This window comes from Pollachius pollachius, assembly GCF_949987615.1.
Source record: "Pollachius pollachius genome assembly, chromosome: 14".
NCBI lineage: Eukaryota > Metazoa > Chordata > Actinopteri > Gadiformes > Gadidae > Pollachius > Pollachius pollachius.
Window position 1 is genome coordinate 14,986,118 of NC_136947.1, and position 60,948 is coordinate 15,047,065.

Here is a 60,948-nt window from a genome sequence, read left to right on the forward strand (position 1 = left end):
GCTGAGGTTTACCTATGATGAAAATTACAGGCCTCTCTCGTCTTTTTAAGTGGGAGAACTTGCACAATTGGTGGCTGACTAAATACTTTTTTGCCCCACTGTATATACACATATACATATACACACACACACACACACACATATATATATATATATGACCACACCCACAAATTGTGGGTGTGGTCATACGCCAGTAGTTTCTGCCTCACTGAAACTTAGGGTCACCGCACGCTACTGCCACGCACAGTAAAGTGTAAGACACAACAATTATACAGGCTATACCACAACAACCACTCTTTTTCCGGCCTGCTTCGAAAAGCAGCTCACAGAATGAGACAGCTTTAGGCTATATAAAGTGAACAGAGTAGTCCAGTATGCTGCAAACAGCAGCTATCGGAACGAGTAGATGTCGCCAACTGCCACAAGTGAACATGATAACATAACTGTTTATAGGCTAGATGACGTAAGCAGAGAAGTCCAGTCAGCTGTGCCGCATTCTTGAAGAAAGTAGTCCAATCTGGATCGCTTTTAACTCACTTTATTTGTTAAAGTATTTCGGTATGCTAACTATGAAGCAAAAGGAGGGGAATTGTATCGGACACGCGTGTGAGCAACAAACAGCAGACCTTTGTATCTAACTCGCAAGTATGGACTGCCGGATGTTTCTGCTCTCGTTGGCTCCAGGCCCTGCTTTAATACCGAGTAGGCGTGGCCTATGTGACGTTTTAGCTTCGGCTTCCTCACCTGTCTAAAGGTGCTGCCATCTGTGGCTGGAGTAGTTATTGCAGCTTTCAGTCGGGTCCTCCTCCCCTTGTGGCTATGTATAGTAATTACGGCTTATGTCAGGGGTGTCAAATTCAAACTTACTGAGGGCCATGTGGAGGGCTGTGAATAAAATCAGGGGCCAGACAGTTTTTCCATGTGTGTGGGTAATTCTTACCAGCAAAACTGATTAAAAAAGCGAAATAGTATTTATCAAGTGCTGAACAATGTTTTTGTATTGATAACTGCACAATTAAACAAACCCGATTTGCATCAAATACCTTTATCTTTAACAAAACAACTAAAAAGATATTTGTTACCAGCAAAACTGATTAATAAAGCAAAATAGTATTTATCAAATGCTGAACAATTTTTTGTATTAAATAACTTCTCAATTAAACAAAAAACATTTGCATCACAGTACTTTTGTCTTTAACAAAACAAAAAAGATCTGTTACCAGCAAACTTGATTAATAAAGCAAAATAGTCAATGCAACAAGTCGTATCTCAAATTGTATGGCTTACTTTGGAAACTTGAAAGGACAACAATAGGGCCTACAATGCCAAACCTAAGCAAAATAGGCACTGTGCTTGCTATTTAGTTAATCTCTTACCAGACACTCTGCACCTTTTCTTAGAAATGATCTCGTCTATTGTAGGCTTAATGTCATTTGCTATGGCCACTTTCAATACCGAGACCAGATGCTGGTCTGTGAGGCGGGATCTGTGGGATGTCTTGTTCAGTTTCATTACAGAGAACATCTGTTCGCACGAGTAGGTGCTTCCAAACATAGACATGATGCGTGCAGCGTGAAGGCGAAGCTGTGGCATTGATTCAGGGAGTAGAGGTGCAAACTCAGCAGCCCCAACTGACTGGTACTGGGTCTTCGGAGCACCGTTACATTGCAATTCAATGAGTTCCAACTGCAAGTGCTCAGGTGCAGTGTCAACATCAATTGCAAATGGATTTACGAACAGATCAAGGTTGAATTTCTGTGATTCAAAATCAGCAAATCTCCTGCTGAATTCCTCTTTGAGTGTGTTCAGTTTGTCAGCATACACTTTGGTCGGGAATGGAATGGTGACTGTGTCACTGACTGACTGGAAAGTAGGAAAGTGAGCCAAGTTGCCTTGGCGCATCTGGCCCTCCCATAGACGCAGTTTCATTTGAAACGCCTTTACTGAGTCTCGCATTTCAGTGATCAGCTGCTTTCGACCCTGGAGTTTTACATTCAGGGCATTGAGGTGCTCCGTTACGTCACACATAAACGCCAAGTCGCTCACCCACTTTTCATCCTCAAGCTTGGGGATGACCTTTTGTTTGCTTTCCATGAAACGAGCGATCTCAACGCGGGTATCATAAAATCTTCGCAACACTTTCCCCCGAATCAACCAGTGCACCTCCGTGTGGTATGGCACATCCTCGTACACAGAGTTTTCCTCCTCTAAAATTGCCCTGAATTGCCGGTGATTCAAGCCCTGTGAACGACTAAAGTTCACAGTTTTGGTTACAACTGTCATTACATGTCCCATGCCCAACACCTTTCCACAGAGGGCTTCCTGGTGGATGATGCAGTGGTAGACTGTCAAGTTTCCTCCCGTGTGCCCCATCTTCTCTCGAACCAAACCAACCAAACCATGGACCTCCCCACACATCGCAGGTGCACCATCCGTTGTCAGCCCAACAAGTTTATTCCACTGCAAGTCTGATTTGTTGATGCACCGTTCCACTTGTGTGAAAATGTCCTGTCCAGTAGTTGTCCCGTGAATCGATTTTAAATCCAAAAGTTCCTCAGTGACGGAAAACTGAGCATCCACCCCCCGGATGAATATGGAAAGCTGGGCAGTGTCCGTCCTGTCTGTACTCTCATCTGCAGCCAACGAATACGAAACAAATTCCTTAGCTTTAGTTTTTAGCTGGATCTGTAAGTCGGAGGCCAGCTCATCCACCCGATTAGCCACGGTATTTCGGAAGAGGCTGATATCTGCAAATGCCTGCTTCTTGTCGGGGCATACAACATCGCATACCTTTTCAATGCAATTTTTAATAAACTCTCCCTCTGTGAACGGCTTGCATGCTCTTGCTATTTCCTCCGCTATTATAAAGCTTGCCTTCACAGCTCCCTCAGACTGACTGTTGATGCGAGTAAACATGTTTTGCTGTTGTTGAAGGTTGCATTTTAATTCTTTGACTTTTTGCAGCCACTGTTCCATGTCGATGTTTCCATAATGCGCATGCTTCGTTTCGAAATGCCTCCGAAGGTTATGCTCTTTGAAAACTGCCAATGACTCTTGACATACGAGACACATTGGCTTTTTTTTTGAATTCACAAAATAAATATTCTGTTTCCCATCTTTCTTGAAATTGTCGATATTCATTGTCCACTTTTCTTTTTTGGGCCATTGTTTATGCTAGCTAGCTACCTTTGGAAAGGCAGATAGCATTTACGTTGTTTGTATTGTCTCTGCGTGAGAGTGTGAGAGTGGAGCGCGGGAGTGGAGCGTGGCAGCGGAGCGCTGCAGCGCCTCCTGTGTTTCAATGTTGTATTGTCATGGACGTAAATTTAAACACCAGCACACGGGCCACATTAGATTGATTGTCAGAATTTATTGGCGGGCCTGATTAAAAGCCGAGGAGGGCCATGTCTGGCCCGCGGGCCTTGATATTGACATATGTGGCTTATGTGTTCAATCCTGTTTCCTAGTGGCTATGTGTGGGCAGCTTTTGTGCTTAAAATACAGCTGTGAACAGCAACAAATGGACAGACAACCCAGTGCGGTGTAACCAGTATTGGATAGTAATTAACCTTACTTAAAGGCTACTGAGAAAAACACACCAACCACGTCTGCTGGGAACGAAATGAGAGTCAAGACAGGAATGCAGATATGTGCAGCGACAGTTTATTTATGTATTACTATTTTTATTTTGGCTACAGCCAAGTTAAGAAAAAAATAAGGATATCAAACCCTAGTCTTAAAAAATAAGTTAGCAATTTTTTGCCTTTTTAACAACACAGGAGAACTCTACTCCAGAACGAATAGGGAAAATAACCTTCTCAGATATGGCCTATGACCAGGTGTAAGCAACTAAATGGTCAGACACTGAAAACAAAACACAAAACACCCCTGCAATGCAGGTGGTGGGCCTACCGGTACTGATTTACAAACAACCCTATGGTCAGAAAAGAAAACTAATGACTGCATCCGGCAGCCAAGCTCATTTAGGCTATTTTAAACAATGTAACTTTATTTAATTTTAACAAAAACACTGTCACTGTTCACGCAAAAGTGCAGGGTTTGTTTTTCATGGGCGAAACCCCGACTGCTGCCGCAGAGGGGAGTCAGCCTAGCCCTTAGTTATAACAAAGCCTTGTGTTATATCAGGTTATAATAATCAACTTAAACCATCAACCATGCAAATAAACATCTGGGGTAACAACAACTCAAAAACAGGTTAGAAACGTAAACTTCCACTGGAAACCTTTAAGCAAATCCTCAGGGGCTCAAGGCACCTGCACGAAGGCAAAAGAGGAAGAGCCATGTCCTCGCAGCCGCTCTATGCAGCGGGACCTGCCTCCATTCAGTCACGTGATAGTTTTGATATAAGGATCTGGTGACAGGTAGCTGAATGGTATCATTCGTAGTAAGACCGTTGGGACGGTCAGAGAGAGGTCGAAATAGATCACAACATACACACACACATGCACAAAATATGACACAACCTTTATTAACAATATAAATACGATAATAATGACAAAGGTTATAAGATGCAAGAATTACGCTACACTATTAGGTTGGAAGCCATCGGAAAAAGTTCTTTTTTTCCGTTTTCCAATTCTTATTAAAGTGCATATCAGATGCACTTTCTCGCTTTCTTTTTCTTCTGTCAGCAAGTCCGTTCACTAACTCACAGCAAGGTCTCTTGCAATAATTTGGTAGAGAAAGAAAAAAGCAGGAGTGTTGTTCAGAAGTATTTTGGCTTTGAGGCAAATTACCAAGGAAGGTCAAAAGACCCATGTAATTATTGAATTTTGGAACTTTCGTTTCATAACTGTGCACATGCACAGCAAAAGCAATCTTTTTAACAAAATTGTACCCACACAAGCTACTCTGTGACTAAAAATCGCACATGTATAATCAAGAACGAACTTCCACTTTTCTTTTTACAACCAAAATGTATGTCTTACCTTTCTTTTCTTTTATTCCACTTATGCTGTGTTCTATCTTTATTCACTCTAACAAAGTACTATCGAGATTGAATATTTCCCTTGCGCAACAATCTTTATTTTGGTACCAAGATGACATATTATAGCTCTTGCAGTTGTGGATATATACTTTGGGTATTTTATTTTCTGGAAAAAATAAGAAAAATAGGCCAGGAAAAGAAGAGGTTAATGTTTTCCCTCTGGTATCAAATATCTATATTTTTCAATGCATTGTACGCAAGTTTGAAAATCCAGTATCGTGAAAACACTTTTAGTTAGGGTTATTTAATTGCAATCCACTTTAAAAGGTCCAGTGTGTGGAATTTGGCAGCAACTACAAGTGAAGTTGCAGATAGAGCCCGGTGGTCTGAACTGGTATGTATTTTGTAGGTTGCCAGTAGGTATTTCCATTTTTCAAATAGATTACCTCAATTTGAATTGTACCATGGTCAATTTCTGTCACATCAGATATCATTCATCGTTTACTTTTCTGCTTTTTTTTGTCTGCCGTTGTATCCAAACATGGACATGCTGGCTGTGGATTGACCGGACTGCCGGTGACAATGTCTGCTTGCCCGCCGAGTGTCCTGCAAAAGGGACCCACTGTGGGACTCCGATTCTGGGAGTATGCAAAGCAGATCTGCATTTCTGCATCTTTCACGGTGAGACATCCTGTATCAGAAGTGTCTGAGCAGATGGTCATCGTCAAGGTCAGTCTCAAACAGTGTAGAAGATCCAAGTTATATTGATCGCCGTTGCAAAGGATAGATAGATACATGGATTTATTATCCCCCTTTGTCGCAGCACAAAAAGACAGGACAAGACAATCCCAGCAGTCGACAGAAACCCAGTGCACATAGTAAATTGTTTTAATAATAAACACGTTCTAAAAAGGTTCTAGTGATTCCAGGGGGCTGGGGAGTAAAAATAGTTTGATTAATGTCTAGATCACTCAATGCTGTAAAGGCCTTTGATCTGGTGAAGTGGAACTATCTTTTTAATACTCTCAAACTATTTGGATTTGGTTCAAAATGTATAGTTTGAATTAGGGTTGTCTGTTCATCTCCTATGGCAGCTGTTGGAACAAATAGTAACCTCTCCGGTTTCCTCCCACTGTATCGGGGCACAAGGCTGGGATGCCCCGACACCATCTTTTATTTGCCATAGAAATCTGACCATTTGATGTCACAAATATTTGTCTTTATTTATTTTCGGAAGCAGTCTGCGAAATATATATGGCTCCTAATATTTATATAAAATATAAATATTATATATAACATATATAATGTTTTGTATGAATATATGTATTATTTTTACATATTTGGCATGTAGTGTGTTTTAAAATCCTTGTTAAGTGTCATGAAAAGCTCTGGAAAATAAACAAATGTATTAAAATGTCACATTCGTCTTCTATAGGCCTATGGTCACGTGATCTCTCTCCCCCTCCTTCTCTCATCTTATCTGACAGCCTTTACAGGAGGAGGTCAGATGTGTTGAGGAGTCATGGAGAACACATGCAGCCGCTACCTGTTCCTCTTCCTTCTCTCTCTCTCCACCTGCCCACCACAGCCTGTTGAGGCATTCAGAGAACGCCTCAACGGAGGAGGTGTGGATTGGCCTGCGCTGGCTGGCAGGCCGCTGGCTGTGGATTGACCGGAATGCTGGTGACAATGTTTCCTTGCCCGCCGAGTGTCCCGCCAACAGGACCCACTGTGGGACTCTATCTGAGAAAGGCCTGCATGCAAGAAACTGTATGGAGAAGAGATCATTCTGTCTGAGAGAGGCTTGAGTAACTAAGATTAAGATTTCTTAGTTACTTTAAGGATTCAACAGAATAGCTGAAAATGTTGAAAGGTTTTGTGGTCATAGATTGTAGCGCGTACTTAAACATCCTCAAGGCTAAGCTAGTAGGTCATCAGTACAAATTGAGTCATTGTGTTTAAATGTTGTCTCCAACCGTTTAAACAAGATTATAGTCAAAGTAAAAACTTATTCACACATGTCTAGGATATATTGCAAAGATAATACGATAATAGCCAAAGTAAAAATACTAATTCACATGTATAGTGATTCAACAATATAGCTGAAAATGTTAAAAGGTTTTGTTGTCATAGATTGTAGCCCCGCCTTAAACGCAAGGAATGCAAGGAACTGTATGGAGAAGAGGAGATTCTTCTGTCTGAGATGGGCTCGACATTAGTGATCATGGCAACCTTAACAGATTACTTAGTTACTTTAGGGATTCAACAGCATAGCTGAAAATGTTGAAAGGTTTTGTGGTCATAGATTGTAGCTCGAACTTAAACATCCTCAAGGCTAAGCTAGTAGGTCATCAGTACAAATTGAATCGTGTTTAAATGTTGTCTGCAACCGTTTAAACAAGAGTATAGTCAAAGTTAAAATACTTATTCACATATGTATAGGATCTAATGTAAAGATATTATGATTATAGTTAAAGTAAAAGTACTCATTCACATGTATGTATAGGATCTATTGTAAAGATGAAACGATTATAGTCAAAATAAAAATACTCTACCGTTTAAACAAGATCATAGAGATTAAGTGAAAATACAAATTCACATAGATGTATAGGATCTATTGTAAAATATAATGAGACTTTACTCAAAGTAAAAATACAAATTCACATGCATGTATAGGATCTATTGTAAAGATACTAAATAAAAAGCTGTGTTACCATATATAAATGTTGTAAGTGGCCATTCTTTTTTTATTCCTATGATATTACATGTGTAACGCTTGAATAAGCATTAATCATACATCCATAGGGCCAACAAGGAATTTAGCTATTAGCCCCGACCGCCAAAAGTGCTGAAAGATTTAAGGGCTATTGTTTGAGTGTAATTTGTTGTAAATGACAGTCATCCCCGTCAGCATTGAATGAGTTGAGAGAATAAACCCTTTTTTAAGTTGACTGCGCCTGCTGCTGGGTGAGCTCATTAAGAAAATGTAGATCGTTCCAGGTCTCATTTCATCAGGGCCTCTCTTCTCTGATTGGTTCGGGGAATCCATCTTGACTGTTAATCACCGATACGCCGATGCAATTCTACAGCCAAAGGAAGCAGACTGTTTGATTGGTCGATTTCAAAATCAGAATAAGAGTAAGAGTTATTCAATAACTATTGACAAACCAAAAAAATTATATAAAAGCAATGTTCATAATGTAAAGTTAACTTTCTATAGCCAACACATAAAATATAATGTGCTAATCTGTTGTGCAAAATAATTTAATAATAATAAGATATCCATTTCATTCTCTTTGGCGACATCTTAGATGATAAGTAATTGATCCCATAGATCCCAATTATGCGAATGCAAGGGCTTTCAACAGTAATGGTGACAGAGCTTGACGTGAAGCTCGGTCTGGTCTGAGGTCCGAGATACGGTTCAGCTTCTAGGACACCTATATATATATATAACACCTGCACCGGACTCTTCACGCCAGGGGGGTACTCTGGCCCTGCACAAACAGTAAAGATGCTTTGTCTATCTGAATCCTGCAGGTGCTCCTGCCATGCGTCATCTCTGTCCCCGGTCCTGAATATTAGTACATACTGGTGGCACAGAACATCGGATGACCTTTCTAAGAAGCAAGAGTCACTTCAGAAGGCTCCACGCTTTTTTCATTCTTATAGAATAGGCAAGATATTAATTCTAATCCTTCTAAGGGTATAGTAATATTCTTCCACAATACTAACTGCATTATATTCCATTATATTTTGATTGACACCGGATAACAGTTTTCTTTTTCCTTCACATAAATTAAGAATTTCTACCATTGATTGATGCAGAAAAGGCTGAATTGGTGCATAACAATTCCCCAGAATGCAAGTAATTAAGTAATTGATGCTCAGAATGTCAAGAATAAGACTGTCATGACGCTATTTGTTTTATTCAACAGTGTTTGATTCCAGCTGAAACAGTGGGTTCACTGAGACTATGTTGTATAGTCTCAGTGAACAGCCTATGACAATAGCCTATGACAAAATAACACACATTGCACACAGTTTAAACTAAATACAAAATCTTTGTTTCATACTGACGGTCTGAACTTTCTGTTCTCCCTTCCTCACCCCTTGTCTCTTTGACTGATGACCTCAGGGATTTGTCAGTTAATAGATCACTAAGGGCACATTATTGTAGGCGGATAACTGCCACTCTGCGCCACCCCTGAGGTTGTGCCCTGGCTAGAAGTCCTGTTATATGTTCACAAGCGCCATTACATATTGATCACTAAGCGCTTCTCATGAAAGAGCGGTCTGACTGGCCTAAACTTGATTGCAATTACCAATAATACAAATATTAACATTTGCCTATATTAACACCACACATTCAATTTAATATTTTAACGTTATGACATGAGAAAACATAAATGGGGGATCATGGCATCTTGAATATATTTAACTAGCTACAGGACAAGTTTGGTAGGGAGGGGGTTGTGCAGGATGTCAGGGATCAGAGATGTGCTCCCTTTAGCAGTTAGTACTCTACTCCTTATATTTCAACTGTGTGTGTGTGTGTGTGTGTGTGTGTGTGTGTGTGTGTGTGTGTGTGTGTGTGTGTGTGTGTGTGTGTGTGTGTGTGTGTGTGTGTGTGTGATTTAACAGACAACGTTTAAGTTGTATGTTACGTTTAAGATACTGTACTAGATTAGGTGCCTGAAAACATAACATACAAGTTGGATGGAGGTTACCATCCATAAACAAAGACTTAACTCAAAAGTGTGATGTGTGATTTAAAATCGGCGTCTGTATCTGAAACCAACATCTCTTGTGGGTTGCATGGCCCCAAAACCCCATCGCTTGACATCAATGTCAGGTACCTCCTCATTAGGATTCTTCAGCTCAAAGTCAAAATATAATATCATGAAAAACACAAACTGTTTTAACTCATTCATGGCAAAGAAACGGCCAGGGCACATACTGACACCAGCTCCCCAGGGCATTGTGTAGTACCTCAACTTCTTCCCGTTTTTGTAAAAATCTGTTTTCTTGCTGCCATCTGGGTTAAGAAAGCGGTCATATTTGAAAGAAAGTGGGTCAGGGTGGATTTTGGAATCAATTTGAATGGCAGTGTAAGGGAAGAGGGAAATTCGGTCGCCTTGTCGAATCTGATATTCACGTCCATCAGACATTTTGAGGTTCATGTTTTCCATCACAGCTCTGGTGAGAACGGGTGCAACAGTCAGTCTCAGGGTCTCCTCCAGAGCACTGTCAAGGATCACACTTTTCTGTATCATGTCATAGGTCAGATTGACGATAGGGCCACCACGCCTCACTTCCTGCCCAGATTCCGTCAAAACCCAGTCCACCTCCCTCCTCACAGCAGCCATGGCCTCTGGATTCTTCATGAGGTACATTAGTAGCCAAAAGGCAGCAGGCCCTGTGTTTCCCTGGGATGCCCACAGTATTAGAAACATGTATCGGTCTTGCATGAACTCCTTCATTCCTAGTCCCTCGCTGGTCTGCTGCTGTTCACGCACCCAGTCGCTGGCATTCTCCTTATTCTTGAACACCTGTAATGACAAAGTTTTCCAAAACAGCCTCAGCAGCTTCCTGATCTCAATCCTCTCTCTGGGTGATTGGACACCATACGCCAGTTTGGGGAAGTATTGATCAAATTTATGAAACTCTGTAAACAGTGCATCAGATTGTATTCTGTCCATCTCAAAGGATTTCTCAGTGCTCCCGGCCTCCCTTAAAGACACATTGCCGAACAGTGATAGGTACCCTGCCCTGAAAACAATATTGTAACTATACATGAAAAGTCCATCCTCAATCCAGGTCTTTTGGTCTCCACCTTTGCCTATACTGTGGAGCATGAGATTCTGGAAATTTTTCATTGTACTTTCTGTCAATAATACAAGTCCATCACCCATCAGATGCCTGTTGTTGGAATCATGAAATTGCTTTCTGGCATGTTCTATTGGATTGAAATGAAAAACTCTGAGCACCAGCTTCCTTGCAAAAGCACTGAAGTCCAGTTTTGTGCGGGCCTCCTTGAAGACCGAACCAAAAGATGAAGGATCCATGAGGAATGTGAAGTAATTCCCACCAAGTTGTACTGTGAATATGTCCCCATGTTTTTGCTTCATCCTCTCTAAGAACTTTGCTGTGTCCCTGCGAAACTCCAACACGTGGCCCAACCAGGGAATGGGACCCCGATCCAATGGGGGTTCACCTGGCCGTTGTCTTCTGATTGCTCCTAAAAGGTAAAGCCCTCCAAATAGAGAGCCTAGAAGAGCCAGCAGGATTGGCACCAGTAAACCCATTGCCCTCTGTATCCTTCAAAGTGCAAAAAATAAATGAGGAAGAGCTCAAGTTCCTCGTTGGTAGAGTCCTCTTGCTCCTCCTCTTGCCCTGTGCGTGGGGAGGGTGTTCCACGGCCACAGAATCCGATGTCAACTCAGCTCTCTCATTTGAAGACAAACAGACTACAAGCTCTTTATTGGTGCATTGTATTTTATGATACTTCAAAATAGATTTATCAATAATTGTTACTTGTAAACAATAGCTTATTTATCTATACAATATTATCAAAGGGGCTACCATACTAACACCAGATGATAATATATCTAGATAAAGATCTGTATGCATTTATATATAAACAGGGTGCGATTTGTGAAAAAACCAGAGGGGGGGATAATTTTGAGAAACATTTTAAAATGTTTCAAAATGAAGACGGACCCTGTGTATTTTGGTTGTTAATTATTACGATGTAATGGTGAAAATACTTTGGGTGGGGGGGATAATTTTTATCCCCACCGAGGATAAAAATAATTCAGCAGAGGGTAGGACGTGTAAACCAGAGGGGGGGATAATCCCCACCATCCCCACCGGCAAATCGCACCCTGTATATAAACATACATACATACATACATACATACATACATACATACATACATACATACATACATACATACATATATATGCATGTATTTATAGATAAACGAGTATGCATACAGAACATAGATAAACAAACATAGCAACACTGTCCCCGGGCGCAACAAAGAAATCAAATGAATCTATTAATCACAAAGACGTATTTTCAGATTAGCCAATATGTTGCTTGCACTCAAGTACCCTCAGCTGTACTCAAGTACCCCCATCATGAAGAGAAGACATTACATTAAAGCCACGCTTTAGTAGCAATAATCCAAATCCTATGCAATAAACCTATAAATTACACCAGTGTTTTTCAAACTGTATTTTACGGCAGGTAGTACGTAGAATTCACCTCACTGCATATAACAATTCTGTGAATGGTCTTGATTAAAATTTAGTGTTTTTGTTAAACCTGAAGCCAAAGGTTCGGGTTCACAGAAGTTGCCAGCAAGTAAACGAGAGTTAAACATTAACCCTCCTGTTATGTTTGTTTTTCCCGTACAACGAAAATGATCCTGGGTATATTTGACCCAGTGCATGTTTTAATATCAAATTCGGATCAATTCAATTCAGAAACCAAAAAATCCCCCAAAACTAATTTTCTAACATTTTCTACCTCATTACTAACACCATTACTAACAATCAAATCAATATTTAGTGCAATAGGGTTATTATCCTCTCACAGATCATTGTTAGGATGATACACTTGTTTTTCATTCGAAAAACACGTGCAAACCTTTTTTATGTACTTTAGAAACACGTTTTTTTTAAATGTGTTTTCAACTTTTCACTTATTCATAAATATAAATGAGCCGCCTGTCCTGACGAGGGTCAATTCGGCCAAATTAGTCATAAGAATTTTCATACATGTTACTACATGTAAATTATTCTTAGCTTTTCTTTTCATGGACCATGAAATCATTAAGTGCAGCAGCTTAAAAAAAACAACTTTGATCTGTAGTAATGAGGTCAGGGAATTGACCTACTCGTGCTGTTGAAGCCATGTCTGGTAAAAGAAAGTAAATGAAAATGAAAATTAATTAAAGAAAGGTAATTCACCTACTTTATTTTTTATTTTTCAACTGACTGCAGATGGCATGATGAATTTTTTTCATGAGATAGACACATTACACTTGCAATAATATAGATCATTTTAGTAAATATATTATAAATATTGTTCAGTCAATTATAAAGTATTATTCATAAACAGTCTGTCTATGTGCGTGCCATCATGTTTTCCACTGTAATGTTTTCCAAATACGTTTTGTGTTAATTTGTGTTTGTTATTATGTGTCTTATTTTAAAATCAACCGCTCCAAACCTGAACACTGTGGAGTTGTCAAATTAAATAGGCATATGTAGAACAGAAGAAAAAAGAAAGTCTCCAAAGTGTTTTGTCCTGCTATGACCATAGGGAGCGCTGTACCTTGTGGCCAAACCTAAACTGACACACTCCTCCCCAAGTTTAATGAAAATTCTGAAACTTGGTACCAGGGCCTCATTTTCAGTCCCTGGAAGTTATTGTTAATAATTGTATCACAAATATCCCAAACTCCACTGCTACATACTGCCCAACCACATGGTATTATTTTCCTTTTGATTCTGTTTAAAATGGCTGATTTAATGCAGATTTTTGCGAAAAATAAGACTATGCAAATGCTTCAGACACTCATTTGCATAATTACATACAATAGGCCTACTCACTTATTTTACTGTCATTGGACATATGCCCATAAACATTTCTGAAAGTCATGATTTTAGAAATGCACACTAATACCAAAAGGTGCCAGGCCGAGATGAAACAGCAGACGTGGGTAAGACCGAGGAAACAGTGGTCTCTAGGCTCTGGCCCACATCACAGTGTTAGTACATTTCTACTCACGACCCATCGTCATGAGTTCGGGAAGCTGTGCGGTCCCAGGCGTTGTCCTGTAGCGATGTTGGTAGACCAACGCGCTGGCCAACGATTCTTCCTGGCAGATGATCCTGGAGTTGGAAATCACAGGCAAGCCGCAACCGGCTGAGTGGGTGCCTGTTTTTAGAACTGGATCGGGCTGAGGTGCGTTCACTTTCACATCTCAAGCGAACCGCGCCAGGGTTCGTTTGGAAGCGAACCGAGACCACCTCTCCAGATGGGTATCGGACCGGCTGTTTGGTCGGCACCAGAGATCGATGGTTTGCATTCACACCAGCCCAAAAGGTCCGCACCAGCGATTATTTTGGTTTGGTTCGAACCAAACAAGACAGTTGTGAATACGTCCTTAAATAAACCTGCTAGATCCAAAATGTTTGGATAGGCGGAGCTCCCCCTGTAACATATACGACATCATCTTACACGTGCTATAACTTCGTTTTTCAAGATAATTGATTGGTCAGTAGGCGGTGCTTTTACACAACTGCTCCTGACCAGTGCCGTGTTCCAATAGCCATACTTCCATGAGTACACTTAAACGTAGTACTCTATCCGTACTCACTAAGAGCGCTAATTTTCAGATGTCAGTGTTGTTCTAAATCGAATTACTCCGTGGTGCACTAACCGTAAATTACGATCACGATTACCGCCGCGGCTCCTCCCCCGCAATAAACATCCCGCTTTGAACGGTGGACTCTTTACACATTTTTTCGCCCGATCTGAATTGGAACGCCCTACGTACTCGTAAGTAGTAAGTGCGGATAGTATGGATATTGGAACACGGCACAGGTGAGGTTGGCAGCATTAGACACCATGGTGATACAGCGACGCTAAAACAGAACCACTTTCGTGTCGCGGCATACCCTGGCTCTGGGCGCAACATACCAGGCTAACCCGCTAATCGGGGTTCGTAGTTAGCTCACAGAGCCGCAGAAGGGTTTGTTTTCGTGACTTGCCTGGAACGCTACCAAGTCGTGAGTCGTAACATTAAGTCGTAATTTAGGGGTTGAAAAGTTTCCCTGGAATGCAGCATAATAAACGATTTTCCTGAAATGCTATTTACCCAAACAATATGTCATATGATAGCTGAGACACAACAATTTAAACCAAATCATTATTTGAGCTTATCTAGATGAACTAGATGTGAAAGATATCCTTTTTGAAAACAAGTTTGGTTTAAGGCTACGTTCGTCATATGTTGCTATTGAGAATTGAAGGAATGTACTGTATGAGCGATGCTTTCTTAGATTAGGTGGATTGCGCGATCCAAATCGGGACCCTTGTAAGAAAAAGACAGACAGAGATGGACTGGGGGTCTTTATGTTGTTTCAGGTCCCATTTCAACCACTTATCATAATCACCCTCATCCGTTAAATACAGTATTTAACTCTTGGATTGAAAAGTAAAATTCTTGGATTGAAAAGTAAAAAGTAAAAAACGAAAGGTCGGAGCATAAAGTCATCTTCACTAGGCTGTATATTCTGTCCATCTCTTGCTTCGCGCCTGATGTAAATAGTTCGGAGCCCGGGGGTTGTACACCTGCTGGACCAAAGTCACAAAGGCTTAAGTCGCAGGGCACATCAGACTCAATAGGCCGAGGATGTGTGACAACAGCTAATTAAGAAAACAAAATTCTTGCAGAACACACAAAGCAATGATCAAGAGAATAGTGTAAGTCTGTAACCTCTGACCCATATTACATAGAATCCATGAAAAGAGCGATGCATAGCAGTAATACTTCTTATACGTCCGCTCCCAACAGGCGTAACTCACTGGCAGGCGTAACAAGGAAAAATGCGATACTATTCAACGTGATAATAAACGGATTGGTCTCAGAAGTTCTTAGGGTTCTAGAAGGCTGAGCAGCTGGTCAATCCTGTTTACGATGCCAATTCATGTTGTTGAAAGTAGAACAGTTAAACTGTAACAATGAAAGATATCAGGAAACAAGCCAATAAAGTTTCAGACTTTTATTTAGAACTTCAACAAAGTAATACATAAGCCAGGCTTGTCTGCAGAACAACAGATTTTTCAGTCTCGGCACACAGTTTTAATAACCTTGCTTCTTTGATTCCTCCCATGGGCTTCAAGCCAATGTTATTATCAGGCAATTCCCATACATGGCTTCAACACCAAACAAACTTCTGTCGTTCTCGTTATTCTGGACATTGTACCATGTATCATTATCTAACTTATGTCCTTGTCTGAACTTTCTCTTCCCTTGTATCAAACACTGTCATGCACGTGCCATTCACATATCTTGTTATTAAAGCCTGACGACAACTGCGCAGACTATTAATCTCGTAATATGTCGGAAGCTTGATGTGGAGCTCTGTATGGACAGGGGTTGATTCTGATGTCTGATGTCCAAGATACGGTTAAGCTTTTTACACCGCTTACTTCACTCATATAGAATATAAGGCAAGATATTAGTTAAAATCCTTCAAAGGGCAAAGTCAAATTATCCAACGATACTTACTGCAATATATTCCATTATATTTTTATTGTTACATGAGTTTTGTGTTTTCCTTTACATAAATAAAGACTTTCCACCATACATTGATGCAGAAAAGGCACAAATTGGTAAGCATTTTTTTAAATCTAATTGTGTTCTATTTCAGATGGAACAGTGGGTTCACTGACAATGGCCTATTTAAAAATTAACACAGGGCACACAGTTGAAAGAGGAATATTTCTTCCTCACTGACTGTCTGTTTCTGTTCTCTCTTCATCACCCTGTGTCTTTTTGACTGATGATTTCAGGGATTTCTCAGTTAATAGATCACCAAGGGCACATTATTATAGGCAAACAGTGCTTCCATGTGCCACCGGCTGGAACTATATTTTTAGAAAACCTGTTAAAACCTTTACATGCTTAATCAAATATTGATCACTAAGCCGTTCCGAAGAAAGAACGGTCTAACCGGTGTAAACTTGTATGCAATTATCACAATTACCACCATTTACAGTGGCCTCCCATTTGCAATCAATCGCGAGGACATTAAATAAATCTACAAATATTGCCATATATTACCACTGCAATATCAATGATTTAGAATGTTAAGAGATAACAAAATAATTGGGCAGATCCTAGCTTCTTTAATGGGATAGTGACATGAAATGTTGGACATTTCATAGATAAGTCTGCAGAGTGACAAAATAGGTTAAGCAGATTGTCGAAGCAATTTAATTTCACCTTCAGCCATGGATGTAGTGGAGTATGCAGTAGTATTTTGATGCGATGGAATCAAGAGCAAGTTAAAAACAAAATATGAATGAGAGGGGGATGTGTAGGATGTCAGAGATTGGCTCTCTTAAGCAGTTATGACTACTCCTTATATTTCAACGTCTCTAAGCCACAGTAATGTAAGAAGCCAGATTGTTTGAACTTTGCTGTTATCAACCCCCAACACCACACCCTGACTTATGATGGCTAGGCTATCTTTTTTTACTGGTTCAAAATGAGGTACAGAGGCAAGGATTAGAACGTTAACTTTAATGGACAAATCAGAATTTGTAATTTGAAGACATATTGTATCATTCCAAGACAGGATATTAGGGTAATATATGTTCATTCACTACACTGTAAATAAAAATTGTAATATAACAGAATTTTACTGTTTATTTTACAGATTTTGTCTGTATTTTTAAAATACCATTTAATTTAACTAACATGTAAACTAACATGAAATCACTGTCACTGTGAAAACACACAATATTCCTGTTCTTTTACAAAAAAAAACTATTAGAAATCCATATATTTATTGTTAAAATACGTTCACAAATATATCGTAATTTCACAAATATTTGTCTGTTATTTAAGGGAATAAACTGTAAAATTCAACTTTAAAACTCTAAAAAAAGTTACTGAGAAATTAAAAGTAAAATAACTATTTAATTAGAAATTTTACTATAATTTCTTTGTTAATTGACAAATGTTTTCATTGAAAATAACTAAAATTACAATTTCCTAGATGGTACCATTTATTAACATTATATTAACATTTATTTTGAAAGGACATCTAAACAGACATAGGGAAAAGGAAGGAGGCCAATACCAGCATAAAACCAGATAAACTACTATGCTTTTCATCTGTTTCCTTAACCTACCACTTTAAAGCATTACATTCTGCCAGAACAGATCTTATGACAGAGCATTAATATGTGTCATCTGTGTCTAATGGCTTTTCAGCAATTCAGAGGTAAACAGTGAAGATGTAATTTATAGGAATAAAAAGTAATAGAAAGTATGAAACATTACAGGGCCACACTGTAGGGTATTGTTTATTTATATATAAATACAAACAATGTAAATCACAAGGTCTTGAATTATTTCACAGCATGTCACAAAACACGTTTAATCAGGAGACATGCTGCAACGTCTCCCTGCACACACAGTACACCAACAAACAACAAAAAAAAAACGTCTCACGGCACCTGAACCGGAACAACGTGAAGACAACAACGCGACATGTCATTGTAGTACGTGCTTTGAAAAGCGCGGGTCCCGTGACTGACAGTTGCTGGCTTTGATTCTCTGGGAAAAACGGATGAGGACGTTAAAGAATCAATCATTTTAAACACTTTTCCCGGATTCCACCTACGATTTGCACAATCGCGTCCCGTTGAACAAACAATGAACAATAATCGATTATTAACCCTCTTGCCTCTTCTACATTTTCACTAGTTTTTTGGCCATAACTTTCACTGTATGACTTGAAATGGCATGACTTTTGGCTAGGATAGGAAGCTTAATTTTATGTAACTTGTCAAAATTTGGTTTGAAATTTTTCTAGCATCAATAATACACTGGGTAAAAAAATTCATACTCGACTTAATACCCTTTTTATAAATGATACTGAGATTTGGTAATGGTTTTCTTTCTCTCTGCGGATAAGTGATGCGAGGTGATTTCATGGAGTAAACTGAAAAAGTTAGTACTGCACTGCAGTTAAGGCTGTCAAAAGATTACACCTGTCGTAGTTGTGGTGCTTCAGTGAATACCCTAAAAGGGTACGTGATGCATCAAGGGCTTCATAAAAATGAACCACATTATCAGTATGCGTGTTATATCGAAAGTTGTAAGTTTCAGTTCAGAAATTACAATGCTTTTAAATGTCATGTTTACCGCCGTCGTCGACGCTCATCTAACGCGTCGCAGTGTCAAACTTTGCAGGCACCCTTTCTATGTCAACTTCCACATTGTCAGAAACAGTTGATCGACCTTAAAGACCTTCTCTGTCACTTAAAATCTCACACTTCAAGAAGAGAGGTTGTGCATTGCCCATTTAAAAACTGTGATAAAACATTTTCAGTGACCTCATCTTTCACAGCCCACCTATCTAGGAAGCACAAAAACCCACAGCTCTGCATGTCGCTGGTGCATACTGTCCTCTTTCAGTTCCTAGTGAGTCTCAGTCCTCTGTTGCTGAAAGCCAGCCAGATGAAGGGTCAGCTGTTGATGACTCGAACTTGCCACCTCGTCAGTTACTACAACCCACGGACCGGGAGTCGAACGCTCTATCCACTGAGCCGAAAAGCCCAGGCTTCCAACTCAGCGGTTGGAAGCGTTCTTAAGGCTAGGGGTGTGAGGATTTACCACGTATTGCCGCTAACTAGCCCATGCTAGTTAGCATCCGTTACACGTACATTCACAGCAGGAAAGCCTGACAGCCTGCTGCACATGAGCACTCATGCTAGGAGTCACTCAGACCAGACAGGAACCAGCACTGCCACTGAGGAGGCCCCACTAGGAGATGGAGTTGGGTCGCGGAGAAAAGCAGCACAGAGCTGCCGAGATGGACCTGAAGGGACATTACTGAAGATGGTTCTGGCTCCTGCCCGGTATAGGAGACTTGTCTTGCAGTCGGCAGGCAGATCTCCGGTCAGGCTTTTCTGCTGTGCGTGTAGGCTGAAAGTAAAGCACCTGCACTTCCACAAGTCTCCAAGCATTTCCTGAATTTATCCAAATATCACATAACAAAATAATATCAAAAACTTCATTCTAATGTTCTGATTTTATTGTTAGAGGAAAAACAACCTTGTTTTCTCTTTTTTTCTGATTGAGTTATGAAATGGAAAGATCGACCCATACACGGAGTAGGACAATGTATTATTGACCTCTTTGAATTCCACAGTTCCCTGTATGTCCAAACACTCTTCCACAAGCAAGCTCTGTCTACACTGTTGTGTAACCTTATTGCAAATGTATGAAAACATTAAATTACAGTACAGTCCACAGTGACTAAAGTTTTTTTTCATTTGACAGGTGCCTCTTCAAGATAAATCCAGCCAAAGGGATCAAAAGTGGAGTGGAACGCCACCAAAAGAAAACTTGCAGTCAGTCCAAAGGTTCTTACACTGATCACCAGAATTGCAGACTACGTGTGGAGGGAATAAGAAGTGTTCACAAATTATGGATACTTTTTCCAAGTTACGGACTGTTATGGATTAATATCCAGTGAGGTTTCATGTAAGCTATTATGTAGCTTTGTTATCAATGTTGTCGATTATTTGGCCAAGTTATGGATGCCTTAGATAGAGTATGGATTAATTTCCAGTGAGGTTTGACAAAGTTTGTCAATGTTTTGGATGCATGGTTACTTGACCCAGGTTATGGAAACCTTGGATAGAGTATGGATTCATTTCCAGTGAGGTTTAATGTAAGTTTGTAATCCATGTATGGTGACTTGACCAAGTTATGGATGCCTTGGATAGAAATGTTAGTGTAAATTGGTAACTCAACTTCTTTTTCTTTTTAAACTTTTTTTTTTGTGTTTCAGAACCAGAGTCATTTTAATTTAATTGTTTTTATTTTTTGAATATTGCTGTAATAATGGTTACAGTTAAATAAAAATACAGAGAATAGGAAATTATAGCTATTCTTGTTCAGCTTAGTCTCATTCAAGCACAACAGTTCATTTAAGCCCCTTTTCCCACTGGCCTAAAACCTGTTAAACCATTTAAAAATAGAATAATTCTGGTGTTCTTAGGTGAGTATAGTTTTTTTTTTAAAGTTGAAAGTCTTTTAAATGTTCAGGAAATCAATGTAAAAGAGAACAAAAAACTCAATTTACAATAAACAGTAAATTGTTGCAATTGTACACCTAAGTTTTGAAAGATTAATCAAATTATTGCTGTATACTGTTACTTTACATCTAATATAAAGTAATATACAGCCTTTTTACATAAAATAATGCCATTAAAACCAACTAATACCGCATTTCTGTACATTTAAGCATTATTATTCATATTACAATGTTAATTTACCATCTTTATGGGTAATTTCAATGTTTTAAAACAAAATGTTTAAGTAAATGTTAAAAACAAATGTAAAATAACTACATATTCATTTGATGTGATCTAAAAATAACAGTAAATTATTGCAATTGTAAAGCCAAGATAATGTTTTTCAACATTTTTTTACATGTTTTTAAAGATGAATCACATTATTTTGTGTCCATATACTGTTATATTACATCAAATATAAATTATTATATAACCTTTTTCCATTAAAAACCAGCTAAGAATAGCACATTTCTGTAAATTTAAGCAGTATTTTTAAGCAGTATTTTTCGTAATACAACATTTATTTACCATATTTCTAGTTAATTTCATTGTTTTAAAATGTGAATATTTCTAATTAAACATTAAAAACAACATGAAAATAAGGCAAAATCTTGTTAAAATTACAACTACAAACTGTATTTTAATTATGGAAAATAACCGTATTTTTATGAGAAAGTAATTATCTGTTATTTCACAGTATTTTTCTGGCACCCTAGCTGCCAGAAAATTAGTTTTTTTAAGATTTTTTTTTTTACAGTGTAGATTGGGTCCCTGAAAACATAACATACACAAGTTGCATGGAGGTTTCCATCTATAACCATTATAGATGGAACATTTTAAAATCTGAGTCTGTATCTGAAACCAACATCTCTTGTGGGTTGCATGGCCCCAAAACCCCATCGCTTGAGGTCAAGGTCAGGTATCTCCTCACTAGGATTCTTAAGCTCAAAGTCAAAATATGACATCATTAAGAACACAAACTGCTTCATCTCATTCATGGCAAAGAAACGGCCAGGGCACATACTGACACCAGCTCCCCAGGGCATTGTGTAGTACCTCAACTTCTTCCCGTTCTTGTAAAAATCTGTTTTCTTGCTGCCATCTGGGTTAAGAAAGCGGTCGTATTTGAAAGAAAGTGGGTCAGGGTGGATTTCTGAATCAATTTGAACAGCAGTGTAAGGGAAGAGAGAAATTCTGTCGCCTTGTCGAATCTGATACGCACGACCATCAGACATTTTGAGGTCCATGTTTTCCATCACAGCTCTGGTGAGAACGGGGGCAGCAGTCAGTCGCAGGGTCTCCTCAAGAGCACTGTCAAGGATTGGAGTTTCCTTGAGCATGTCATAGGTCAGACTGATGATAGGGCCACCACGCTTCACTTCCTGCCCAGATTCCTTCACAACCCAGTCCACCTCCCTCCTCACAGCAGCCATGGCCTCTGGATTCTTCATGAGGTACATTAGTAGCCAAAAGGCAGCAGGCCCTGTGTTTCCCTGGGATGCCCACAGTATTAGAAACATGTATCGGTCTTGCATGAACTCCTTCATTCCTAGTTTCTCTCTGGTCTGCTGCTGTTCATGCACCCAGCCGCTGGGATTGTCCTTATTCTTGAACACCTGTAATGACAAGGTTTGCCAAAAGAGCCTCAGCAGCTTCTTGACCTCAATCCTCTCTCTGGGTGACAGGACACCATAGGCCAGTTTTGGGAAGTATTGATCATATTTACGAAACTCCTTAAACAATTCATCAGATTGTATTCTGTCCATCTCAAAGGATTTCTCAGTGCTCCCGGCCTCCCTTAAAGACACATTGCCATACAGTGATAGGTACCCTGCCCTGAAAACAATATTATAACTGTACATGAAAAGTCCATCCTCAATCCAGGTCTTTTGGTCTCCACCTTTGCCTATACTGTGGAGCATGAGATTCTGCAAATTTTTCATCATACTTTCTGTCAACGATACTAGTCCATCACCCATCAGATGCCTGTTGTTGGACTCATGTGAAAATTTGCTCTCATTTTCCATTGGCTTGTAATCAAATACTCTGGTCACCAACTTCCTTGCAAAAGCATTGAAGTCCAGTTTTGTGCGGGCCTCCTTGACAACCGAACCAAAAGATGAAGGATCCATGAGGAATGTGAAGTAATACCCACCAAGTTGTACTGTGAATATGTCCCCATGTTTTTGCTTCATCCTCTCTAAGAACTTTGCTGTGTCCCTGCGAAACTCCAACACGTGGCCCAACCAGGGAATGGGACCCCGATCCAATGGGGGTTCACCTGGTCGTTGTCTTCTGATTGCTCCTAAAAGGTAAAGCCCTCCAAATAGAGAGGCTAGAAGAGCCAGCAGGATTGGCACCAGTAAACCCATTGCTCTCTGTCCCCTTCAAAGTGCAAAAAAAAATGAGGCAGAGCTCAAGTTCCTCGTTGGTAGAGTCCTCTTGCTCCTCCTCTTGCCCTGTGCGTGGGGAGGGGTTTTCCAGGAATTAGTACATAATGTACACTCAGCTCTCTCATTTGAAGAGAGACAGACTTCAGGCTCTTTATTGGTGCATTGTTTTCATGCTTCTTCAAAATAGATTGATCTATAATTGTTACTTCTACACAATATATATATTATATATTTTGTCTATACAATATCATCAAAAGTGGCTACCATGCTGACTTGCCGAATAATGTTTATTGTGCACTAGGAAATAAAGCTGAAAGTAATTTCCAGTGAAAAGTGCACCTTCCTTCATTTGATATATAAATTACATACATACATATTGAAAATGGGTTTTAAGCCAAAGTACTCCTTAAAAAGTTCATCAGATTGTATTCCACCGGCACAAAAAACGATTGCAAAGATATATATAATTGAGGCTTTTCACATCACTTCTTGGATTGATCTGACGTCAGAAAGTGTATATAGTGGAAACATATCCAACTATCTATCTATCCGTCTTCCTATCTATTTATAGATCTCTGTCTATCTGTCAGTCTGTCACTATATATGTATATATTTATGAATAAATATAAGTACAGAGATAAACATACATAGTAACACTTGGCCAATCTAAATAATATATTTATCAAAAATACTTTCCAACAAGCCAATATGTTGCCAATGAACTCAATACACTCAGTTGATACACTGGTGTCATCAGGTCATGACAACTGATAAAAGCCTTGGGGCCATGGAGGGATTTCATCATTTAGTGGAGTGAATGGATTCTGGTCTTTGATTTTCAGGTTGACTGGACTTTAAGCATACTTTGCGATTAGAGCAAAGATATAAGATATAGATAATAACTGTTTACAGTAATCGTGTTCTTGAAATAGAAAAATTCAACTCAGTGCACATAAACATTTCATGAATAGTGTTGATGACAATTTAGTGTTTACATCAAGTCGAAGGTGCAAACATTGATGAAACTAAGTAAATAGTATACAAATTCCCCATTATATTTGACCAATTCCCCCTTTACCATTTTAACCATGAATGTGTAAACAAATAAAATGTTTAATAGAATATAAATGCATGAATTTGTTACATTTGCATACATGTTACATTGACCCCCTACTCCATTGTTAAACTGTTACGTAAGCCCTGCATTTAAAGTCTGCATTGAACGTTTTATCACAGTGTCACTGATCTATCTTATATCAACATGCAATGTTTACAAATTATTCTTATCTTGTCCTTTCCTTTAGCAATGATGCACAGGAATTTACCTAGTTGTGGTGTTGAAACCATGGTAAAATAAAGATAAACAAGCAGTCCCAGAGGTCGCACCATCTATCCCAGTGGCCTTTTAGAGCGAATCACGGATGTGCTTACTCATTACTTCTAGACGCAACTATGCTTCTGGCATGTGTGTGTGCATGTGCATGCACGCATACACAAACACAAACTCAGACTTGCAGAGAGACAAGCTCACTTGGACATACAGATAGACACACAAGTTATGTACACATGTTAAGGTAGGGATCCTCTATGTTCCTGGCAAGTTTCAAGTTCCTGCCTCCTTCTTACGTCGACATGCGATGGAAGTGGATAATTAGCGCTTAGCTTGGCATTTTATTTAGAATTTTTTAATTGGCACTGTGACCTCATTTTTAGGGGTCCGAGCATCGAAGCTGCTTGGTCCCCTATTGTTTCTGTAACGTTTTTTTTCCCCCTCAAATTCTGTAAAAGTCATACTGCAGCCTATACCATAAGTCGAAAACTCTTGAAATTTTCAGGTATGGTTACCAATAACCTCACTACCCATAAACCCAAATTTGTGGTACTGCACCCAAAGGTGGCGCTATTGTAAAAAATCATGAATTAGGCTTATTTCTCACCAGATTGACCTGGACTCAAAATTCTTTCAGAATGTTAATCTCTAGAATCAGATGCATTTATAAAACCCTGGGTCGTCATATTAAAGCTTAACATGATAAAAAGATTCACAGGCTACAAAAATAATCAAAAATTCACCAAAATCGCCACATAAAATCTTTAGACCAAGCCTCACAAAAACCATCGAACAGAACTTGTTTTATTTAGTTCCATTTGAGAAATATTGGCCAATCAATTTGGATAAGTTAGCCCATTTTTCTTATATGACCATTTTTTTATGGTATAAAAAAACATATGACTATACCAATACCCCCAACACCCATAAACCCAAATTGTGGTACTGCACCCAAAGGTGGTGCTATTTAAAAGAATTATGAACTAGCCCTAATTCTCCTTACTAGATTGACCTGGACTCAAAATTCTTACTTCATATTAATCTCTAAAATCAGATGCATCTTTTTCATACTGGTCCTCTGCTCAAAAAATGTTTACTTTTCCCACAATTTCATAGAAAAGCCAAACCTCCACAATCTCAACCCATTTTGCCTATACGACCATTTTGTTGTTGTATAAATACCATACGGCTATCATTAGGTGGATACCATTAACAGTGCAAATTTTCAGATCTGTACTCTTTTCAGAAAGCCCTTAATTCTCGTGAAATGTGTGCTTGGAGTTTTCTTGATGTTGTGCTCTTATCAATCGACATTTTCACAATGTGAATGAGGCTTCATGCAGTTCAGGAATGTCAATGGCTCAACAGGATAATGCCGTGTACTGGTGATCCTTAAGTTGAGATTTTGAATCCTGATTAGAGCACTATGAACAAGCTGAACATGACATTCTGTCATTGCCACTCATTTAAGAAACACAAAATTGAACAGCACCTGAAATTCATCAGGCAATCAACATTCCGACTCATTAGTTTCCAAGAATCGGACTGCTAAGACACAGTATGGCATTAAGAAAAACTTCTTCATTAACCATTTTTCCTTCATAATTAACTACTACATATTTATATTTCTTCCGTTAGTGTTCTTGACTAAAAATACAAATTTTTAATTTCCCCAGAATTTCAAAGATTTTTCAGGTATATGCTTTGAAGAAAGCCCTTAATTCACTTGAGAAATGTGTGCTTTGAGTTTTCTGGATGTTGTGTGCTTATCAATAGACATTTTCAACATGTGAATGAGGCTGCATTTCAGGTTTGTCTGCGGCTCAATGGGATAATGCCTTGTACTGGTGATCCTTAGTTTAAGAGTTAGAATCCGGATTAGACAATTATGAACAAGCTGAACATGACATTTGGCCATTGCTCTGCAGCCCAGTCACCTGAAAGCCGAGGCACAGTATGGCATTAAGGGGAACATCAACATCTTTCCTTCATAATTATGTCATATTTATATATCTTCCATTAGTGAGTTCTTGACATTTCATTTTGCTCGTACCCCGTTAATCACCGCTTGCGGTTATGTTTTTTATTTTCTGTAGGGTGTAGGGTGGCCTCTATATGCATGGCACGTTCCTGGTTCCTTCTAAAGCTCACTTGGGGTTGAAGATCAATGTTCGCAAATATTGAAATTGCCATAACTCTTCCATTTTTTACACAATAAAAAATGAACAAAAAATAAAAATGAAAAAAACATTACTACTTGCCTTTTAATGAGGCAAGTCCATAGATCATGGACATGACATTTTTTCATTCAAAGCTATGGTTCTGAAAGAGAAGATTTTAGACGTTTTTTCGAAATTGTAACTGTACAGCAAAATCTGTACTATCAGACATCATGGGTCCTTGGGGCAAAAATGTTCAGCATGCAAAATAAGGCATGTACACCAAGTGTCAGAATTTCTCATTCATCAGGGCGGCCAAGTCATGCGTTTAACTGAGACATAAGTTATAGCGCCCCCTATAGAAATTAGGGCACCAAACTATTTGGAGACTTGTTTAATGATAATAATATCCAACTGCGACCCCCCCCCCCCCCACACACACACACACACACACACACACACACAACGCAACAGTGTGGTTCAAGAGGTAAAAATCTTGTTCATATAGGGAAAGGGGTGGCAACATAAAACCAGATGTCTTTGGTTAACTTAAAGTCGTTTATTCAACCCGGATCTGGGGGTAATCAATTAAACACAAACAGAGGAGGCAAAGCTACAAAAGGAAAAGGGCCATTGGGTGCTGTCCAAATCAAAGAAATGAATATAACCAAAGAAAAGCTCCCCAAAATACACGAGTGGAACAGCACCCCTGCGCCTAGTGTTCCTAAACAAAGGTGTAACTGCGTGTCGGTTTTCGTTAATTTCTAACAAACTTTCCCTGGCCCAGTTCCCAGGTAGCTAACAAGAGCCTCAATCAAGTAAAAAATAAGCATTTCAAGACCTAAATTGCAAGCTGCAAATCCGAGACAAGCTGCCGCGAATGTTGAGCTCGCCCGTCTTTTGTATTCCTCGGATCCTCGGATTTCCGATGCAGCAACCAATCACGTCCGGGGAAAGGCACATCAAAATTAACATAATGGTAAACAAATCACATGTGGGGAAAAACACATTGTCATCTGCATGACCATCGACAAACGGAGGATTTCACCCGTGAGGGCGGGGCGTCGGTCCGCAACCGTAACAGTCGTAATCATCTTAAGTATAATTGCCATGTTTCGTTATATTGTGAAACGATGGGATATGCTCCTGTAGAAGCCACAAGTTAAAGAGGTTAACTTCTAGTTTTTAGAAAAACATGTTTTATTCGCAATGTCGCAATGCACCCAGGAATGTTGAGTCGTCAATTACTGCTGCCACTGAACTCAATTCCTTACCACAGCAACAATGATTTCCCTTAGATTAATGGACAGTTAGATAGTTGTTGTCAGAGTTTTAGAGGATATATGTTGTCTAAATGTTGAAAAATATATATTGATATAGAATAAATAATAGAAATAAAAGTGAAAATGGGGAGCATTAACAGTTTTGCTGACTTTCCCACTGGCCCTTGCATTCTTGGAGTAATAATTGTGTTGTGACTCTGCCAATCCTTAGCCACTGCATGTGTATTCATCCATTGTTTACCATTTGCATATGAGGCAAAATATCTTGATTACAATTTGGTCATACACCAAGAGACAAAGGTTTCAAACTAGTTCAGACAAGCCAAGATATATGTTGATGTGGCTTCATGGCATGATTATTCAATAACAACTCAAAGAGTTAGAGATATATTCTTTGTCGCGCAAAGGTCTGGGACATCCTCATGCCTAGATTACGTTATTCTTCATATTGAAGTTTGTGTTGTGCATATAACAGCTGAAAGAAATCAAATAAAGAAAGTACAATTCATTTATATTTCAGCAATACTTATCGTCATGCTTTTCACATTGAACAGGAGGGACTATAAATAATAAGCACTTTTTTAATGAAAAATAAATGTTATTGCCTCATTTCAAGTAAAATATGCATACAAAAATGCATGACAGAGCCGAGCCAGAGCTTTTGAAAAATGTGCATCTAAAATATATTTATAAAAGGCTGTTGCTATAGTTCTACTTTTTCTTCTTTTTAGCTCTCTATATTTTAGATCTTAACAGTCTTACCTAATTCATAAATTCTTCAGTCAGCCATCTCAACAAAAATGCTACAGCTTAGAAGCCACATTTCTCTCTTTCTTTACCCCTTTAGTTCCACTCCCAACACTTTCTCTGATTCAGTGAGAGTAGGGAGCTTTAGCTTGTCCTGCCAGGATAGCTATATTTGGTTGTCCATGTTGAACGCTGCCTCACAGCTGTATGTGGGCCCGACCAAGTTCAACATGTACAATCACCAAGTTCTCGGTCGATTTTGAGATATACTGCGTTGAACTGCCCGTGTGAAGAATGAAATGTGGATTTTGGATTAAATGCTGTTTACACTTTCAACTTTTCTCAATTTAGAGCACACCTAACAAATGTCTGTCAGTGTGATTGTGGTTGGTGTAAGACCATCCCTAGATATTCTGGTGGGCCTTGTACTATTGATACAGCGCCATCTACTGTTGGAAATAAGTAGTAGATCCCGATGACTTATTTGGGTCTAATGATTGACCCATATAAAGACAGAAATAAATAACGCCCTCAACAATTATCATAGGTGCTTTTTTATGTAGCATTAAATTAAACAGATGACGGAAAAAAATTAAACAAACACTTTAAAGAGTGCATTTATAGCTGGATTCAATCCGCTTTATTCACACAGCGGCCATATGGGCAAGGTGGATGGGTTAACCTTCTAGAATCTTTTGAACAATGACAACTCAGTGCAATAATTTTAGTTCTGCATTCAATTTCCTCACTCAGGTAGCATTAAAAATGCATTTAGAAATCGTTTTTATGTTATGTTAGTTTCCCTAAGTGGGTGCACCCAAGTAGGTGCTACACACTGGTGGTCGTTAGTGAGGTCCCCCCTTCACTGTAAAGCGTCTTTGAGTGTCTAGAAAAGCGCTATATAAATTAAATCCATTATTATTAAAGATTCTAGGTTTCAGCTCGAAATAAGGCCAATAGGGGCTTATAAATTGTAAAATATAATTATCAAATGTATAAGCCTAGTTAAAGCAGTTGGCCAAAAGTAATCTTTAGTATACAATAGTGACAATAAAACAAAACTGGTTCATAAGTTAAGATGATGTTTAATTGAATGATAGATCGATGCAAAAAAGCTGATTTGATTTATTTTTTATTTTTAAATCGCCATTTAATGGCCAATTAATAAACATTCATTAATTCTTTCCGTCGCAAAATTCTTCCTCCATATTTTGTGATTGTCATATATTTTTATGTTCTATAAACACATTTACTTAACTCGACTCGACTGTGTGAAAACTAGTGCATCTCAATGCACATAAAGCTATTTGGCAAAGTGAACAGCGAAACTGACACTTTTGTTATGTCCGTCTGCAAAAGAGAAGGAAATGTAAGGAAATGTAGGGCGGCCAAGTCATGCGTTTAAGCGAGTTATAGCGCCCCCTATAGAAATTATGGCACCAAACTATTTGGAGACTTGTTTAATGATAATAATATCCAACTGCGACTATAACAATGTCCACAGATACACTGTGAATACCTAACCTATACCTAAAGGAGTGCAAGCAGTCACTTAAGGTATTCACAGCCTACGCACCGCCTTTTCAAGCGTATCAAGAGTAGTAACTACTCCAAGATGCAACTATGCCTCAGTCTGTTCGCCCCCCCCACCCCCCAAAAAAAAAAAAAAAGATAGGGTATTGTGTTTCTATATCGACAATGTACAGTTCTCGGATCAGAAATACGAAAGTCATCCAACATTTTGCTGACGTCACGATTACGTGCCAAAAGCCTCGACGTATGACGAAACAGAAACCACTTCCGGTCTCTAGTCTGTTTCAGCGAGTCAAGATCACACACCGGCGCAGTCCTTTGCCAGAGTAGCTCCTAACGAACTGTCACAAGGTAAGGACTTTTATATTTTAACGTCATTTTATTTAAGGCTTCTGTTCTACCTGCTTCCAAGCATTCCTGTATTATGTATCATATCGGTGTGTTTAAATATGTTATTTTTGACCTTCGTCTTCTTCGATGTGTTATGCTTGGGGATCATGCCGGTTGTTACACAACGCAGATAGGTCTATAGCTGACCCTGGCCACCTCTGGCTTTTTAAACATCAGATGTTTAAATATTTGATGTGTGACAATCCCAAATTTAACATCTTCAATGATTTGAGCCTTATTGAAAATGATGTAATAAAGTGTGTTATTGTTTCCTCCAGGAAGTTATTCAAGATGTCAGACGCTGATAATTATAATGAATCCAAGTTCATGCGGAAAGCGAAGGAGAATCCATTTGTCCCAGTTGGTAAGTAGCCTAAACTATCAACACTCATCTATAAACATAGAGGAATAGCTTATTAATTAATAAAATAATACTTGTAGGCATTGACTTGGAAATGAATATATTGTGAGCCTTTACATTTATATTTAGGGAATTTAGCAGACACTTTTTGTCCAAAACCACTTACATTAAGTACATTTGTCAGAAGAAAGAGAAACAAAAGTATATTGCTGTCGGTACAATAAGGATGTTCATAATTTCATTCTTGGTAACTGATACTAGACAGACCTCAACATGACCTTATCAATTACTGTAAAATGATTTCCAATTCATTATTGTCCTTGCGTCATTACAGGAATGGCTGGGTTCTTTGCCATAGTTGGATACAGACTTTATAAAATGAAAAGTCGCGGGGATACCAAGATGTCCGTGCACCTGATCCACATGCGTGTAATGGCCCAGGGCTTTGTGGTGGGAGCCATGACTATCGGTATGGATCTTTTTGTTCACTATCACCACATCTGGAAATGTATCATCACTTTGCTTTTTCACAACAATTATCTGACTGGTTCTATAGGCTTACTCCAAGGTTATTATTTTTCCCAATGCAATTTGTAAATGACCATAGATAATGCATGTATGCCATCATGCTTGTTAGTAGTCAATAACGTCTCTCAAGCTTGATGTGTGAAAAGCAGTTTTCAGCCGTGGTATGGTAGCATAATTGTGGGTAGTGTATACATACATAGCGCATATAGTGCGCTATGTAATTTATTATAAATGCAGTTCATAGTTAATAATTTTGATCTGAAGTTTGCTGCTATGACATCCGATAGATGACAGAATGATCTGAGTTAACCTGCCTCAGGTCTAATAAGGAAACATGACGGAAGGAGTGGGCATGTTTACAGTATCAATTTACAGAGGATCCACAATTCATCGAAACACAAACAGGTTTTACCAAATATTCATGATCATTCCAATCAAAACAAAGTAGCAACTACAGAAGGAATGGAAAATATATATACGGTGCTGGTTAACTAATTAACAACATTCAATTTAACTGGAGTGTCCACACTAAGTGTCCAGCCTGGGGGTAGAAGCGCCTAATGAGTCTGGTGGTCTGTGCTTGGTTTGATCCGTTTATGCCTGCCAGATGGTAATAGCTCAAAGAGTCAATGATGTCCAGGGCTGCGAGTGGCTTCGGTTTTCCACATATCGTGTCTCGGTGCCTTGCGCAAAGTGGATGTGTATGGCACATTTCGATGTATGTGTATTAAACCAATTTGGGAAGTGTTATTCGTATATGCAAAGTAGTCTTGGTGAGCCGGCAATTGACCGAACTCTGGGCGGAAGAAATATAAGTTTTGGTGTAGCAAGGAGCCAAGACTTGGTGTGTCTTACCCTCTCCCTACCATATAACAGTAAAACCATTGTTATCATTGGGTTGTTCAATGTCTTAGTCATTTAATAGGTCCTAGATGTGGCATTTTACGTGACTGGTCTGGACCCACCCATAATCCCTTGTTCACACGTCACATGAAAAATCTCCTCTGTATCTTATTCAATGTTTTTGGTTTATGCTTCTTTTTTTCTGCCTCAGGTGTCATTTACTCGATGTACAGAGATTTTGTGGTGAAGCCCAGAGAAGCACAAAAAGCCCTGGAACCCAAGTGAACTCTCTTCTTATATTTATTGTTTTTATTATCACTTTAATATTACCTCATATTAAGGTGTTTGACAATGTTTATTTTTTATAGATATCATACATTGTATATGCACCTTCCGCAGCTCACCTCTGCTGTAAATATTCATGCTATACCATTATCTATGGAATTTATAGTGGCTCCTATCAATCACAGCCTATATTATAACATACAATATAAGATATCCCCTCAGTATTCAGAAACAGCTTTTGGAAAACCGATCATGAAGGCTGCCTGATGATGAGATCCAAAGTAGAATGTGTTATTTGATATTCACAAGCAATTTGGAAAGTTGTTTAATGCCACTACCTGTGAATATGTAACTACATGATCAGGTGTTCTTTATGACATGACTGCATTTTGCACGTAGTCTGATACACATTTATTATTGCGTTGTCTCACCAGCCGGCAATGAGCAGTATCCTGGCAAAGTAATATATTTTATTGTTGAAGTATTTAATTTTTTTTTGCCAAACCAAACACGGTTGAACATTTGTGCTTAATTTTTTTGTGATCGCGGAGTTGGGTCTCCTAAATTAAACCTTGGCTGAAGGTACGAAACTCAAAATGCCAAACAAATCATTGACCAATTTTTTTTCCTTTTGGAATACTGAGTTTCATAGTCATAATAAACAGTTATTATAGAATAAGGTAACAGTTGTTACCTTATTCTAACACTTTTTTTTTTACATTTTCTTCAAAAAGGTGGCATCAGATGGGTCCAATTTGTCTGTGTAAATTTCACACTCTTTCATTCAGTTGAACTCAAATAATACCGAAGCTTGCAGAATCCTCAGGATATAATTTTCAGTTTCAATAGTAAATAATGGTGTTTGCTTTGATTTGTAAAGGTTCACATTTTATTTCTCCTAATGTTTCAACTAATAAAGATCTCAAATCTCATAGTGTTACAGCATTTGATTCACTCTTACGGCGTGTTCACATCGCTGGGAATTATGGGGAAAACATTTTCGCAACGTCGGAAAGTTCTCGTGAACGACACCTCATGACGCTGTTATGATTCTACTTCCATTCGGCAACTGGGGCCAGATTTTGGTAAGAGCTGACCAGTTGGTGACGCATGGTTTACTAGTGACGCGCATGAGCATGGCGGAACATGAAAGTTTTTGTCAATATAAAAGAATCAACCATCATATCAAATACTTTACTATTGATTGACGTTGTAACCGTCTGTTGGTATCGACTTTGCTCAGTTTTAAACGTTGTGTTCTGGTAAACCAGCTCTAGATAGGGGCAAGTATAGCCTTTTTTACAGTGGCAATACAATGTGCTTCTCATAAATAAAAGCAAAAGGACAGTAGGTGATAGGCTACAAGGAAATTAAAGCGTTTGACTTGAAACTGATCCTACTGAGTTCTGTTTAGTTCTGAATGTTTTTTATTGGATAAAAAAAAACATGAACGGTTGCTGTCGGGAACACGCGTAAGCATGAGTGTCATCACTGACGAGGCGTCTCATTATTACCAGGACCATGGACACGCCTTTAAGGCCAGGGGGTCGAAGGGGAGTTCAGGGCTCGCAAATGGTGAAATATAATTTGTTTGTTGGATTGTCTGCCTGCCAATTCTGATTTGGTCATGCATCTTACGAAATTATTTCCATTTCACAATTGCATTCAAATAAAAAAGATTTGGTTATTTTCAGTGTCTATACTTCTTTACAGGTATATGAAAATTATTCAAACAGAAAACATGCTTTTAGCAAATTTGTATCCAAAGCGACATAAAAAGTGAAGACAATGAAAAGCACACATTCAAAAGTGGAGTAACTCCAAAATTCTAGAGAAGAGAAAGAAGCATGACCAAGTTTAAAAAAACAAGATAAAGTGCAAAAGTGATATAAGGAATCTGACTTGGGCAAAATTGTTATCAAAATGCTTAGGTTAGGGCTCATAGAGAAACGGTACTATCAACAAAATATTCTCTTAATTTATAAGAGATAAAAAATAATAAAGGGAGGAATCCTGCAGCTCAATAACTGATGTCAATCACTATCCCGAAGATTTAAGCAGACATTTATTAACATTACAAGGTAACTATGAAAACAAAGATGCATCTTGTTTGGTGAGATGAAGGTGGCAACTCACTGACCAGGATGTTCTCCAGTTGCATATCTAATTCCCCTTAATCCAATTAAACCTGACATGCACACTAGGGACAGAGATTCAACGGGAGAGAAAGAGCTACAAAAACAAACCACATAACCATGACTGAACATTATTTTGTTTCCCACCTCGACCTGTATCTGAATTCTGTAGTTATAATAAACAGAAGCGGCAATTTCATATGTTGTCATTTGAAATTGCTTAATATCCTACTAAATGTGTCACAAACTACAAACAGCCTAAATTAATGGAAAATAAACGGCTGCTTAAATAATATACAGTGAAATACATCTAAAGGATGCTCATTAAACTGATATATTGGTCCTATAATGTTTTTGAATATCTGAGCGTTTAAACTTCTGATTCGTCTTATATCTTGCAGGTGGTGGATTGAAAGTAAGACATTATTTGTCATCTGTTTCCTTCTCCGGGCTTTACCCTGAGTGGGTGGAACATTAACAAAATTTATATTTATGACTTCCCATCCTAGAACATCGTCACAGCATCCTTGATGTTGAAAGTCAATCTCGCGAGACCATCAACATGATTGCGTGTGGCCTGGAAGTCAGTGCCGTTGCTGTGGTTACGGATGAACACGATTGGACGAGGAAGTAATTTTATACTTGGAGGAGCTCAAGACTTACCTCATTGGTGGCCACTAAATAATAATAATAGGTAAGACGTACTACCCTTAATACCCAACCTCCCTCAAGGCGGTTGGGTATTAAGCAATCACTTTTTCAATATGGTTAACTTATTGACTCTAACAACAATAAATTAGCTAGTGTGACAAATGTATTATAATTAGGGCCGTCCTTTGATTATTATCGATATGTTGTATTATTATCACTGAATAAAGCAGTTTCTGAATTCAATATGGTTGACCAAAAGCCACTTTTTCAATCTGTGTTGATTTGCGGTGTTGCGAAACAGCGACCAAGTTACGGATATTCACAATGATTTTTTTTTTTACCAGGTAGATAAAATGGTATTGCCGTTATAAACATTTGGAGCCATAACTAGTGCCGGATCTGCCTGCCTCCATAAAACACATAAAACGTTTTCTGTGTGGCCTTCAGATAATGGAGGATGACGACGGATTGAACGACACATTAAGACAGCAGTTTCAAGCCCTGCAGAATCAGCAGAAGAAACGACTCCAAAAAAACCAACCCAGACCACACACGCACGTCACACACGAGACTGCAGAAGTCCAGGATAACCTGCACCTGTCGGAACAAGGCTCAGCCTCTGATCCTCATCCACATCTAAACCCAAAGGAGAGGTACGTTTCAGATGCATTGGTAGAACCCCCTCAAAAGTTGAATAGATAACATATTGTGACACACATCGTATTTCAACACTAAGGCATGTGAAGTCAATTTTGACAAAAATACGTTTAAATTCAACTGCATAGTAATTGCACATAACAAGTACGATATGGCAAAGATGTAAAGGTGTGGGTTCAGATGAAGTTATGTATTTCAGATCAAGTGGGGATGCATCATATATATTATTGCCTGTTCATAGTTTGTTACAGAATGAGATTCAGCAGTTGCTCGATCAGGTGAGAGAACTCCGTGATGAAAATGGCCGTCTCCTCAAACTCGCAAGTGAGAAGGATTTTGAGATAAATCACCTGAATAAGAAGAGATCTGAGGAGCGACTGGCTCTTGGAGGTATCACACAACAACAACAATAACAACAACAGCCAAATACTTGCTGGCACACTGCGTCTTTAAAATACAGGTTTTCAAATGAATGAACGTTTTCATAATTACGTGATAGATGATTTTATATCCAGGCACATTTGGTCTTGCGGGGGATGCAGCAGCTGCCAAGATTGTTGAGCTTTCCAAAAAGAACAGAGAGTTAACAGCTGAAGTTGAGAGAGCGACAATTAAAATAAAGCACGGCAACAAACATATCAGAGAGCTTGAGATGAAGGTAACTGAAGTTTAGAATAAGACTCATTTTTTTTTATTAAGCCTTTCAACAGCAAATTTAATGTCATCATCATTTATAAAAGTATCACTCAATAATCACAATGGGATACTTTGGTTTATACAACGTATTACATCAGCACAAATATCTGATGTGTTTTCTCTTTCACCCCTTCCACAGGTAGAAGATGCTGCAGTTCACACTCCTGGCCAAAAGTTTGACACCAGATTGACACAGGTTTCGAGGTCCTCCGAAGGCTGTGAGGTATAGATTTCACAGGGAGAATCAATCAGGAGGAGGGGGTCTTGTGGCTCCTTTGAATGCATAACCTCATCTACTCTCCAACAGAGCAGTCCTGCAGAGAAATCCCTGCAGGATAAATTAGCGGCTGCCCAGTTCAAAATGACAGAGTACCGCAACCAGATTCAAGCTGCCAAGCAGGAGGTGAAAGTAGCTCAGAAGGTAATTTGCATTTACATGAAGACATTGAGTACAGTAATTGCAATTCATAGCGAATTACAAGTGAGGATGAAGACAGTCAACATTCATGAACCTAAAGTTCAAACTTCATCAACAAAAGCTAAGCACATAAGTGATAAAGAGAGCTAAAAATACAACAAGTGCACACTTCTGTTTATGCAATGGGTTCATTCAGATGTTTTATTTAAATACAGTGAGATTCTGCAGATCCTATGATGCCAGGTAGCTTATGACAACCCTCAAGGAACCATACATCTGAATAGGCTGGACTGAGCTTTAGGTTTCTTGTGACTACAAGGTGGTAGTCACATCACAAGAGGAATCCAAGCAAAGAGACGTGTTCTATTAGCCAATAGATTGCGTCTCTTTGCTAGGATTCCTCTTAAATGGTCTGCTGTGGTCATTTTATCTCGGTGACTGCCGCCCGATAAACTGTAGTGTTAACAACCTTTTGTCCAACCACATGGATGTCCTCTTTTGGTAGGCATTGCTGAGTGAGGTAGGAGAGGAGGTCAACCTTCAACAACTTATAAGCAGTCCGGGGAGCTTCAGAGGACGTTCTCAGCAGATTCTAGCGCTTCAGTCACGGGTGAGCAGGAATAAAAGACCTCCATAACAATGTCTGCAATCATTCAGCCCTTTCTGTGGGCGTGAACATGTTCCAGATCCTCATGAAGATACAGATGTGTGCTGGTTTTCTTTCCTCGAGGCCAGATGCGAGACCTTGAGCAGCAGTTGGCTGCATCCACGCAGCGGAAGCACGGCAGCATGGAGGACGAGCTTCTGGGGGCAAGGGTCCTTCAGAAGACCTCCCCTCAGGACAAGAACCTGGGGCACATCCGCAACATGGAGAAGGAGAAGAGGGAGGCATTTGAGGTGTGTTGGGCACGATAACCGAGGTCATCCCAGGGGAAAACCATTGAAATGATGGGGCTTGGGACATGGTACCCAGCTCACTTTCGCTTTGTTTCTGAGTGGTTTGTTGTTTCTTTGCAATGGCCTGACAGCGGCTCACAGCAGAGTATGAGGGGCTCTTGGAAATCCATAAGGAAACCAAGACAAAGCTCGAGGCATCCAGGGCCAGGAATAAATCTCTCACTGCGGAAATGAAAATGCTGAAGGTTCAGATATCCACCCTCCTGGACAAGGGGAAACACGATGATGAGCTTGTGGACACTTTACTGGTAAAGGTTGAAATCAGACTCACACACGATATCAATAGAGGATAACATCAATACTAATTAATTAGTTCAACTTAGTTAGCAGGTGCAGAAGGCTTTCTATAACATTTTGTATTTAGATAAAAAACGCACACGCACACACACACACACACACACACAAACACACACACACACACAAACACACACACACACAGACACATACACACTGAAGTACATCCATACAGATAATAAATCAAATATTTTATTCATAAACATATTCATTATTTTCTATGATTTCAAGGTTTAATATGACCGAAACTCTCAACCCCGCCCTGACTTGTAGCCCTCTCCTTCCTCCTGCCTTTGGGGTGTTTGTTGTCATCCCACTGTGTCTCATCCTGTTTTGTCAGAAACAGCTGACCCGTCTGCAGGAGGTGTTGGCCAGGCACAGTCAACAGCAAGACGCACAGAGCCAGAACACCCAAGTGCCCCTGGGCAACTCTGACACCACTCCACGCAATACCCTCGTCCAAAAGCTTGGGCAGTTGGTAGCTGAGAAAGAAGCAAAGGTCAAGGAACTAGAGAAGGAGATTCAACAGCTTTCCTTAAAGGTACGCAAAGAGAAAGTGAAATCAATCGCTCAAACTCTTTAATCAGCCCAAGAGCTCTAAGAAATTGTTATGTTCAACGGTTGCAGAGAGAAGATACGGGGAGCCAGTCCAGCTTCCAGACCTGCAATACTCAGAATCTGCCAGTAGAGGGAGACAGCGGCAAGATAATCACTTCTACACGGTATAGCAAGGCATCCGAGGAGATTTGTTGCCACTGTATTTGACTTTAAGCTGGGTATTTGGAACTCCAGTGGAATTTGGCTTGGGCAGTAAAATACTGTTGATGTTGTGTTCATGCATGTGACCCTCCCTAGCCCTAATCACCAAAAATATTTACAACACAGTTACTGTAAAACTGGCCTTACAGAGAGTAAAACAAGTTTCCCTCTGTATGACCTCTATGCATAGGTAACTAATAATTAGTTTGAATGTGTCTGATTAAAATATTTCACTGAATGTATTAACTGCTGTCCTTTTGAATCCATGTAAACAGGTATGATAAATAACTGCAGCTCTAGCGATTTAACGTTGGTATTGAAAAGGGTCATTTGTTTTATGTAAAGGGGACAAAAAGGCACAAAACTGCCCAGTTTTCGACCTACTTCCAAAAGCTCCAACGTTCTACCGGATCATTTCTCAGTTTGAAATGCGTCTTTAATCAGTACTTAAGATGTACACTAGAGACACAGTTGCTCTGCACTCCTTATAGACCCTATTTCAGGCGACAAATTCATTACAACACAGTGCTGGCTGGAGGCAAAAGAATGCAACAACTGGAGGCCCATTCAAATAATGGGCTGTAGTTACAATAAACATAGCTCTATAGAATATATTTTGCTGAGATCTATTCATGTTGTATAGCAAAGTCTCAAATAATCCTACAGTTTCACTTTTGCGATCAGAGTCAGCCACTTGATGATTTTAAAATTACGGTTGTTCTCCTTAAAGCGTTTTCTACTATACCAGGATATAATGCAATCGAATTGCCATTTTGCTATTGCCAAGTGTTTGTTTTTGCGGTTAAATTAGGTTAGTCAGGATGAGTCAAATTCTGCAGTACTATTTGATTGTGTCTGAACTTTGGACACCGTATTTTATACCATCGGTCAAAATAGACCTCTTAGATATGGTGGTGGTGTTGAGGATGAAGACCTCAGCTCTGTGTCCTTACTTCATCAAGATGTAAAAATAACCCCTTTACAAATGTTAGTTGTAAAAAAAAAAAATGTTTAGCGTCAGGGATTATTGTACCTCCACCCTAAACCCTGCCCACAAAATAAAGTTATTGTTTACTAACTGAAAAGGGGTCTATAGGCATTGTCGCTGACTAATGCATTTATCTTCTGTTTCCAGGCCGGTTTCTAAACATGGCCATCAACTTGTGCCTTCAAATCTAGGAAGCAGTGTGGAGTTAGGGTAAGATCAGAAGCCTTTTGTTTTTTTACCCCAATGCACTGGTACACTGTGTTTCACACAAGGCTAACAAACTATCCGTCTAACTGAAGGTTTTCTTCATTTTGCTCCCCTTTGTCAGAGATTCAGGGATGTTGAAGTGTCCTCACTGTTCAGCTGATTTGACCACGACCCAGTATGAATACAAGGCTCTCTACCATGCAACGAGTGTGGAGAAAGACAGACTCTCCGAGCTAGTACAAGTCCTTCGGGAAAAGTAACAATTCTTGTTTTTGCGATATGAACACTATTTATATCAATTTTGTCCTAATGCTTTGTAGAACTATAACAATACAACGTGGGTCTGTTTCATGTCATTTCATCTCTTAGACAAAGTGTTTGTGTCAGTCTCATTAGCCATACACCTTTGTTTAGATCATAAACCAAATTCATCCGATCTGTCAGAAGTGGAAATACCAACCTGGAGCTGCACCGAAATAATGATAATGAGTAGAAAAAAAGAAAGAGAAAAAGAAAGTAGAAAAACAAGTTCTTCATCCAGACGTTAATGGAAGGACACACCGTAGAACACAACTATACAATTCAGACCAACACATTTATACCAGTTCACCGTTAGAATATCCCTTCTCTTTAGCTTCTGCTTGGACTCTTATTTCCCTATTGGATACACCTCAGCCACCTTCTTTTCTATTCCTATTTTCTAATCATGTTCTAGCCCATGTGAATTCCTGGGTTCCTCTGTTGCAGAGAGAAGGAGGTGAAGATACGGTGTGCAGAGGCGGAGCAGAGGTCCCTGGAGGCTCGTCGTGAGGCAGTGATCCTTGAGCAGCAGCTGGAGAAGGCCAAGCTAGATCCAGCGAAAACATCCGCTCGTGACGCCAGCAGCAGGAAGTGAATGCAATCTTGCAATTTCCGCTTTCAATAGCCTGACCAAAAGTGCGGTGCGATTTAGTTGAACCCTATTTATTTTGAATGTTCTTGGTATGTGGCTTATTTGTAGGATTTAACCACTGGATACAAGCACCACACAAACAGTTGTAGCTGCAGACGCGGTACAAACAGAAAGAGGAAAAGCGGCTGCTTCTCTTGACCCGAGGATCAGATGATCTCAGAGATGTTGGTCTGTCTCTCCCCCACCACCACCCCTCCTCCCCCACCCCGGCCAGGGGCTGTCGTCTGGGAAAGGGTGAGGGAGGACCTGGAGCTGGAGAGTGACATGATGAGCCAGGTCAAGCGCGCTCTCCTGCAGGCGCACTAACAAGGCAAGGCAAGCCAAGCAGGGAGACCATAAGCAACACCCTGCTGGTTCCCAGCGAGAGGAGCCGCAGAGGCCCGCCGTCTTCCTGTCAGGTCTGCTAGAGACGGGGGGGGGGGGGGGGGGGTCTTTTTGTTTTCATGGGACACACACTTCATCTTCATTAGGTCCTTTTTATGTTTTGCCTTGTTTCCTTGACAGTCTCCGGTTGCTCCCCTGTGCTTCAAATTAACTCAATCAAGTCACTCAGAGCTAAGTGTCTTATCCTCTTAACCCCTAAGGGCAGTTGTTCCTACAGCTGATTGCAGAAATAATTTCTCAGTCATAGGCTCCAACATGTCTTTGCGTTGCTTTGCCGCGTTCGCAATCATTAACATAACATGACGACAACCTTTAGCATCGCTTACTTACTGCCTGAATTGTTCTTAATGACATAGTGCATATGGTTAGCTTACTGCGATAATGTTATACTATTATGGACAATAAAGGAAGCCTAGCATTTGAGTGACTAAATGTTTATAATTCTTGCCTGCCAACTTTTAATTAACAGCACAACTGTGTGTATCTGTGTGTGTGTGAGACCGTGTGCGTGTGTGTTTGTGCGTGTGTGTGTTATTTATACTGCTAATTCCTTCCAACCTCAAACAGATTTGTAATCTCATGACTACAGAGAAAGGCTTTTTTAATTTCCCTCCCAGGCACATTTCAAAAGCATTTCTACTGTGTCATGTTTGGATAAAAAGAGTCGAGCCCACTTTTAGAATGATGGTCTATCGTAGCTCCAACACCCCGGCAGGGAGTGTCCTCTGCGTTCAGATTCACCTACCGGTTATTTTGTTTCCAATGTCGCCAAACGGCCTTCGTCAGCAAACCCCTCCTCTCCCTCCCTCCACATCACGCTTAATTTAAAAGCATGGCTGAGTTAGTGTTCTGCTTCAAATACCGCACTATGGCCTCCAGAAGCCTGTGGGAGATTGGCAGGTCCCCACTGGACTCTGAGAAAGTGCCACAAGACAAAAATATCAGACTTTGGTAGCAATGAAGAAAGCCTTTATGCTGGGAGACAAAAAACTTCTTGTGTTGAAAATACCTCCCAGACGGAAGGTGAGGCCCGCGTTCATTTACCGTTCACTATCTGCCGCCATTAGTGCCATTAGTACGCAAGAAGCGGCGTCAGCCAATTGTCTTGTTCGTGTCAACCAATGACAATTGGTGTTGGAGTCAATAGGGTTCTATATCAACACCATGGAGAATAAATAGATTTAAATCCTTTGTAGTTGTTGATTAAATACTGCTCACCAGGAAATATCTTTATTCAGATATAAAGTTGATCAATATGTCATGCATCAAAATAGTTTTTTTGCTTTGTTTTTTAAGGAAATACATTCTAACAGAGTACTAGTATACTAGTGTCCAGTACTAGTACACCATAGTACTACCCATATCAGTAAGTTACAAAACAGTGTTCCTATTGACAACTGTGACTTTTGTCATATGTATGATGATATGTCCTGATCTTGTTTATTTCGTTAATTAAACAGTGTCATCACTTCCAACTAAATGACTTTCACCAAACAGTTTTAATATTGTTTTATGGAGCTGTGCTGCGCAGAAAGGTGTAGATTTATTCCAAAATGCCCAATAACCCACCAAACCAAACACAAACTTATGTAAACACACCGTACGTAAACAGCCTCCCCTATTTGTCATTCCTGCTTTGAATGACTCCTTTCTCCATCTTCCTCCTCAGAGGTATTCCCTCGTTCTGGACCAATGCTTCTTCTTGCAGACCATTGACTGCCTCCAGAAACTAAAGTCAACAGTGGGAGCCGTGAACGCAGAGGTTAAAGTTAGCCACTGGCGTAAGGGAGAAGGAATCAGTGAACTTTTCTCGGGGCCGGTAAACGGTTAGTGTCTCTCTGAGAGTACATTCATCTCGCCGTGGCACCTCATTTACATGTAATGGAAAGAAAATAAACAGTCAAGGCTTAATGTGCACATTTACAGTAAAGAAACAAATGAAAACGGTGATATCTTTACACGGACACAGCTGGATATATGCTTGACCAGATGTTCAAACAAGCCACATTCAATCAAATATATTTTCCTTTCCCACAGTCCCTGACGTTGGTATGGATTTATGGGTATGGATTCACGTGGATATGTTCTAACCCATTAACTCAAACCTCATAATCCTGCTGGAAATCACCAACTTACTCTCTTTTGTCTACATCACCTTTAAATATAAGGCTGTTATAAAAAGCTCACAGCCAACCATTTGACCTGCCTTTAGTTTACCCAGCAAATTGATTAGCATCTGAGTAAAAAGTGAGATGTATTTAAGTTGGCATTCATGGAAAACCTCAGAGCACCACAATGTAACTGAAAACAGGAAGCCAGTGACTGTGTCAACACTGAGCCAGTATCACTAGATGGCACTGTGGACAGCCATGTCAACCACTGATGGGCAGCTCGTTGCAGCTCGTTCCGGCTCATAATTTTGATCTTTAAGTCAAACACAACCGAGAGGAAAAAATGCTAATTTGACTTGAGGCTGAACGGTAATGTTATGCAACACGCGTTTTGCCTTGAAAAGACAGGTTTGAATATTATCCTTTTTATCTATGAAATTGACACGTTACTTTAGGCTTACTGTAGAGACGTAGTCTACGTGCATGACAATTGGTAAAGGGATATTTATTGACATTATTACTGAAACAGAGAGTAACTTCAGTTCACTACATCAGTAGTCAAATAGGCCTGTCTAATTGCTGCACCTTCTAAGATCCCAAACATCTAAACAAGTATAGGGCCTACTTAAAAGAAACAAAAACAACTGTGTATGGAATTAAAAGTTTAAATTTTAATGTTGCACCCATATATGCGTACCACCATAAACATCCCTGCTGCCCTGAGGTTTAAGACTGCCTGCCAGTGGCTCCTCACCACACACACACACACACACACACAGTGTGCTGGAAGTGCAATCACCAGATGTACACCCTGTTACTTCTAGCAAGACACCAACAATCTCACATAGCTTTTCTCACCCTGGGCTCCTGGTGAGGAACTGGTTTCACCACCAGTCTCAGCTGAATAATTGCCATTTCCAGTAGGGTCCGGAGAAGCACAACTTCTCAGCCAACACTCCACTGAACATTTGAGTGCTTCTTAAATTAAAAAAATATGATTTTGGATTAATAGTGCAAAATCCAATGCTAGGCTCAGCATAATTCTATCTACGTATTTATTTATTTAGCGGATGAATAAGTTCTTATTTTGAGTGCACGGCTGTTTTTCAGGCTGTTAACGGCCATCCGGCAGTTTGAATAGGTATCAATTGAAGTACATGCTAACACAGTATCAAATCCAGTAAATGATAAAAGAAAAAGAAGATTGTCTGCATTTATATTTACAATAGAAAAATGCACATCGTCCACTGAAGTCAGAGGCGGAAGACTTTTTTTAAACGGGGAAGGGGAAAGTTGAGCTGGATGTTTGAATCATTGCTTCGTTTATTGTCGTCAATAACATGATCGCCGCCGGTGAGGCAGATATCCGTTATAATTCGGTCCAGGTGACAAATGAGCTTGATGCTCTATTTCAAAGACAGCTTTAGCCTGGAGTTTAATGGAGCAGTTGGTGGGCCGGTCTGCTAATTGACGTCTCCATCTCGATACACTGTGATATTTAGACCTGGGAGACTGAGCTGCTCTCTTTCTCTTCCTTGCATCTCGGCTGCTGTGGGGGGTGACGTCAGATCAGCCATCTGCTTATCACTGGAGTTTGTTTCCCCAAGTATTTTCTGTTTTGCAAACTAGATGACTAAAGATTAGATATGACTACCCATTGCTTTTCCTGTCTTGGATTGATAAAGTATATCTTATCTGTTGCTTTCCTCCGATGCCAAGTGTGTCCTTTTGCTTGAAGTGCAAGTGTCAAAAGTACCATAATTGATTTTTGAAGCGTAAGATCTGTGGTGCTCTACTCCATGTACCCCTCATAGCATAGTGAATAATAATATAACAGCACTTGCCGTGTTTCAAAATTCAAATGGTAAATAAACTGTGAAAGTCAAATACTAATATAATTTTGTTAGATAGCTCTACATATCTTTTAGGGAGTCAAATAGGAGGTAGACCAAAATGGCTGCAGATGAATCTGTATGATATGAGCTGAGCTGAAGGGGGATTGTTTACAGTCTGGTGGCCATGACGGTGAAGCTCTGCCCGTGCTGGTTCTGACCTTGATAAGAACTTCTAAAGGCTATTTGAGGATTATGTGGCGTGAAAGGTTGTTCTGTGTCTTCTGGAGTAAGAGCATGTGTTACATTATCACTAATAGCATCTTGGAGAGGGACATGTATGCATTCTGACCAACCAGGGAGACCAACCATTCAAATTAGGAGTTAAATCTATTCTGTAAAAAGGAGTCATTTGATCTGAGGTTGGTTGTGGTTAGCAGTTCTTCTTTGTACTATAAAGGCCTATGTGGAGGGTTGGAAGCAATGGTGGTGAATAATGTAACACACATTGGCGATAACATTACTTTTATATCTGATCTTCAAAAGATCAAATCCTTATCTAGACTGACGTTTTGTATTGACAGTTATGATTTGATTTGTGTCGCCTTGACCCTCAGGCCAAACCCCAACTCAGACTCATAAGCAGCAATGGGGCACTATGTGACCCAATCCCAATGTCCGAACTCACGGACTTTGATGCGCGTTCTCGCGAAATTATTAAGGCTTTAGGGATGTCCCAATGTCGAATTCCAAATGTCGTGAGGGTTTGAGTCCACACTTAGCGAGGCCTTTCCGTGAGTCCGCATCAGTCCGCATCAGTGCACTGCAGACTTCACCTAAGGGAATTACCCACAGTTCAAAGCGTTGTGACGTTTACCGCGGAGACCATAGGGAAATCCAGAAATTAGGACGGTAAACAACAAGACAACGCTACTGTCAATGCGCGACCAGATGGGAATTTCTGCCTTTTTTTTAGTGTGCCGGATCATTTGGATCAGCTCACCAACAAGAGTCATCTCTTTTGGCTCCCAAACATATTACTACTTGTGCCTTTTGTAGCCAAATGTAGCCCGTTCTGACTTATGATTAGTATGTGTAGGCCAATAATCACCTAAATTATTCAATACATCCTTTATACTGAAGTATTCAAAAGTAAAAATTATATTTTCTAATATCAATAAATTTCTGTAGCCGATTGTTTTCATTGCATTTACAAAAAAAACAAAAAAGTCTAAATGAGAATTCCCAAAAATTCCAGCAGCAACAAAGTGTCAGCAACATCTTTCTCATTAAACGTTGTCAAGGTAACATGTGCTCTCGTGAAGTGCTGTTCCAAACCCATATATACCTATCGGAGCCCATGTGGCCTCACACACTCACTCACTTAGCACCTGAGATCAATTAAGTCCGTGGCCCAATACCAAAGTGAGCCCTGAGGACTAAGGACTCACGGATCTCAGGTGCCAAGTGAGCGAGTGTGAGGCCACATGGCCTCAGATAGGTATATATGGGATTGGGACAGCACTTCACAAGAGCACATGTAACCTTGGCAACGTTTAATGACAAAGATGTTGCTGACACTTGCCGGTTTGGGAATTCTCATTTTTTTCATTTTTTTTTTTATTTTGTAAATGCAATGAAAACAATCGGCTACAGCAATTTATTGATATTAGAAAATATATTTTTTACTTTTGAATACTTCAGTATAAAGGATGTATTGAATACTTTAGGTGATTATTGGCCTACACGTACTAAGCATAAATCAGATTGGGCTACATTTGGCTGAATTATAAAGGTATAAGTAGTAATATGAATAGCCGTTTGGGAGCAAAAAAGCCGGCTCTTGTTGGTGAGCTGATCCAAATGATCGGCTCATTAAAATAAGGCTGAAATTCCCATCTGATCGTGCATTGACAGTAGGGTCGTCTTGTTGTTTACCTTCCTAATGTCCGGATTTCCCTATGGTCTACGCGGTAAATGTCACAACACTTTGAACTGTGGGTAATTTCCTTAGGCGAAGTCTGCACTGATGCAGACTCACGGAAAGGGCTCGATAAGTGTGGACTCAAACCCTCACGCCCTTTGGAATTCGACATTGGGACAGCTCTAAAGCCTTAATAATTTCGCGAGAACGCGCAATAAAGTCTGTGAGTCCTTGAGTCCGGACATTGGGATTGGGCCTGTGAGTCCTTAGTACTTAGTCCTCAGGGCTCATTTTGGGTTTGGGCCTATGATAATCAGGCCACATCCTCAAAGGTTGATAGCCTTCAAATTTAATCAAAAGGCAGTGCTAAAAATAAAATAGTCTATTATCTGCTGGCTAACCTATTAGAAAGATGTCTTGTCAGTCCTTTTAAGAAGTCTGTGCTTCATGCATATCGATAAGAAGGCTTGCTTCAAAGGAACTAAAGGGAGAAGAAACCGGCCTTTGCTGAGCTCCTTTCTACAATTGGGATTAAGGGATGGGGTTTGACTTGACTTTGTCCCTGAGTGTGTGTTTCCTTCGGTCAAAGCCGATTGACTTCAGAAGAAGCCCAGAGGAAGAGAATTTTAAACGCATATTCTTTGCTATTGAGAGAGTCCCAATTTTGACAAAACATTACGGTCACACGTTTCACCTGACATTTGCCACATTTCAATGCATGTTTTCATGTAACCTTAAAAAGGGGCTGATGCTATGAGCACGATGGTAACATTGTGCAAAATACACCATTGTCAGCCATCATTATTTTTGTGCAGATGGATATTGATCCTAGACAGTTCATATCATCTGTTTCCTAACCAAAGATGCATTAACATGAATAATCGCATTGCATTCTTTTCTGCAGCCAGCAACTAATCAATATTTTTCCCTGTACAAAAATCCCCTGGCTCCCGTTTTTCGTTACTACAGACTAGAGAGTAGTAGAGACTCTATTCCTGTATCTCGTTGAAATACTAAAACCTCAGCATAGTCGAGCAAGGCCAGCATTTCCCAAAAGTCATCGAATCCAACGTGTGCAACCTTTCCAACTGCCAATTTCATGGGTCACTAGGTCGATAAAGATTGCTCTCAAGACTATATGTCATTATTATTATTATGATCAAATATTTACAATATTACAAGCCAAGGCTGTAACCAAAAGTGTTTCTTCCTCCACTTATGTATAATATTTGAATACCAGGTCACATCAATGCCAAACAGATGTCATTTCAAAGCTTTGAAGCCACACCTATTGAGAAGCTGACCCTTAAGTGACCACACTGCCCATCCCCCCATCCTATGTACACCGCCTGTTCCTAGCAGGAAGGCTCATCGGTAAACCACACCAGGACTCCTAACTAATTAATGTCCCCTGCGAGCGAGCGAGCGAGCTGGACTCTGGTATAGTGAAGCCTTTCTATCAGCTGCCCTCGACTAGAAAGAGTTCCCGTTTGGCTGCTTGCGCGGCTCCCACACACCACCATGTCCTCCTCGCTGGCTGATCGGAGGGAGGGCAGAGCGAGGCACAGGAGCCAGAGCAGCGGAGCGGCGGGGAGCGTAACTGGGCTCAGTGATAGGGAGCAGTCAGCGCAGCCGTAATAACCCTCAATCACCCGCGGAGGCCATTGTGGTGCTGTCTGGCAGGACGCGGCGTCATCGGCCCAGCAGAGAGAGAGCGAAAGAAGGCGGGGGGGGGGGGTTGGAGCAGGGTCCTGGTGGCAGGATAATAAGTGTGAGGGTGGGGGTGGGGGGGGGGGGGGGAAGGGGGTTGACGAAAGGAACAAGGGAGAAGGATGGCGGGGCATCGGCCTGGGCGTCTCCGCCAGCTGGTGCTGCTGGGCTGGGGAGCGCTGCTGCTGGCTCACTGCTGGTCCTCCGTGCTGTCCCAGATCCCCGACCCAGAGGTAAGAGCACGGGCGTCACTCGCCTGCCTGTCCCCCGGGGACAGGCAGGCGGAAAGGGGGGGGGGGAGGGCACCATTGGTGTCCCGCATGGCTTGAGCAGGTCTAGCTTCATGCATGATGAATGTATGTTTGTGTGTTTATTGCTGAACGAGCCCGGCACGGCTCGACAAAGACCGAACGCACTCGCAATGAAACCCGACACATTTGCATGGGTCCGCGGAAAAGGATCATAAATAAAGGGGGGGGGGGGGGGGGGGGGGGGGGGGCGACCAGTATCAAACTGTTGTTTTGTTTGCGTCGGTTTGATAACCTGAGAGCGTGCAAAGCAGTCGGTTGAGCTGTGTGTGTGTGTGTGTGTGTGTGTGTGTGTGTGTGTGTGTGTGTGTGTGTGTGTGTGTGTGTGTGTGTGTGTGTGTGAGGTAACCATCAGGATGATGACACAAGCTAAGTACGGGGAAGGGCAGGTAACATATTACATGACAACTAGTGGGATCTGGCCCGACAAAACACGACAACACCTGCGCTGAACGAAGCCGTTCCATAGACTCTGTATCCATGTCTGCCTTTGATGGATTCATTTTTAGATGGCTGAGACAATATAGGGGACATTATATAACGATTGTGCTGTTATAAACCTCAACTGAACAATGGTTGTTTGATTGTGATGTATCAGATTCATTTGTATGTCACAAAATGCATATGCATTGTGTAATGATAGCATAACTGACGCTATGGTGATTCAAAAATTTAATTAATGGGAATTTACATACAGCCAAAGAAACTACTTTGGCTGTAGCCTGTAGCGGACCCACGCACTAAATCACTAAATTTGTAAGCTGAACAAGGCAGAAAGAAACACAGATGTATACAAAGACATGTCCTTCTGTGATGTTCTTATGGTTTTATACATTTGGGTAGCTTAACTTCCATAGCACATAAATATGTTCTTCAAATGGTGTACCAACTGCATTTAACTAGCGCTTTGCTCCCCAGCGGCCGCTCGTAGCGCTTTACCCATTCAAACACACATTCCTTACCGATGGCATTGTCAACCACAGAAGGCAGCAGGGAGCAGTCAGGGTTAGGCATCTTGCTTAGGGACATCTTGACATTTAGCTAGGAGGAGCAGGGATCTAACTAACAATCCTCCTATAATCCCCCTATAGTATTAGCATTAGCTTAACATTATACAATTTGCTACTTTATTTGTTTACTTCTTTTTCTTTGCACACCTGTAGCCAACTATGTGCACCACGCGTGCGAGTGCTAAAGCGTGTGAGCGTGCCACCACCGTGCGACCTCCTATGATTCAATGCGACATATGCGTGGGGGCCGCCCCCCTGAGGTCACCGCAACACAGCTCTTGTCTAGTTACGCATCGGACCCTGACAGCACATTGGGTGGTGTGCTTAAAGCATTATATATATATACATATATATATGGGTATATATTTATATTTATTATTTTGCAATTGGTGTTGGCTCATTTTTTTCGTTTTCAGAACACAAACTGTCTGCCACCCCCGTTCGTTGGAGGGCATGAAAAGACAACGGAGGTCGTTTACGTTATCAAGTTAGACGTCGATCTAATTTCAAACATAGCCTCTCGTTAATTATTTTGCAATGCAGCCATGGGAAATCAAATGCCTACTTCCACAACAAAAACCTCTAAAGCAGTGTAAATCTGTATTTTAAATTGCTATATCATAAACTAGGCTAGCTAAGTTTGCGAAAGAATGAATGAATTCAATCATTATGAAACGATTGAATTGATACAAGGAGGACAGAAGAAACTAATTTGGTTAGTGTGGTTAAACACCTAGCATGGTGAGGAGAAAAAGTATAATTTATTCCCAGTTAGAGGAATAAAGTGTGCGTTTTGACTGCTAAGCATGTGGAGCTTGTTTGCATGATGTGTTTAGTGGCGCTACTTCCTTTACACACAGATTTTGCTGACATGTTTAGTGGTTTCACTCAAAACAGGACTTCTATATGATTATGACTCACTAAATGAGCATCACGCATTCAAGTGTTTTATGTAGGTGAGTGAATATTGGGGATCACTGAAGCGGGTGTTTTCTCCCATCAAGCTCAAATGAAAAGTTCCTGCCTTTTGCGCTATGTATGAAACATAAAACGGCTTGTACTTCACAACGTCATATCGCAAGCACCGCACACATTTTGGAAGCGTAGGAGCATTGGCAGTAATGCTTTTTTGGTTGTTGTTTTGTTATTCACCGTGAAGTGATTGGTCATCATAGGGAGTTGATGTGCTTGAAACTCCCACAACTAGACGTTGCAAAAAAAGAGTCATTAGCTGAGGTTATTTTAGGATTTTACACAAGTACTACCACAAGTCTCGAGAGCCCTCTCAACATGGCAGGGTTATGAATGCCGAATGTAGACCTAAAAGCTATATTGAGTATGCTTAAAATCATTATGTACAGGGCTGTGTGATATTCTAGTAGGCTAATGTTGCGTTCTTAAAGAAAGTAGTCTAATCCGGATCGCTTTTAACTCACTTTATTTGTTAAAGTATTTCAGTATGGTAACTATGAAGCAAAAGGAGGGGAATTGTATGGACACGCGTGTGAGCGACAAACAGCAGGCCTCTGTACCTTACTCCCTAGTATGGACTGCCGGATGTTTCTGATCTCGTTGGCTTCAGTTCCTGCTTTAATAACGAGTAGGCGTGGCCTATGTGACGTATTGGTTTCGCCCTCCTCACCTGTCTAAAGGTGCTGCCCTCTGTGGCTGGAATAGTTATTGCAACTTATATGTCGGATCCTGCTTCCTAGTGGCTATGTACCGTAATTACAGCTTATGTGTTCGATCATACTTCCTAGTGGCTATGTGTGGGTAGCTTATGTGTTCGATCATACTTCCTAGTGGCTATGTGTGGGTAGCTTATGTGTTCGATCATGCTTCCTAGTGGCTATGTGTGGGTAGCTTATGTGTTCGATCATACTTCCTAGTGGCTATGTGTGGGTAGCTTATGTGTTTAAAATACGTAACAATATATCATTATTAATCTGTCAGCTAAGAAAATCAAACTAGCTCTCTTAGAAACATAGTTCAATACTGATGGATGGATTTTTCCAATGCATTGTATCGAAACCAAATAGCTGTAGCATTCAAGTACATACATGCTTTCATACTATAGAGTAGTATACATCAAAGATTCTATATTCATATCCTTTCATAGTTGTTCTTGCTTTTACTTCGTATTTTTAGATTTCAGCTATAGTACAATAAATCTCTATTTTTTGTCAATACGTGTGTGTGTGTGTGTGTGTGTGTGTGTGTGTGTGTGTGTGTGTGTGTGTGTGTGTGTGCCTGAATGTTTCTCTGAGTATGTGTGTGTGTTGTAAGCCTATGGTGATAGATATTAAGATATAGAGATGTGGGCGACAGGAGAAAGACAATAATGAGTGATTTATTGAGAGAGCTACATTAAAATGCCTTTATTCAGTGTTCTGAAGGTCTCTTTTACAGCCTGAAGTCATGGACTGGTTCTCAGACCCACTCTATCTCATGAAAGGCACCGCCACCTTTTGAACCGGTGCTCAGCATATTCAGTCAACTGCCTTCGAGGAATATCTTAAATGCTCCCATTCGTAAAGACACGTGGGGCGTGACCCGGTCTGCAATGTTCCTTATCAAGAGACTACACGCATAAATGAACCTCTTCCTGCTCCTTTCATCCCCCAGCTCCTACCCACAGACCCCCCGAAGAAGCCCGACCCCGTCAACTCGGAGACGGTGGTCTTCTGGGGGCTGAGACTGTGGCAGGTCATTGGCATCTTCTCTATGTTCGGTTTAACGGTTGGTAAGTAGAAGCACTGTTTCCTGAAATTTACATTGAAAATTAGCTTGAAAATTACATTGATGCATTACAGTTTCGCAATGAACTGGTGTGACTTACGTATTTTGCCAACCCATGTATTAGTCAGGGGGAGGCAGGTCGAGGTTGGGACGTTCCACCCCGGGTTGAAAGGTTCAGGGTTCAAACCCCAACGTCTGCAGTCTAACGTTCACATGCGTCCATTCCCAAAATGCCTCACTCCTCATTAGTTGCATCGATGGTATCCGCTGAATGACTAAGTAGGTCAGTAGTTTGGTCAGTTCACTCACCGCAAGGAGGTTATGGGTTCAAATCCACCCGGGCCTGAGTGCATTAGGCGGGTTCTTCTACCGAGTATATAGACCAGGGTCTTGCTCTGGGGGCCCGGGTTCTCTCCAAAGACAAGCACATTAGGGTACAAAGCAGTGCAGTTCTAACTTTATATGTATATATATATATATATATATATATATAGTGATCCAACAATGACCAGCAAGTCAAGTCTTAACATTGTAATATAAATATATGTTATAGTTTCACAAGGGCAACACTATAATTTAGGGAGCCAGTGATTCAGATATGAATCACTACTGTATCATAAGTGCATCCATAACATCAGGGTAAAATAGATAACAATGACTGAATGCCATAGCTTCTGCATCTTAATTGTTTTGGGTTTAAGAAAAAACCAAAAACAACACGTGAGAAAAACGTGTGCAGAATAAACACAGTCTATGTTTGTGATTGCATTATAAATTGATTTTGTATTGATGTTTATTTATGTGGTTAAAATAAAAACCTTTTTTGCAATGACGACATAACGTGTTTAAGTCTGTTTTAAATGACCTGATTGCTGTCTCCAAAATCCAATTATTGGACATTGTCTTTTTTTTCTATTGATGTTTCTACAGCGTGACCGCAGGAACGTGAGAATCCATGTATTCCAGAGAAATTATGGATTCTGACCCCTTTCTCCTGCTGTCTATATTCTGCTCCTTTCTACCTCAGTTATCACGTTATGCTGCATCTTCAAATGCCGAATCCCCAGGACCAAGAAGGAAATCGAGGCGCGCAACGCCCAGAGACTTGCTGCTAAGTCCTACGCCGACACACTGGAGACCGTCCCACCGCTCAGCGAACTGACCGAGATCCCAGGGTGTAAGTGCTTCTGGATTCTCCTTCACATGTTGCCTCGAATATTGCAACCGGTGACCCTGTTGCTTCGCAGGCGGCTGTCTACCAATAGCAGAACGTGTTCATCACTCCCTTCTCTCTTGCTTTAGTTTTCCTGTTTAACTACTTTACTACTTATTTTTCTGTTTAACACTCTTTTCTTCTCCTCTTCCTTCCTCCCCTCATCTCTTTCATACCTATGGCCTGTTATGTCCTTCCCTTCTCTATTTTTCTTCCTTCTCCTCCTGCTTCCTTTCCCACCTCTTCCTCTCCTCTTTGAAACTCTCTGCTTCTCTTTCCTTCTTTCAACCTTTTCTCTCATCTTCTCCATTTCCCTTTCCCTCTCCTCTCCGCTTCCTATCTCTATTCTCTTTTTTCGTCCTTCCTCTCCTCTCCCCGGCCTCTCTTCAATTCCCTCCTCCTCCTCCTCTCCCCTCTCCCCGTCCTCTAGCGGAGTCTTTGGCCAGCGTGCAGACGGTCTCTGAGCAGGTCCAGCTTCAGAGCACTGAAAGCAGCGATCTTCCAGTTGTCAGAGAGGAGGAGGAGAACAACACTCCACTCGATTTGCCAGAGACAGCCTGATCTACCTCCTACCCCCTCATCCTTCCTCTTCCCTTATACTCCTCCTCCTCTTCCTCCCTTTTCCTATTCTTAAATCCCCCTCCTCCTCCTTCTCATTCCTACTCCCTTCTCCTCCTCCTTTCTCCTCTCTCCACCTCCTTTCTTCTCCTCCTCATCAGCCCTTCTTGGTCCTCCTCCCTTCTCATCCTCCTTCATTCTCCTCCCTCCTCTGAATTCTCCTCATCTTCTTCTTCCCTCCTCCTCCCTTCTCCATTTCCTCCCTTCTCCTCCACCTCCTTATTGTTCCTCCCCCTCCTTATCCTCCTCCCTCCTCCGTCTCCTCCTGCTCCTCCCTTCTCCTTTTCCGCCCTTCTCCTCCTCCTCCTTACTATTCCTCCTCATCCTCCTCCCTTCTCCGCCTCCTCCTCTTCCTCCCTTCTCTTCTCCCTTCTTGCTTCTCCTCCTCCTCCTCCTCCTCTACCTCAGCCTCTTCCTTCTGGCGTTGATTTAGACTGTAGGCCCCCATGCCGCCTTTAGATTGAGGAATGCGTTGAAAGCAAAGTGTGTATGTTGGGTGTCTTCTCTGTGCCTCTTTTGTGTTACTAATGCGACCGCTGGGGTGCTCCCTCCACCTGGAGAAGGGAACAGAGAGACATCCACGCCCCTTAGTCAGACAGTTGTCAGGCTCATGATATTTATGCACCACTTAGTGCTTTATATAGAAACTTTGCGAAAAATCATTTTCTCTTTTGCCCGGAAATATGTATGTGAGTGCAGCTGTGCCTATTATTGCATGCCATTATGTTAGAAGATGGTCCTTTTTTTATTGTAATCCTCTTAGCACCGGTTCGTGTGCATAGAGGCTGCTGTGAGAGATCATGCACATTGTGGTCTTAGTAGTCTAAAATTAAATTTAATCGTTAAATTAATCGTTGCGGAACTTCGTGTCCTGATTGTACATTATTTAGACTTAGATATGTTACGTGTTGTGTATGATGCCTGTCTTATTTCACTTCTGTTTTCTGTGTGATTGTCTGTCAGTTTCTCTGTCTTCTTCTCTATTTGTGGTCTTTGCTTCTTCACGTTGAATAAAGATTAATTGTAGTATAACTTATTATTTATACTTATTATTTTCATCTGGCCGACACCAACTTTACAGAAAAGATATTTAGGTCTAATCATCTTCCTTCTCTTTGTTATACATTTGGATCCTTTTTGGAGGTTTTCAAAGGTCAAATATTGTGACGGATGTGGGCTGACAGCTTTGGTCTGTCGTTGACAGATTATGACGCACAAAGACACAGAAAGCCTTCTTCATGAAAGTATTTATTTGCCTAGTCATGACCAATGTGTTTCTCACACAGGAATGAAAAGTTAATAGTGAGTTGAAGTCGGTGAACCCTGAGTTATATTTAAATATGTGTGTACATACATAAAACCATATAATCGCTTTCTATGATAATAATATCCCATAATAACAGAGAGGCCTAATAGAGCACAGTGAGGGAGTCATTCACCTCGTACTTTATCGAGGGATAATCTGATGCGTTTGGCTAAATCCTTGTCCGTTCCATAAATGTAATCACCCATGTGGAGGGGATAACATGTTTTTAATATGAGCTGCTGCCATTACAGAGTGACAGGATGAACGGATACACAATCACTTCTCCCTGGAATGGAACTCAATGCACTCTATTATTATTATTATTACTATTATTATTATTATTATTATTATTATTATTATTATTACTATGCCTGCTAGGGAATAAATACAAATGCGCATGCAATTTGTATTTAGCAGGCCCCCAAATGTTTGTTAACAGAAAGGAAATTACCATTTGTGTCAAACTGTGATGACCTAAAACCTCATCTGTGGCATGCCAAGGTTCAAATTAAAATAGTGAGAAAGTCATGGAGTTTATTTTAAATAATTAAACCATTCGTCACTGGTTCTCTAATCATCACCACATAAATATCACTCATGCTTTGACTCACAAATATCTGCCGTGCAGCATTTGCACCTGTTGAGGAATAAATAAATGAATAGATACATATAACAAATCAAGCTAAATCCTGTATGGATTTTTTCAAAAACATCCAATCCAACAGGCAGCAATCACTCCTTTGCCTTGACCGTGGCTCTGCAGTAACCACGGCTGAAAAGTCTTTGTTAAAGCAGACAGGTTATATCTTTCTATCACATCTCAACACCTGCACCTCACTAGCTCCCCGAAACACACACATACACATGCACGCACACACACTCACACACATCATAATACACCAGAGAGAGATAAAGGGAGACGAAGGGAAGGAAAAAGGGGAAGGAATCCTATCTGTGGGTGACAGCTAACGTAATAAGGTTGTGAGTGACTCTCACTAGCTCAAAATGGGCTTTAGCGTTCCTCTCTCCCTCACTATGATGGCAGAGAATAGCATGGGTATCCACGCCAATGTCAAGAATAAGAGGTGTTATCAACAGCAAACCCAACAGTGCTAATATAATTGCTGGAAGGGGTTTCATGCTGTGTTTCAGGCCTTTCCCCCTCCGACCTATACCAATTGTGTGAATACGATGATAGATGATCTATGTGTGTATATATATATATATATATATATATATATATATATATATACAAACAGAATTATAGTCTTTTTTGTTCTCACACTGTCACATTTTCCGTGGGCAGAGGGTGCAGAACTTAATATTTCCCTCATTGATCCACAGCTTTAAAGCTAACCAATTACACAGAGAGTAAGGGCTGCTGAACTTGCTGTAAAATGGGGAATATATGAATTAATTGGTATGCAGGTTTTCATGGACATGGATAGCATTACAACAAGCAAGGCATTTATAGAAGACACTGTCATTTTTTTCACATGTATTTCCGTGGCTCCTGTTGACCGATACCGTAGGATATTTACCCTGAGAATGTCGGAAAAACGTGACCACTGAGTCATATTTTCTTGAGCAAATGTCGGCGGTGTGTAAAGAGACACCAGTGTTAGTCTCCCCCCTAACTCTCTATACCTTTCTTGCTCTTTCCAGTCTATGAAATTACAACATGAGTCATATGCTGATTACTTAATCCAAAGCAATGGCATATACTATGCTTTATGTATGCTTTATGCTTTTAAACAGACAACATATGCCATATTTATTTTAACCTGTTACCTGGTTAGAAGGAAATACCTGGTTGTGTCTCTAGAAATCTAAAGACAAATCTTAGCACAAGTTATGCAATATTCTTGGTGCAATTATTGAAATTATATAGTTTTCCCAAAGTGGAATATGGACATACCTTTTCGATATGCCATAATACACACCCAAACTTGTCAGACTGCTTTCCTTCAGGCTGATACTGCGTGACGTGGCTCCACATCCATATTTCAATATAGCGCAGAGTGAACCAGCCGCCTGGGATGCCTCTGAGTCTGCTGGACATACCGAGTTGCATGTCTCGTCATTAGGCGCTCATTACAATCCTATTAGAAGAACAAACAGACCATGTTGATTAGGACCCATAGAGACCTCTCTGCCTCCGTTAGAACATGACCTACTTAAGCCTTCCTCTCCTAGATGCCTTCTCCCTTTTTCCCGCTGGCCTGGCTTGCTGTGGCAGATAGGGTGGGGTGAATAAGGGGGGGCTGCCGTGGTACCAGGTGTGTGTTTGGTGTTTTTGTGAAGAGATTGAAGCGTTTTCTTTCTCCTTCTTCAACCTTGCTCTTTTTCTTTCGGTCGCAGCTGCGAAGGTGGCGGAGGAGGAGGTGGAGACGGTGGCCGGCAAGGTGGACGGCAAGGAAGGGAAGAAGAACAAGAAAGGAAAGGAAGGGAAGGAAGGAAAGGAAGGGAAGGAGGAGAAGGAAGAGAAGGAGGATTCAGAGGAAGAAGGGAAGAAGAAGAAGAAGAAGAAGAAGAAGGCAGAGGACGAGGAGGACGGAGAGGAGGCTGAGAAGGGTGGATCCAAGAAAGGAGGGGCCAAAGGAGAAAAGGGAGACAAGGAAGGAGGTAAGGGCGGGGCCAAGGGCGGAGCCAAGAAAGGAGGTGCTAAAAAGTGACCTGCTGACAGGATTTAAATGGAGAACAAAGACTCTTATTTTCTATGGACAGTCTCTAATTTTCTACGGACAAAAGCTGGCAATGCTGCGAAAGGAAACACGAGTAAACAAACCTCATATTATCCAATGTTGGGTAGGCCTACTTTCGGATGCTTTTTATGTTTTGTACATACTGTTAATTAAAACAAATAAAAAGGATCTCCATTTTTTTTAAGATGTTGTTCTATTGATGAATTGCGTCTTGTGTCTGCAACTTTGTTATATTTCCCACCAAGGCATGTTTTATAAGTAAACAAGAGAGCAATACAGTAAAATTTATATATTTATTGTGCTATTTTCAATACACAAACAGCAAACACCATTTTGTTTGATTCCAAATGTACATGTATTAACTTGCCTGAATAACAATCGACTACAAAACAAGCAATGGTCTCTTGCAAACATTCTCCACATATCAGAAGCAAAATCATATTTATGAACAATGAATGTATATATATATATATATATTTTAGTATGATATAAATAAAGAAAATCAACTTTTTATTCTATGAGAGGTATTTGAAAACAATTGCTTTAACCTTAGCTCTATGACAATTTGCCCTGTTATACACTTGAATCCAAAACACAATCAATTTACAAAGTACAATCGAAAACAAAATACTGTATTGTAGTTCATTAAAGTGCTTCATTTAAAATGTTTTTTCCTTTCTAAAGAATAACAAGGGTTGAATGTACGGTTTACTGTCATTTTGTCTCGTTTTTATTTTTACATAAGATTTAAGATTCGTCTGGGGTGTGTAACCTTGCCAACTCTGACCATAGACGCATATGACCTGCCACAGCCTCAGCCCCCATAGACCAGGAGAATAGTATCTACACATGAGCACTAGCAAGCAGCAATAGCTACAAATCTGGTTTCCTTACTCCTCATACATCTTAATCACTTGCAAAGACCTCTAAGTTCACGTTAGAGACCTTCAAGACGCTAAAAAGCTGAATAAGGAAGTTTCCTCATAATGGATTTTGCCATCTTAAGACTCATGGTTTATTTGATGCTCCCATGATAGGCAGTCACATCTTATTTCCCATCACAGCAGATTGTGAGCCAAGCGCACAATGGGCTTTAGTCGACTTTACCATGTGGACCAATAGCCAATGGGTGAGAACCAAAATAGAAACAGTAGCGGAGTCAGGGGGAGGCCAGCAGAAGGGTCATAGTGGACACAACAAACTGTCACCATGAAAGGCTGAACGGCTGGCTTCTTCTAACAGTGACACCCTCGGCTTCAGGCAAACAAAAGTGTGAATAAAAGTGAGAGGAAACGTCCTTTCTTTCCCCGTGTCATGCAAACAAGAAGCAGAAAGACCAAGATTATAGTTTGTGCCAAGCAACGGTTGTCCTCGTATAGCAGAACCAAATCAAAGTTACACTAACTTGTCAGTGATCAGGATGACATCAAAACCCATTAATAAAATGCTTTTTTTTTGGGGGGGGGGGGTTCTATTTCATATTAACACATTTTCTTCTCAAGTGACAATATTGTTACCTAACAACTTTTAAGACATTAAAAATTGGGGCACTGTAAATAACACTGAATAAAGGTAGTAACTTTCTTTGGTAAAAGTGATAATGCTCCTTAAACTGTAAACACATTTACAAAACACCCACACTCATTGTTACAAATAAAAAATACACAACACAT

At 40.3% G+C, this 60,948-nt stretch overlaps 5 protein-coding genes across 5 annotated transcripts; 3 read left to right on the forward strand and 2 right to left on the reverse strand.

Annotated features, from left to right (window-relative positions):
* Positions 1–9,720: 9,720 nt before the first annotated feature.
* On the reverse strand, positions 9,721–11,256 carry LOC307085849 (7-alpha-hydroxycholest-4-en-3-one 12-alpha-hydroxylase-like; the record flags this gene model as incomplete). Its single annotated transcript, XM_079750738.1, has 1 exon — positions 9,721–11,256. The coding sequence occupies one exon, from the start codon at positions 11,254–11,256 to the stop codon at positions 9,721–9,723; it is 1,536 nt and encodes a 511-aa protein (XP_079606864.1).
* Positions 11,257–21,685: 10,429 nt separating this feature from the next.
* LOC307085850 (7-alpha-hydroxycholest-4-en-3-one 12-alpha-hydroxylase-like) lies at positions 21,686–23,221 on the reverse strand (the record flags this gene model as incomplete). Its single annotated transcript, XM_079750739.1, has 1 exon — positions 21,686–23,221. The coding sequence occupies one exon, from the start codon at positions 23,219–23,221 to the stop codon at positions 21,686–21,688; it is 1,536 nt and encodes a 511-aa protein (XP_079606865.1).
* A 7,350-nt stretch (positions 23,222–30,571) lies between these two features.
* higd1a (HIG1 hypoxia inducible domain family, member 1A) lies at positions 30,572–33,627 on the forward strand. The gene is made up of 4 exons (XM_079750746.1): positions 30,572–30,645; positions 30,963–31,048; positions 31,380–31,514; positions 32,628–33,627. Exons 2-4 carry the CDS (start codon positions 30,976–30,978, stop codon positions 32,699–32,701), a joined length of 282 nt encoding a protein of 93 aa, XP_079606872.1. The 5' UTR covers positions 30,572–30,645; positions 30,963–30,975; the 3' UTR covers positions 32,702–33,627.
* Positions 33,628–35,937: 2,310 nt separating this feature from the next.
* On the forward strand, positions 35,938–41,358 carry ccdc13 (coiled-coil domain containing 13; the record flags this gene model as incomplete). The annotated part of the gene is made up of 12 exons (XM_079750740.1): positions 35,938–36,140; positions 36,386–36,534; positions 36,660–36,802; positions 36,980–37,063; positions 37,148–37,261; positions 37,764–37,868; positions 37,994–38,155; positions 38,287–38,463; positions 38,850–39,050; positions 39,137–39,231; positions 40,404–40,466; positions 41,211–41,358. The coding sequence occupies 12 exons, from the start codon at positions 35,938–35,940 to the stop codon at positions 41,356–41,358; spliced, it is 1,644 nt and encodes a 547-aa protein (XP_079606866.1).
* An 8,140-nt stretch (positions 41,359–49,498) lies between these two features.
* Positions 49,499–59,245, forward strand: tmie (transmembrane inner ear; the record flags this gene model as incomplete). Its single annotated transcript, XM_079750743.1, has 4 exons — positions 49,499–49,609; positions 53,320–53,437; positions 54,461–54,610; positions 58,932–59,245. 4 exons carry the CDS (start codon positions 49,499–49,501, stop codon positions 59,243–59,245), a joined length of 693 nt encoding a protein of 230 aa, XP_079606869.1.
* Between the last annotated feature and the right edge of the window lie 1,703 nt (positions 59,246–60,948).

Bases quoted from the DNA above. Each gene is read 5' to 3' on its own strand.
- higd1a (XM_079750746.1), top strand. From the start codon at position 30,976: ATGTCAGACGCTGATAATTATAATGAATCCAAGTTCATGCGGAAAGCG. The intron at 31,049-31,379 runs GTAAGTAGCCTA...GCGTCATTACAG, and splicing joins GAATCCATTTGTCCCAGTTG to GAATGGCTGGGTTCTTTGCC. The intron at 31,515-32,627 runs GTATGGATCTTT...TTTCTGCCTCAG, and splicing joins GGTGGGAGCCATGACTATCG to GTGTCATTTACTCGATGTAC.